The following is a 72,089-nucleotide window of genomic DNA, read 5'->3' as shown; positions in this document are numbered from 1 at the left end:
TTAGTGGGACAAAAAACAGGAGGAATAATATTAATAATAACTAGAAAATTCCGGAAGAAATTTTTACAGTGTGCCTCCTACTTGGTGCACATCCAAATAACATTAGCTAAGTAGATACATATGTCACACTGTCACACAGAGAGAGAGAGACAGAGAAAGAGAGAGAGAGACAGAGAGACAGAGACAGAGAAGAGAGAGAGAGAGAGAGAGAGAGAGAGAGAGAGAGAGAGAGAGAAAACGAATACGAATAGGAGTTTAATGGATTTAGGATGCTTAAAGTACTGATTATTTACATGGAGTCTTGTGGGTTAAGGATGTTTAAAGTACTGATTATTTACATGGAGTCTTGTGGATTCAGGATGCTTAAAGTACTGATTATTTACATGGAGTCTGGTGGGTTTAGCGACACAAGCCTCAGCAATTCAATATATATATATATATATTTTGCTTAAATTTTAAATACATAGTGTTGATTTAATGGTGAAGTGTTAATTGTCTTAACTTTTTAGAGCTATACCTTTTTAAAACCTATTTAAGACCTTTCTGTTTACTAGAAACAGCTATGAAGTAGCTAGCGCTAAACACACCAGACTCCATTTGAAAAATTGTACATTTAGCGAGCATAGAGACAACATATATTTTCGCATGTAAATCGGTAAACTATGTTTTTATTTCAACCAGCACTAGAGGTTTGATGGTGGGAAAAGTGTAGAGAAGCCCAAAAACGGCTTTTCATAGCTTTATTTGGTTTCTGTCGACTTTGAATGAAGTGTGTTTTACGATGCTTAAAGTACTGATTATTTACATGGAGTCTGGTGGGTTCAGCGACGTGAGCCTGTTTAAACATTGAATCATTAAGTGTCTTAACCCTTCAGAGATGTACCTTTTTAAAACCTATTTAAGACCTTTATGTTTACCAGAAACAGCTATGAAGAAGCTAGTGCTAAACCCACCAGACTCCATTCAAGAAATAGTACTTTTAGCGTGAATAGAGCCAACACATTTTCACATGTAACTCGGTAACCTATGTGTTTATTTCAACCAACACTAGAGTTGTGATGGTTGGAAAAGTGTAGAGAAAACCAAAAACGGCTTTTTGTAGTTTTATTTTGTTTCTGTCGACTTTTAATGTAGTGTGTTTTACGATGCTTAAATGACTGTTTATTTACATGGAGTCTGGTGGGTTTAGCGATGATGTGTGTGTGTGTTTGTGTGTGTGTGTGTGTGTGTGTGTGTGTGTGTGTGTGTGTGAGTGAGTGAGTGAGTTAGTGAGTGCGTGCGTGTGTGTGTGTGTGTGTGTGTGAGAGAGTCTGTGTGTGTGTGTGTGTGAGTGTATTTGTGTGTGTGTGTGTGTGTGTGAGTGTATTTGTGTGTGTGTGTGTGTGTGTGTGTGAGAGAATGTGTGTGTGAGTGTGGGTGTGTGTTTGTGTGTTTGTGTGTGTGTGTGTGTGTGTGTGTGTTTGAGAGAGAAAGAATATGTGTGTGGGTGTGTGTGAGTGTATGTTTGTTTGTGTGTGTGCGTGCGTGCGCGTGTGTGTGTTAGAGAAGGGAGATGTATGTTTGACAGGATGTCATGAAGAAGTACTACATTAACCACAATGCTAAGTGTAACTATGTTTCTGATTGGTGGAGATCGCTCTCTGTGTGTGTGTGTGCATGTGTGTGTGAGAGAATATGTGTGTGTGTGTGTGTGTGTGTGTGAGAGAGAATGTGTGTGTGTGCGTACCTCCATCTTTCACTCCCTCTCTCTCTCTCTCTCTCTTCCTCTTTCCCTCCCTCTCTATCCCTCCTTCCCTTCCTCCCTTCCTCTCTCCCTTCCTCCCTCCCTCTCTCTCTCCCTCCCTCCCTCTCTGCCTCCCTCCCTTCCTTCCTTCCTTCCTTTCTTCCTTCCTTCCTTCCTCCCTTCCTCTCTCCCTCTCTCCCTCTCTCCCTTCCTCCCTTCCAGAAGTCACCATGATGGAATGTGTCTGTGTCAGAACTTGTTGCTATGGTGATTTCCACAGTGCAGGGGTCGGAAGGGGGAGACAGTGTCTTCCATGGGTCAAACATATCCATGTAATGATAATTAATCCTCTTAGGTTTCTTCTGTAATTCAAAAACCGTGGGTCCAAATGGCAAAATATTATGATCACCAGAGAGATAAAAGTCTGGCGAACGCATTGATGTGGTTTTTATGTTTGTGGTATGAAATAAATGGGACACAGAGCAGGTAACAAACAGGGAACCATCTGCATACTTCAGATACTTTTTTCAGTTTCTGTCGGCAGTTGGTATCAAGAGAGCCAAAAGTGTACGTCTGTTGGATTCCATAGTTACATGTCTGCGACCGGCACAAAATTTCCTACATTTTGACCAACTATCATGTATAAAGAGTGAAAACTGTAGGGTAGACAGGAATTTGTTTGGAAAACTTTCAAAGAATCATAATGCAGCTTCACCCTCTAGCTCTCAGCATTCTCTCCCCATACAAACACAATGGAAAATCTCAACCGGTCTGAAGAAGTACTGCAGCTTCATTTTTGTTACAGGTTCTATCGGCAGTTGGTTTCAAAAAAACAAAAAGTAAAGGTCCGGTGGTTTCCATAGTCACATGTCTGCGACCGGGACAAGATTTCCTACATTTTGACCAACTATGATGTATGTAGAGTGAAAATTGAACGGGAGAGAGCAGTTTGTTTGTAAACAAATTTCAGCGAATCGTACTGCAACTCCACTGTTCCTATCGGCAGTTGGAGTGTCTAGAGCAAAAAGTAAAGGTCCGGTGGATTCCATAGTCACATGTCTGCGACCGCCACAAAATTTCCTACATTTTGACCAAGTATGATGTATGAAGAGTGAAAACTGTAGCAGGTAGACCAATTTGTTTGGAAAAATTTCCGAGAATCGTACTTCAGCTCCCCACTCTGACTCCCACTCTAACTCTCAACATTCCGGCCCCATACACACACATTGGAAAATCTGAAACGGTCTGAAAAGACGACAAAACGTAAACTGTGATTTCGTAGAGACCGTGCTCGATATGCGAATGCCCATTCAGCCCAATAAACGCCAAAATCTTGTCTTCGGTTTACACTTTTAATTTTTTTTCTACATTAAAGTATGGCGATACAGCATTGTCCCAAACGGGGCTTGTTTTGAGCGATGTTAAGCGATTTCCGCGATTTCCCATTCAAGTCTATGGGACAATTTTCGCCGTTTTTTGCCCGTTTCGTGAAAACCGTGCAGCAAATCTCTTAGAAAACACATAGCACACCATTCGAAGCGATACCACGTGATGATGTCATGTGTGTGCGCGTGTTAACAACGCCGAGAGCCTTAGCGGGACAAAAAGCGAGATCGAGAATAATAATAATAACTAGAAAATTCCAGAAGACATTTTTACAGTGTGCCTCCTACTTGGTGCACATCCAAATAACATTAGCTAAGTAGATACATATGTCACACTGTCACACAGAGAGAGAAAGAGAGAAGAGAGAGAGAGAGACAGAGAAAAGAGAGAGAGAGAGAGAGAGAGAGAGAGACAGAGAGAGAGAAGAGAGAAAACGAATACGAATAGGAGTTTAATGGATTTAGGATGCTTAAAGTACTGATTATTTACATGGAGTCTTGTGGGTTAAGGATGCTTAAAGTACTGATTATTTACATGGAGTCTTGTGGATTCAGGATGCTTAAATTACTGATTATTTACATGGAGTCTGGTGGAGTTAGCGACACAAGCCTCAGAAATTCAATATATATATATATATAATTTGCTTAAATTTTAAATACATACAGTGTTGATTTAATGGTGAAGTGTTAATTGTCTTAACTTTTTAGAGCTATACCTTTTTAAAACCTATTTAAGACCTTTCTGTTTACCAGAAACAGCTATGAAGTAGCTAGCGCTAAACACACCAGACTCCATTTAAAAAATAGTACTTTTAGCGAGCATAGAGACAACATATATTTTCGCATGTAAATCGGTAAACTATATTTTTATTTCAACCAGCACTAGAGGTTTGATGGTGGGAAAAGTGTAGAGAAGCCCAACAATGGCTTTTCATAGCTTTATTTGGTTTCTGTCAACTTTGAATGAAGTGTGTTTTACGGTGCTTAAAGTACTGATTATTTACATGGAGTCTGGTGGGTTCAGCGACGTGAGCCTGTTTTAACATTGAATCATTAAGTGTCTTAACCCTTCAGAGATGTACCTTTTTAAAACCTATTAAATACCTTTATGTTTACCAGAAACAGGTATGAAGAAGCTAGCGCTAAACCCACCAGACTCCATTCAAAAAATAGTACTTTTAGCGTGAATAGAGCCAACACATTTTCACATGTAACTCGGTAACCTATGTGTTTATTTCAACCAACACTAGAGTTGTGATGGTTGGAAAAGTGTAGAGAAAACCAAAAACGGCTTTTTGTAGTTTTGTTTTGTTTCTGTCAACTTTTAATGTAGTGTGTTTTACGATGCTTAAATGACTGTTTATTTACATGGAGTCTGGTGGGTTTAGCGATGATGTGTGTGTGTGTTTGTGTGTGTGTGTGTGTGTGTGTGTGTGTGTGTGTGTGTGTGTGTGTGTGTGTGTGTGTGTGTGTGTGTGTGGAGTGGGAGTGAGTGGAGTGATGAGTGGCGGCGTGTGTGTGTGTGTGTGTGAGTGTATTTGTGTGTGTGTGTGTGGGAGTTATTTGTGTGTGTGTGTGGAGAGAGAATGTGTGTGGAGTGTGGGTGTGTGTTTGTGTGTTTGTGTGTGTGTGTGTGTGTGTGTGTTTGAGAGAGAAAGAATATGTGTGTGGGTGGGTTGAGTGTAGTGTTTGTTTGTGTGTGTGCGTGGCGCGGCGCCGCGGTGTGTGTTAGAGAAGGGAGATATATGTTTGACAGGATGTCGTAAAGAAGTACTACATTAACCACAATGCTAAGTGTAACTATGTTTCTGATTGGTGGACATCGCTCTCTGTGTGTGTGTGCGTGTGTGTGTGAGAAAATATGTGTGTGTGTGTGTGTGTGTGTGTGTGTGAGAGAATGTGTGTGTGCGTCTCTCCATCTCTTCACTCTTCCTCCCTCTTATCCCTCCCTTCCTCCCTTCCTCTCTCCCTCTTCCTCCCTCCCTCTCTCTCTCCTCCCCCCCCTCACTGCCTCCCTTCCTTCCTTTCTTCCTTCCTTCCCTTCCTTCCTCCTCCCTCCCTCTCCTCTCTCCCTCCCTCCCTCCCTTCCTCCCTTCCAGAAGTCACCATGATGGAATGTGTCTGTGTCAGAACTTGTTGCTATGGTGATTTCCACAGTGCAGGGTCGGAGGGGGGAGACAGTGTCTTCCATGGGTCAAACATATCCATGTAATGATAATTAATCCTCTTAGGTTTCTTCTGTAATTCAAAAACCGTGGGTCCAAACGGCAAAATATTATGATCACCAGAGAGATAAAAGTCTGGCTAACGCATTGATGTGGTTTTATGTTTGTGGTATGAAATAAATGGGACACAGAGCAGGTAACAAACAGGGAACCATCTGCATACTTCAGATACTTTTTCAGTTTCTGTCGGCAGTTGGTATCAAGAGAGCCAAAAGTGTACGTCTGTTGGATTCCATAGTTACATGTCGCGACCGGACAAAATTTCCTACATTTTGACCAACTATCATGTATAAAGAGTGAAAACTGTAGGGTAGACAGGAATTTGTTTGGAAAACTTTCAAAGAATCATAATGCAGCTTCACCCCTCTAGCTCTCAGCATTCTCTCCCCATACAAACACAATGGAAAATCTCAACCGGTCTGAAGAAGTACTGCAGCTTAATTTGTGTTACAGGTTCTATCGGCAGTTGGTTTCAAAAAACAAAAAGTAAAGGTCCGGTGGTTTCCATAGTCACATGTCTGCGAACCGGGACACGATTTCCTACATTTTGACCAACTATGATGTATGTAGAGTGAAAATTGAACGGGAGAGAGCAGTTTGTTTGTAAACAAATTTCAGCTTAATCGTACGGCAACTCCACTGTTCCTATCGGCAGTTGGAGTGTCTAGAGCAAAAAGTAAAGGTCCGGTGGATTCCATAGTCACATGTTCGCACCGGCCACAAAAATTCCTACATTTCGACCAAGTATGATGTATGAAGAGTGAAAACTGCAGCAGGTACCAATTTGTTTTGGAAAATTTCCGAAAATAGGCATCCGCTCCCCGCTCTGACTCCCACTCTAACTCTCAACATTCCGCCCCATACACAACACATTGGAAAATCTGAAACGGTCTGAAAAGACGAAACGTAAACTGTGATTTCGTAGAGACCGTGCTCGATATGCAAATGCCCATTCAGCCCAATGAACGCCAAAATCTTGTCTTCGGTTTACACTTTTAATTTTTTTTCTACATTAAAGTATGGCGATACAGCATTGTCCCAAATGGGGCTTGTTTTGAGCGATGTTAAGCGATTTCCCGACGATTTCCCATTCAAGTCTATGGGACAATTTTGCGCCGTTTTTTGCCGATTTCGTGAAAACCGTGCAGCAAATCTCTTAGAAAACACATAGCACACCATTCCCGAGCGATACCCACGTGATGATGTCATGTGTGTGCGCGTGTTGGCAACACTTCGAGAGCCTTAGCGGGACAAAAAACGGACGGAATAATAATAATAACTAGAAAATTCCGGAAGAAATTTTTACAGTGTGCCTCCTACTTGGTGCACATCCAAATAACATTAGCTAAGTAGATACATATGTCACACTGTCACACACAGAGAGAGAGAGACAGAGAAAGAGAGAGAGAGAGACAGAGAAAGAGAGAGAGAGAGAGAGAGACAGAGACAGAGAGAGAAAGAGAGAAAACGAATACGAATAGGAGTTTAATGGATTTAGGATGCTTAAAGTACTGATTATTTACATGGAGTCTTGTGGGTTAAGGATGCTTAAAGTACTGATTATTTACATGGAGTCTTGTGGATTCAGGATGCTTAAATTACTGATTATTTACATGGAGTCTGGTGGGTTTAGCGAGACAAGCCTCAGAAATTCAATATATATTTATATATATATAATTTGCTTAAATTTTAAATACATACAGTGTTGATTTAATGGTGAAGTGTTAATTGTCTTAACTTTTTAGAGCTATACCTTTTTAAAACCTATTTAAGACCTTTCTGTTTACCAGGAACAGCTATGAAGTAGCTAGCGCTAAACACACCAGACTCCATTTAAAAAATAGTACTTTTAGCGAGCATAGAGACAACATATATTTTCGCATGTAAATCGGTAAACTATATTTTTATTTCAACCAGCACTAGAGGTTTGATGGTGGGAAAAGTGTAGAGAAGCCCAACAATGGCTTTTCATAGCTTTATTTGGTTTCTGTCGACTTTGAATGAAGTGTGTTTTACGATGCTTAAAGTACTGATTATTTACATGGAGTCTGGTGGGTTCAGCGACGTGAGCCTGTTTTAACATTAAATCATTAAGTGTCTTAACCCTTCAGAGATGTACCTTTTTAAAACCTATTAAAGACCTTTATGTTTACCAGAAACAGGTATGAAGAAGCTAGCGCTAAACCCACCAGACTCCATTCAAAAAATAGTACTTTTAGCATGAATAGAGCCAACACATTTTCACATGTAACTCGGTAACCTATGTGTTTATTTCAGGGCTCGACATTAAGGCTTGTCCGCTTGTCCGGGACAAGTGGATTTTTTGTAGGGCAAGTGGAAGAGAAATTTACTTGTCCCACTGGACAAGTTAAAACTCAAACAAACTAAAATGCCATGTTAGTTCACGTCATGTGCCACTCATTACGTCTATGTTACAGATTTGAAACGATAATTTCTTTCCCCCGCAATACCGGTCAGCGGACCGCTAACGTTAGACCCAGCCCCCTGTTCAGCTCGTTCTCTGGAAGCAATGCAGCATGAAAGCACGGTGAACCTGCCGGTGTTAGTTAGCTAACGTTGTCTTGCTAACTCGGCTTTAACGTTAGCTACCTCCATCGTTGACAGAAAAGGAGAGACCCGGTGCTAACACGGCACCGGGTGCCTTAACGACCGTTATCTACCGGACCGAATTGCAAACGCGGTGCCACTGAAATGCCTCGCTTCTCTGATGCTCAAAACGGACGTTAGAGGCAACCTAAACATCGCCGCATGTTACGCTAGTTAACTCAACAGCAAGTATCGTTAGCCTATCGTTAGCTAGCAGCTGGAGTAAACAGTTACAATTCTGACAGCTAAACGGTGTAAAAGTATGTCTGTCTGTATTTCACTGGAGAGGAACATATGACAGTGTGCCGCTGCTGTTGTCGGAAAAACACAGATGTTGCGTTCACTTAAAATTCGCCCCGCCAGCGTTGTGCTGCATTCAAAGTTGTTGTAAAATACCCTTTTCCTATCCAGTGGTTGTTATTGTTGTTACATTTTTAATAAATCATTTAATTTTGCCTTAGCAATAAACAAGCCGCCGTTCTTTAATGTCGGTTTTTTGCTCCTTTTGAAAAAAAATAATAATAATATATGCAGATTAAATATCAGGTAATAATCAACTGTAAAGTAGCTACACCTTTTTAAAAGGATCCTTTTGGTAAATCAGCCTCTGCCGGGTAGAAATTTGTGAAATTGTATAAAAAAAGTTAACACCAACATTTAGTGGCAAAATCCATTGTATGTCTACAAAATTATTTTAGATATAGTAGAAGTTCAAGTCACCACTACCTCTGGTCAAAATATTGACTTAGTATCTCAGAATATAAACTAAGAATCTCAAAGTAATGAGAAACTGTCAAATATTGACTTAAAATCTCAATATATTGGCTTAGTATCTCAATATATTAATTTATCTCAAAATATTGACTTAGTATCTCAATATTGACTTAATATCTCACTATATTGTTCAGTATCTCAATATATTGATTTATCTCAAAATATTGACTTAGTATCTAAATATATTGACTTATCTCAAAATATTGACTTAGTATCTCAATATATTGACTTAGTAACTCAGAATATTGACAAAGAATCTCAAACCAATAAGAACATTTAAAATATTGACTTACAATCTCAATATATTGACTCAATATCTCAAAGTATCGACTTAGTATCTCAATATATTGACTAAGTAACTTAGAATATTGACTAGGAATCTGAAAGTGATGACAAACTTTAAAATACTGACTTAGAATCTCAATATATTGATTTCTGCACACCGGCGTGCAACATATTACTTTGTATTCTGGAGTCTGGAGATCCTTTTTTCTTGTTGAAGGGGAAATCTATTGTTGGGGCACGTTTGTTTCTACTGTTTCAACAGAATTGTATTAATGTTGATAGTGTTTGGATGCTTTCAACGGTTTGTTCAAATTCTGCATTAGCAAAACACAATTTTTTTTATAAAATGATGAATCTTTACCCGGACAAGTGACTTTTATGCATGGACAAGTGAAACGTAAATGTACTTGTCCGAAGGACAAGTGCCTCAAAAAGTTAATGTCAAGCCCTGTATTTCAACCAACACTAGAGTTGTGATCGTTGGAAAAGTGTAGAGAAAACCAAAAACGGCTTTTTGTAGTTTTGTTTTGTTTCTGTCGACTTTTAATGTAGTGTGTTTTACGATGCTTAAATGACTGTTTATTTACGGATGTGTGTGTGTGTTTAGTGTGTGTGTGTGTGTGTGTGTGTGTGTGTGTGTGTGTGTGTGAGTGAGTGAGTGAGTGGAGTGAGTGAGTGAGTGAGTGTGTGTGTGTGTGTGTGTGTGTGTGTGAGAGAGTCTGTGTGTGTGTGTGTGTGTGTGTGAGTGTATTTGTGTGTGTGTGTGTGTGTGTGTGTGTGTGAGTGTATTTGTGTGTGTGTGTGTGTGAGAGAGAATGTGTGTGAGTGTGGGTGTGTGTTTGTGTGTTTGTGTGTGTGTGTGTGTGTGTGTGTGTTTGAGAGAGAAAGAATATGTGTGTGGGTGTGTGTGAGTGTATGTTTGTTTGTGTGTGTGTGTGTGCGCTAAGGCAGTGTGTGTGTGTAGGAGAAGTTTTTTTTTTTTTTTTTTTTTTTTTTTTTTTTTTTTTTTTTTTTTTTTTTTGGAGAATGTAAAAGTGTGTGTTGCGTTCCCTCTCTCTCTCTCTCTCTCTCTTCATCTTTCCCTCCCTCTCTATCCCTCCTTCCCTTCCTCCTCCCTTCCTCCCTCCCTCTCCCTCCCTCCCTCACTGACACCCTTCCTCTCCTTCCTTCCTTCCTTCCTTCCTTCCCTTCCCCTTCTCCCTCTCCCTCCTCCCTCCCTTCCTCCCTCTCCCTCCTCCCTTCCAGAAGTCACCATGATGGAATGGTCTGTGTCAGAACGTGTTTGCTATGGTGATTTCCACAGTGCAGGGTCGGGAGGGGGAGACAGTGTCTTCCATGGGTCAAACATATCCATGTAATGATAATTAATCCTCTTAGGTTTCTTCTGTAATTCAAAAACCGTGGGTCCAAACGGCAAAAATATTATGATCACCAGAGAGATAAAAGTCTGGCGAACGCATTGATGTGGTTTTATGTTTGTGGTATGAAATAAATGGGACACAGAGCAGGTAACAAACAGGGAACCATCTGCATACTTCAGATACTTTTTTCAGTTTCTGTCGGCAGTTGGTATCAAGAGAGCCAAAAGTGTACGTCTGTTGGATTCCATAGTTACATGTCTGCGACCGGCACAAAATTTCCTACATTTTGACCAACTATGGTGTATAAAGAGTGAAAACTGTAGGGTAGACAGGAATTTGTTTGGAAAACTTTCAAAGAATCATAATGCAGCTTCACCCTCTAGCTCTCAGCATTCTCTCCCCATACAAACACAATGGAAAATCTCAACCGGTCTGAAGAAGTACTGCAGCTTAATTTTTGTTACACGTTCTATTGGCAGTTGGTTTCAAAAAAACAAAAAGTAAAGGTCCGGTGGTTTCCATAGTCACATGTCTGCGACCGGACAAGATTTCCTACATTTTGACCAACTATGATGTATTTAGAGTGAAAATTGAACGGGAGAGAGCGGTTTGTTTGTAAACAAATTTCAGCGAATCGTACTGCAACTCCACTGTTCCTATCGGCAGTTGGAGTGTCTAGAGCAAAAAGTGTACGTCGGGTGGATTCCATAGTCACATGTCTGCGACCGGCACAAGATTTCCTACATTTTGACCAAGTATGATGTATGAAGAAGGAAAACTGTAGGACGGAGAGCAATTTCTTTGGAAAAATTTCCGAGAATCGTACTTCAGCTCCCCACTCTGACTCCCACTCTAACTCTCAACATTCCGGCCCCATACACAAACATTGGAAAATCTGAAACGGTCTGAAAAGACGACGATACGTAAACTGTGGTTTCGTAGAAACCGTGCTTGATATCCAAATGCCCATTCAGCCCAATAAAGGCTAAAGTCTTGTCTTCGGTTTAAACTTTTAATCTTTTTTCTACATTAAAGTATGGCGATACAGCATAGTCCCAAATGGGGCTTGTTTTGAGCGATTGTTTAGCGATTTCCCGACGATTTCCCATTCAAGTTTATGGGACAATTTTGCGCGTTTTTTTGCCGATTTCGTGAAAACCGTGCGGCAAATCTCTTAGAAAACACATAGCACACCATTCCCGAGCGTTACCCACGTGATGATGTCATGTGTGTGCGCATGTTGGCAACGCTTCGTGAGCCTTAGTGGGACAAAAAACAGGCGGAATAATATTAATAATAACTAGAAAATTCCGGAAGAAATTTTTACAGTGTGCCTCCTACTTGGTGCACATCCGAATAACACTAGCTAAGTAGATAACTTGGCCACATTGTCACTGAGAGAGTGAGAGAGAGAGAGAGAGAGAGAGAGAGAGAGAGAGAGAGAAAATACGAATATGAATATGAATATGAGTCTGATGGATTTAGGATGCTTAAAGTACTGATTATTAACATGGAGTCTGGTGGGTCTTGATTGCTTAAATTACTGATTATTTACATGGAGTCTGTTGGGTTCAGGATTCTTAAAGTACTGATTATTTATATGGAGTCTGGTGGGTTCAGGACGCTTAAAGTACTTATTATTTGCATGGGGTCTGGTGGGTTACAATGCTAAAATGATTGTTTATTTACATGGAGTCTGGTGGGTTATAGCGACGCGAGCCTTACCAATACAAAATATATAAATTATAATACCCTAGTTTTGCTTCAATTTTAAATACATACAGTATTGTTTTAACAGTGAAGTGTTAAGTGTCTTAATCCTTCAGCGATAGACCTTTTTAAAACCTATTTAAGACCTGTTTACCAGAAACAGCTATTAAGTATCTAGCGCTAAACACACCAGACTCCATTAAAAAAATGCCTCCAGCATTCACACCAACTAGAGAATGCAATTTCTGAAGAAATTGCGGTGTGAATGCTGTATGTTGAAAGGCTGACGCTACACTGCTGATTGCTGACTTGAATTGTGTTAGAAGAAGGTAAAGTAGTGAGAATAGTTGAAAAAGTGGGAATGGTTTTAATCGTATGAATTACTTAGAAAAGTTGAATAATACCCAGAATGTTTGAAAATGTTGGCGTGTTTAAATTGTTTTTTGTTGAAAAAGTGGGAATGGATGTATTTAGTTTGAATGTCTTTGAAAAGTTGAATAATACCCAGAATGTTTGAAAGATGTGGAATATAATGATTTAATATTTTTAGTTAATTTTAAGATGAAGCGGAATTTGAATGAAGAAGCAGCTAAAGGAGAATGAATGAGTCTGAAAAGCAGGAAATATGTCATATTTCTGACTTGAATTGTGTTGGAAGAAGGTAAAGTAGTAAGAATAGTTGAAAAAGTAGGAATGGGTTTAATAGTATGAATGTCTTAGAAAAGTTGAATAATACCTAGAATGTTTGAAAGGTGTGGCATGTTTTAATTGTTTTTAGTTGAAAAAGTGGGAATGGGTTTATTAAGTATAAATATCATTGAAAAGTATAATATGAATAATGTCTTTAGTATGTGGAATATCTTGTTTTTGAAAAAGGCTGAATGTCTTTTGAAAAGCTGAATAATGCCCAGAAAGTTTGAAAGATGTAGAATATAATGATTTAATATTTTTAGTTAATTTTAAGATGAAGCAGAATTTAAATGAAGAAGCAGCTAAAGGAGAATGAATGAGTTTGAAAAGCAGGAAATATGTCAATAATAATAAGTAATCTCAATCAACTGACACAGACACATGTACAAATGCACACACACACACAGACACACACAAACACACACACAGACACACACACACACACACACACACACACACACACACACACACACACACACACAAAGACACACACACACAGAGACACACACACACACAGACACACATACAGACACACACATACAGACAAAGAGACACACACACACAGACACACACATACAGACACACACATACAAAGAGAGAGACACACACAGACAAATAGACACAAACACACACACACACACATACACAGACAAAGAGAGACACAAACACACACACAGACAGAGAGACACACACACACACACACAGACAGAGAGACACACAAACACACACACACACACACACACACACACACACACAGACAGAGAGAGACACACAACCACAGACAAAGAGACACACACACACAGACAGACAAAGAGAGACACAAACACACACACACAGACACACACACAGACAAAGAGATACATAAACACAGACAAAGAGACACACACACACACACACACACAGACAGAGAGAGACACACAACCACAGACAAAGAGAGACACACACACACACAGACAAAGAGAGACGGAAACACACACACAGACACACACACACAAACACACACAGAGAGAGAGACACACACACACACACAAACAGTCACTTCACAGCAAAAGGTTAACATGTCAGGGATCAGATCACATGACCAACTGCAGATAAGTTGCCATGACGACTCCTATTTCAGAGAGTTCTTAAAAAAGTATGAATGGAAATTAAAAGTTGTATCAAACTCAGTTAATGAAATATTATCCATAAACCTAAGGAATAATTTACCATTAGTATAGGCGAGGAAGGAGGAGGAGACGAGTAGGAGAGGAAGAAATGAGAGGAGTTACACATACACACACACACACACACACACACACACACAGAGAGACACACACACACACCAATAGAGGAAGAAATGAGAGGAGTTACACACACATACAGACACAGGAAGATGAGAAGAGAGGAAGAGGAGAAGAGAAAAGGAGGAGAGAAGTAGAGAAGGAAGAGAGGAAGAAAGGAAAGGAGTTACACACACAGAGACACACGCACACCAACAGAGGAAGAAATGAGAGGAGTTACACACACATACAGACACAGGAAGATGAGAAGAGAGGAAGAGGAGAAGAGAAAAGGAGGAGAGAAGTAGAGAAGGAAGAGAGGAAGAAAGGAAAGGAGTTACACACACACACACCAACAGACAGACACAGGAAGATGAGAAGAGAGGAAGCGGAGAAGAGAAAAGGAGGAGAGAAGTAGAGAAAGAAGAGAGGAAGAAAGGAAAGGAGCTACACACATACCAACAGAAAGAGAGAAACACAGGAATAAAGGAAGAAAGGAAAGGAGATACACACACACACACACACACACACCAACAGACATACAAACAGAGGAAGAGAGGAATATAGGAAGAGGAAAAGGAGAAGAGAAGGGAAAAGGATGACAGGAGAGGAGTAGACTAGGAACAGTAGCTTCACACCATTGGTCAACATGACAGGGACCAACTGCAGTTAAAGGTTGCTATGACGACTCTTGTCTCAGAGAGGCCTTCTCACAGAAACAAGGCTATGATGCACCTTTGATAGTCCTGCTCCTAGCCCAAAAACCGTAACTCCTATCTCTTAATGTTTGATACTGTGAGAGACATAACACCCTGCTGATCATCCTGTCCAAGAATGGTGTGTGTGGTGTAAGAAATGTGAGGACAGCAGCTGTCTGAAAAGGGCCTGTTTCTCTTCTCCTCCTGGGATTTATGGTAGGATTTAGTACAGGAGGCAGTGCGGCAGTTGGTGGACATGGCTTCACTTGGAAGCTCATTGTGCCTTGTGTTAAAGTCGGATTGCCTCCCTAAGCACATCGTTAGAAAGGGCACAAGATTTCCTACATTTTGATGTAAAAGTTATGTATGAAGAGTTAAAACTGTGTATGGTATCGCGAGGTAAAAAAATCTAGCATCTGCCTCTTTCCACTCTGTCAGTTGGGCCCTGCCCTCTGAGTCCGAACATTCCATCCCATACACACCAATGTAAAAATGGCAGAAAGGTATTTTTTCTAAGCCTCAATGAAGACAGATTATTTTAAAAAGTACTAATGGGATTTGAAAGTGGAATACCAACGCTGAATGTATGAAAGATGGGGAACGTTTTAAAGTTTGAATGGAGTTTCTCGGTGAATGTATGAATGAGTAGCTAGCAGTTGAAAATGTATGAAAATCGGTCAACTTTGAACATTTTGTCCATCCGCTTTAATGGGGAAAAAATGTCCGCTAAACGTTGAAAATCTCGGAAATTATAAATGTTATGAATAATAAAAATAGTAGCACACCATTCTGAATCAAGCCGAACGTTTTGATGTATGAATGAAGTTTCTATGTTGAAAAATGTGGAAGGAGTTAATGAGCAAAAATCCGGCGGAAGAATAAGAATAAAGATAGAAATAAATAAATAAATAAATTTTAGTGGTGTAGAATATAGATGTGAATGCCTCCAGCATTCACACCAATAAATACATTTTAGTGGTGTAGAATATAGATGTGAATGCCTCCAGCATTCACACCAATGAATAAATAAATTTTATCGGTTCACACCAATAAATAAATAAATAAATAAATAAATACATTTTATCGGTGTAGAATATAGATGTGAATGCCTCCAGCATTCACACCAATAAATACATTTTAGTGGTGTAGAATGTAGATGTGAATGCCTCCAGCATTCACACCAATAAATAGATTTTATCGGTGTAGAATATAGATGTGAATGCCTCCAGCATTCACACCAATAAATAAATAAATTTTATCGGTGTAGAATATAGATGTGAATGCCTCCAGCATTCACACCAATAAATAAATTTTATCGGTGTAGAATATAGATGTGAATGCCTCCAGCATTCACACCAATAAAGAAATACATTTTATCGGTGTAGAATATAGATGTGAATGCCTCCAGCATTCACACCAATAAGTATGAGAAACAATAGGCATTGTGCCGATTGCTGCTATTGCAGCACATCGGCACACTGAATAATAAAGAACAGGATAACAATTGGTGGAATGCTGTAGAATGTAGAAAGAATGCCTTTTACTTTTTGCTGGTTGAGCTTCCAAACAACAAGAGTAACACAACTCCCTCCATTCACTCTCCTGTATAACTTTCTTTGCATTTCCCAGCGAAACGCACAGCGAACCACTTTTTTAAATCGCTGATATGCCCACATTTTTAAGTTTATCAACATAAATTTTATACCGATACGTTCACAAAGGCCTTGTCGTGCTCAGGATGACGTCATTTGTCTGATAGCAGTTATCGTTTTGCCAGTCCGAGGCTTTGTTTGAGAGCTTGCTCTCAGTGTCTGAATTGCTGCGGTGTGCTACAGGAGACATTAAGACCAGGTGCGATCGTTAACAGATCAAAGAAATGTTTATAAATATGGCCACAGCCACTTAGTAACCATGACAACCCTTTCACAGACAGTCCACTTGATTACTCCAGGCTTGCTGTAGGAATCAACTAACTAGACTAACTATGATCATCAGTCTATATCATTTGCGTTCCACTTCTGTCTGTCTGTTTGTCTGTCTGTGTCTCCGTCCCTCCCTCTGTCTGTATCCCTCCCTCCTGTCTCACTCTCTTTCTCTATGCCTCCCTCCCTTCTTCTTTCTCTTTTCTCTGTCTTCCTCCCTCCTCTGTTTCCTCTCCTTCCTTCCTTCAGTCTTCCTCCCTCCTTCTCTCCCTCCCTCTGTCTCTCCCTCCCTCCATCCTTCTCAATCTCTCTCTCCTTCCATCACTCCTTCTCTGTCTCTCTCTCTCTCTCCCTCCCTTCCTCTCTCTCACTCCCTCTCTCCCTTCCTCCTTCTGTCTCTCCCTCCAGGGTCATTTGTGATTTGTGATTTCATCCATGTATATAGCCCATTTCTTTTCAGACAATATATCCACCTCTCAGCTCTTTAGGGTCATGCTTGTTTGTTCTACGCAATGGATATGGCTGATAATAATACAAGTATGTAAGTAAGTATTTAAACTTTCAGACTTTTTAGTCAATTGTAGTCAAAGTTGCTCTCTTTCTCAATGTTTATATCTTTCCTCTCTTTTTCCTCTCCTCTTTTTCCTCTCTCTCTCCTCTCTTTATTCTCTTTCTCTCATCTCTCTTCTCTCATCTCCTCTCTTCTCTCATGCTCTTCTTTCTTCTTTATTCCTCTCCTTCCTCTCTTTCTTCTTGTTCAGCCCCATTCTTTTCACCTAATATATTTCACATCTCATCTCAGCTAGATTGATGCTTTTTCGTTCTATGCAGTGTATATGTCTGATAATAATACAAAGTATTTCTTCTTTCAGCCTTTTCAGATAATTCATTTCAACTTTCATCTTTAACAGTATTACAGTTCAGCTTCCAGCTTTTCTAACAAGCTCTTCACTTATTTAGGTAATGCAGTTTAGTTTCCAACTCTGAAAATGTTTCAGCAGTGCAGTGCAGTGCAATGCATTTGAGCTTTAAGATTTTTCATACAATTTGTTTCATATTTCTGCATTTGTGAGTCATAATCAGTTAGAAAATATACTCAGACCTCACAATGTTCTACATCTTTAGTCATATTCAACTTTTAAAGCCAACGGTTCAGTTTAGCGTTAGCTTTTAACTTTTTAATGACATTCATACTTCTTAAAACGATTTCTACTTTTTCTACTATTCTCACTTCAACTTTTTTTAAGCTATTTACCAAGTTTAGCTTTAGAAATTCAGCTATTCAGCATTCCCACGCATTTTCTGCAGGAAATGCATTTTCTAGTTTCATTCTCTATTTATTTCAAGTTCTTATATGCAAATCAGGGGGCGTGGCTATCACATTCAGAACAAGGTGAATGGGACTTCTTTGGCAGACCAACAACTGCCATCTTATTCATCACTAAATTCACTTCTGAGAATGTTTTAGGCGAGAAAATTAACTGTTTAGATTTCAAATATCTTGCGAAAATCGTTGCCGCATTGACAATTTGCTTAATAGTTTTCGGAGTTGAGAAGCTCCATAAAGTAACGCAGCGCCTGCCCCGGCCGCTGGCTCGTCGCTCGGACAGTCTTGCTCGGACACCCCGCTGTAAACCGGAGGTCTCTCAGACCACTCTCGTAAATAAGAGGCTTTTATTTCGCCGTTGACGGATCGTTTGTTAAAGGGGTGATAGAATGCAAAACCGATTTTACCCTGTCATAGTTGAATAACGACAGTTCGGTAGGTAAATAGGACATACATAGAAGCTCAAAGTCCCACTGACACCCCTTTACTATGTAAATCTCATATTTTGAAACTGCCGCTGAAAACGGGCGAATCCCAACAAAGCTGAGTTGCTTGCGCAAGCATCTCAAAATCCGGAACCTTAAGAGAACAGTCCGCCCCAACATTTTACATAGGCTACACAACTGACCTGAGATCAGGTAGTTTTCTGAATCTAGCTAGGTCCACGAGATCTCTGCTATTCCATTACAAAATTCACTTCTGAAACTTTTTTAACGAGAAATCAACCATATAAAGCTCAAATATGGGCCGCTTTACGAAAATGGATGGCTAATTGCAAATTTTCTCCGACTGTGTGTCGGAGTTTAGTGCCGGTGTTGGTGCTGCCTGGGTTGTTACACGCCAGCCCCTGACCGCAGTGTCAGCGAGCTTGTTACGCCCGCAATCTTTTACCGCAGCCCGCAGGTTCCAGTTAATCTTATAATAGGTATGTGTGTTGAGTTATTTAAACAAACAATCGGGAAATAAAACGCCTTTTGTCCGCGAGTCTCATTGATAGAGCCGCGGTGAGATGGAGTCCATCAATGAGAGCTAGCTAGAAATTCGAAATCGGACAAGTGTTAGCTAAGCTTTGTAAGACCTTGAGGAACCTGTAATATTCATGCCGTGACGAAATTCAAACTGTAAACATACTTTAGTTATGCGAAAGTGAGCAAGCTGCGGTATTTCCCCATTGTAATTGTTCCCTACTGTCAGGTTGCTCAAATAAGTCTCTTAAGACTCTCCAGCTGATCCAGAATGCTGCAGCGCGTGTTCTCACAAGAACTAAGAAAAGAGATCATATTTCTCCTGTATTAGCTTCTCTGCATTGGCTTCCTGTTGAATCCAGGATTGAGTTTAAAGTCCTTCTCTTGACCTACAAAGCTCTAAATGGTTTCGCGCCATCATATCTAGAAGAGCTCCTAATACCCTATTGTCCTACTAGAGCACTGCGCCCCCCCAAAATGCAGAGTTACTGGTGGTACCTAGAGTCTCTAAAAGTAGAATGGGAGCTAGAGCCTTCAGTTATCAGGCTCCTCTCCTATGGAACCAGCTCCGATCTGGGTTCGGGGGAGAAACTGTCACCTCATTCAAGAATGAACTTAAAACTCTCCTATTTGATAAAGCTTATAGTTAGGGGTGAGGAGTTGCAGTGTTCACCTAACTGGCCCAACTGCTTCTCTTCATAATTGTTAGATTAATAATACATAACAAAGTAGAGGGAGGCAGGCCAGCCAAAGCAGATCCGGGAGGGGAGAGTTCTAAGCCGAAAAAAGCTACCTCTCCTTATGACCTGTCTCTCTTGGTTACCTGTTATAGTTAACGCTGTTTATAGTCCTAGACTGCCGGGGGACTTCCTTCCTTTGACACACTGAGCTGCTCTCTCTTCTCCCTTTCTATTACTGTTTCTATTACTGTTACTATTACTATTACTATTTGTGTCCAGCCCGTCCCAGAAATGCTTGTTACTAATCCTAGCTTCTGGGGAGTTTACTCCCCGGAGTCCTTATGCTTTTTTTTTCCCCCAGCGTATTTCCTTGGAGAAACGTTTGCACCAAGACCCTGGTTGCAGCTGTCGCCGTGGTCCTGCTGCACTCCCTGCTGAGCTCAGCGATGCCCTGCAATGTCATGCTGCGTCCTGCTGAACCCTGCAGCTTCCCGCTACATCCAGTCACTGTTCCATTATTAATGTGACTACTATCGCCACTGTTCATCACACCCCCAACCGGCTCGTCAGACACCGCCTACCAAGAGCCTGGGTCTGTCCGAGGTTTCTTCCCAAGAGGGAGTTTTTCCTCGCCACTGTCGCACTGCTTGCTCTTGAGGGAATTACTGGAATTGTTGGAATTGTTGGGGCTTTGTAAAATATAGAGTGTGGTCTAGACCTACTCTATCTGTAAAGTGTCTCGAGATAACTTATGTTATGATTTGATACTATAAATAAAATTGAATTGAATTAAATTAATGAATGGGACATATAGCAAGCAGCTGTTCATCCTACTAAGACGCCTTGCGTTCATAAAAATGCCTTAAAATCAAATCGGACACAACGGTTAGCTTTATAAGACATTGGGGAATGATGTTGTATAAGTGGCGTGACGAAATTCAAACTGTAAATATAATTTAGTTATGGCGACAGTGTAGCTAGCTAGCTGCGGTATTTCCCCATTGTAATGAATGGGACATATAGCAAGCAGCTGCTCGTCCTACAAAGACGCCTTGCGTTCATAAAAATGCCTTAAAATCAAATCGGACACAACGGTTAGCTTTATAAGACATTGGGGAATGATGTTGTATAAGTGGCGTGACGAAATTCAAACTGTAAATATAATTTAGTTATGGCGACAGTGGAGCTAGCTAGCTGCGGTATTTCCCCATTGTAATGAATGGGACATATAGCAAGCAGCTGTTCGTCCTACAAAGACGCCTTGCGTTCATAAAAATGCCTTAAAATCAAATCGGACACAACGGTTAGCTTTATAAGACATTGGGGAATGATGTTATATAAGTGGCGTGACAAAATTCAAACCGTAAATGTATTATTTATAGATATAGTTATGCCGGCAGCTGGCCGCAGAGCCCCTAGTATCCACAAAGGGTGACTTTGCCCTGGGTATGGAGCCCAGCAGGCTGTCGCTTTCTCGTCAGACTGTGTGGAGCTCCTAAAGTCCGATACGTCTTACCAAATTTGCAATTAGCCATCAATTTTTGTAAAACGGCCCATATTTGAGCTTTATATAGTTGATTTCTCGCTTAAAAAAGTCTCAGAAGTGAATTTGGTAATGAAACATTGCAGTGTCTGGAATATGAGATTCTGTCGCTTCGCTAATGTATGTGTATTGGGGATTCGCCTCAACCAATCGCGTGCGGTCTCTAATGTGTGCGTATGGTAAGTCGCTCAACCAATCACCGCGCAGCTCATCTAAATATTCATGACCATACCATATTTGGAAGAAAAGCTCTTGTTACAAATAGGGCCAAAACACAGGGATGCATAAGGGCCAGTAAAATATCAACCAGGCCATTTTCAGCCCAACCAATGTTACATACCCCATTAGGAGACCATAAGGAACAGTGTGAAATACCCTATACAATCATTCTATCACCCCTTTAACATATCACGACACATGTCCATCATGAGATTAATGGGAACCTGTGGGTAACTGTCTTTTCGGAGTTAAACTCAACAAGCACCTGACAACCGCGAGAAGACCCTGACTGCAGACCCGCAGACCTCAATGTGGGCGGAGTTAAACGTTTAACCCCGCCCACATTGAGGCCTAGCTGTTACCTAGCTAACCGCTAGCTGAGACAGCATGTAATAACTTTAAAAGACCCTCAAAATAAAACTTGAAAATAACCGTTAACATATATAACAGCTGTTAGCTACGTCAGTTCTGCATGGCTATCACATTCAGAACAAGGTGAATGGGACTTCTTTGGCAGACCAACAACAGGACAATTTTAAAAATTTTCGCCATCTTATTCATCACTAAATTCACTTCTGAGAATGTTTTAGGCGAGAAATTAACTGTTTCGATTTCGAATATAGGCAGTCTTGTGAAAATCGTTGCCGAATTGACAATTTGCTTAATAGTTTTCGGAGTTGAGAAGCTCCATAAAGTAACGCAGCGCCTGCCCCGGCCGCTGGCTCGTCGCTCGGACAGTCTCGCTCGGACACCCCGCTGTAAACCGGAGGTCTCTCAGACCACTCTCGTAAATAAGAGGCTTTTATTTCGCCGTTGACGGATCGTTTGTTAAAATATCACGACACATGTCCATCATGAGATTAATGGGAACCTGTGGTTAACTGTCTTTTCGGAGTTAAACTCAACAAGCACCTGACAACCGCTGGCCGTCTGTCTCTCACACACACACACACACACACACAAACACACACACACAGGGCCATAGCGCAGCAGGCAGAGGAGAGAGTGGGTCACAGAGGCAGCAGTAAAATCAGCCCACTTCGTAGCCACAAACCTCACCCAGGCACGAATCAGCCGTATGTCCTAGTGGACCCTCTGCCCTGTTTCTGATGTATTCGTTCATCCCGCACAAACACAATAGTTTACCATTTTTGCTAGGTCTCCAATATAACTGCTAGCCTATCCGTGGTTAGACTAACGGTAACTTAGTGGAAGGGAGGGGGAGTGCTTAAAACCACTGTAAAAAGTATCAACTTTTCATATTATATTCAGAATTTTGTTATAAAAAGCCATACAAAACAGTGGTGGGCGGCTCTAATCTTTATGCACATTGCTTAACTTCATGAAAAATGTAACCTGCAATTTACACTTTAACAACGCCTCAGCTGTCGTGTCAACCGCAGTGGACAGAGTACCACGAGCTGCCTGCTGTGGTGCTCTGTCAGGTCAGCGCTAGTTGGTCGTCTAGTTACCCCAGAATAGGTGATTGTGGGCTGGGCACACAGCACCGCAAACTGCTGTTCGTGATGCTCCGTCAGGTCAGCGCTAGTTGGTGGTCTAATTACCCCAGAATAGGTGACTGTGGGCTGGGCACACAGCACCGCAAACTGCCGGTCGTGATGCTCCGTCAGGTCAGCGCTAGTTGGTGGTCTAATTACCCCAGAATAGGTGACTGTGGGCAGGGCTCACAGCACCGCAAACTGCCGGTGGTGATGCTCCGTCAGGTCAGCGCTAGTTGGTCGTCTAGTTACCCCAGAATAGGTGACTGTGGGCTGGGCACACAGAACCGCAAACTGCTGTTCGTGATGCTCCGTCAGGTCAGCGCTAGTTGGTGGTCTAATTACCCCAGAATAGGTGACTGTGGGCTGGGCACACAGCACCGCAAACTGCCGGTCGTGATGCTCCGTCAGGTCAGCGCTAGTTGGTGGTCTAATTACCCCAGAATAGGTGACTGTGGGCAGGGCTCACAGCACCGCAAACTGCCGGTCGTGATGCTCCGTCAGGTCAGCGCTAGTTGGTTGTCTAGTTACCCTAAAATAGGTGACTGTGGGCTGGGCACACAGCACCGCAAACTGCCGGTCGTGGTGCTCCGTCAGGTCAGCGCTAGTTGGTCGTCTAGTTACCCCAGAATAGGTGACTGTGGGCTGGGCACACAGCACCGCAAACTGCCGGTCGTGGTGCTCCGTCAGGTCAGCGCTAGTTGGTGGTCTAATTACTCCAGAATAGGTGACTGTGCGCTGGGTGAAGAGTACAGTGTTGCACTCTCACTTCGCCAGCCTTTTTTTGCCCACGTCTCTGTTCTGAATGTGAGAGATAGCCACTCCCCCTGGTTTGCATATAAGAACTTGAAATAAATAGAGAGTGAAATAAATAAATGTGGCATTAGGAAATGAAAGTCTCTTGAAATAAATAAATGTGGCATTAGGAAATAAAAGTCTCTTGAAATAAATAAATGTGGCATTAGGAAATAAAAGTCTCTTGAAATAAATAAATGTGGCATTAGGAAATAAAAGTCTCTTGAAATAAATAAATGTGGACTTATGAAATAAAAGTCTCTTGAAATAAATAAATATGGACTTATGAAATAAAAGTACCATGAAATAATTAAATTATTATTATTATTATTTATGTATTTATTGCTTAATTTATTTATTTCATGATGTATTTCAAAGGCATATTTATTTATTTATTCATGTATTTATGTATTTATTCATTTATTTAATTGTGAATAAAACGGCATTCCATACAGACTGTCCTTCGTTGTCATCATTTCTTTTACTTTTTTTCTCTCCTTTGTGGAACAGTAGCCTAGAGGAAGAGTGAGGTAATTCAGAATTGGTGTTTTGATTGGTGGCACATTTTGTTAGTTGTGTTCATTAATTTAATTAAGGAAGGTGAGTAAACCACAGAATAAGAATAATAAGTTATTGTTAATTGGCCCAGGAGTTTCGGAGTAAAAAAACTTTGGCGACAGACAGACAGGCTCAGTCCAAAACATCCGAGTTCGTTCTGATCAACAACAAACGTCATTTAAAGGGGGAGATGGCTGTGTGACGTACTCGTGTCAGCTTCCTGTTTACCGCCTGGTGAACCTTCAGGCTGTAGTACACATATTGCAATACCACGGCTAGGGCTTTCATCCACAACAACATATGCAGCATTGCGACCCCGCAGCCACAGGACTGACTACTATATAACTTTAATCCGTTTATCTTCATGGTCGTGGTTACTAAGGAGACATGAAGACGTGACATTGGGGAAACGTGAGCAGGCCGGGAAGGATCCTGGAGATTTCCTGACTCCAGTGGACCGGAGATCAGTGAGCTGGTGCTGAGAGTCGGTCATCACTTGTGTCACAAACGCAAACAAAACAGTGGTGATGTGGAGGACTATACAGGTCTGAACATTGTCTTAAATGAGTATACGGGTGTTTTGAGTCAGTGCGAACCACCAACCTACGGCTGGAAAGCTGAACTAGCTTGTTAGCTTGTCGTGCTAACTCCGATAGCAGCAGCAGCCGTGGTGTCGGCGTCTGGCTGTGCGGGCTGGCGGCTTGTGTTCGGAGAGTGGAGCAGCTCGCCGGTGCCCTGAATTCAGGAAGACTCCCCGGCTCCGGCCCCCTCAAGCAGGCAGTCAGGAAGAAGCTGGCTGGGAAGGGATGGCCTGGTCGATCTTCCCGTTCCAAAGGACAAGGCTCTGCGGTGTTTGAAGGAGGTCGAGTTCGGCTAGAGGCCACCACCGCGGGTCGAGGCGCTATGATGGCCGCCTGCCCCTCCTCGGCCGGCGGCTACCCAGCCTCCGGTCTGTCGGTCAGAAAGAGCGAGGAAATAGCGGATTTGATAGATCTGTTTTCTAAGATGCAGTACAGAGCAAAGGAAGTAACTCCTCGGGTAAGATAGGGGTCATCATTTTGTGTGCTTTTGCTACTTGACAACCTGTCATTGTCTTTTGTGTCAACGATTAACCAAACTGCCTTGCAGAATCAAGGGATTTAAAGTGACCTTGTACATCAGCAAAACAACAATACTGTAGGTAGTGATTTATAATATCTTAACAATCTTAAGGAACCACTGCTCAGTTCGGCATAACTCTAATCCAACAAGCTGCACTTAATGTCCCTAAATTTAGTGTTTTTAGGCAGTGTTTATATTTTTTTACCTCAAACCAGGCGTCATATGATGACTTTCCTGTACTCATGGCCTTCATTCATCCCCGGAACGGATGCGATTTTGTTGGAAAACTGCATTGTAAAATGCCTAATTGAATATATTTTTCTAAATATTCAGAGCAGTTCTCACGTTACATTAAAATGTGATCAACGTGCAATACACAGTACATTAATGTTCATTCAAGGGTTGACAGCTAAATAGAGTAAAACTGCCTTCTTTCAGGCAAGTGCCAGCACTCTTCAGACTGTAATAATCCTGAATGGTCTTACACACTGCATAGTAACTCTCACTCTGCTGCTATGGGAGTCTGCCACACAACTGCTCCATGTGCTTGTACAGTATGGGTTAATTATTTTCTATTGGGGTTTAGTAGATCAATGACTGATGACTGACAATATCCTATTTTGTCATTAAATAGGTCATTAAGTTAGAAGTGTAAAGGTAATACTGATTTGAATGCTACCTGTTTATAAATTCCTAGATATGTATGCTTAATTAGTGTCTAATAACAATGTCTAGTGTCTAATAACAATGCAACCCATTGAGATGAATCTAGGCTCTGTGGCAAGACCTTGCTATACCCATGTATGTTACCCAGATGTAAAATGAGGTTCCTTTTAAACCACTAGCATAACGGTTTGTGTTTCTCTTCAGGTGGAGGCGATAGAGAAGCGCTGTCTGGAGTTATTTGGCAGAGATTACAAGTACAGTATCATCCACAACTCCAATGGAGAAGTGTGTGGCCACTACCCCCGGCAGATAGTATTCCTGGAGTACGAATGCACAGATGTGGAGAGAGACAGGTACCTGTTCACCACTCAGCCCAACCGCCGTTCTCCCATACAAAGTTCAATCCACTCAGTTACCCATTCTCCTTTGTTTGTTTGCATCACTGTTCTAATCATGCACGCCTTACTGGGGTGGGGGTGGGGGTGGGGTGGGGCAAAGGTCCGCCTCCGTCTGCAGCCCCTCTGATCGCATCAAGGCAGCACAGGGGTCAGGTGACTGTTTGATCACATGATGTCCCATTGCAGCTAGTAAGGGGAAATTATTTGCAGTGGTTCTCACTGCAGTTCAGTGCAGTTGAACTATTTTCTGCTGTAGTGCTGAAAACAGAAATTGTGCTTAACACGTTTTATTTCTCTGATTCACTGCTTTGTTCAAACGCCGCTGGGCGCTCCCTCTCTTCAGTCTCTCTCTGTCTGGCTTGACCATATATATAACGTTACCGTGCTTTCAGGCGGTCGTTGAGGCTCCGTCTGAAAATCTGCCATTGCGACCAGCTGTTTGTAACATAATAATAAAATGGATTATGGATCATTTTATTTCTATAGTTTATAGCTGACTTTACCAGCTGACTTCTCTATTGGCTGTTGAAACAGGAGACGTCTCTTACATTCTAAAACCAGCCTTTGGAGACTGGAACAGCTGAGTCTGGGCGGCCCAGAGAGCAGGCCACTCAAGGCCTCCGCCGGGCCCAGCTGGCTACTTCCTGTTCAGCACTTTGATAGTAGCAGCATCTACTCAACGCTTTGGTCACTCTGGATTTGACGTCTTTGTTGTGTTGCAATTAAGGTTATAATCGTCAAAGAAAACGAACAAAATAACGAAAAATAGGTGGGAAAAAACATTGTTGTTAACTGAAATAAAAATAAAAACGAAGCATTACAAAAAACGATAACTAACTAAAACTGTATTGTCTGTTTGCAAAACTAACTAAATAAAATAAAATGATTGAGTAAAGGTCCTTAGTTTTCGTCAATTTCTTTCATAGAGCAAATAACGTTATATCTTTCAGAGTTGACATTTCTGACCATAGACTTGTTTTATACAGTCTATGCTGTAGATATATATATATAGTTTCTGACTGGGAACCCAGAAATTCCGACATTCCATCTCAAATTGAACACAACATAGTCCATGCTCCTTGCCTGGCGTCATGGCGGTACTGAAAGTCGGAAGAAAGCGGCAGAGTCCTATTTGATTATGACTGTCAGATAAAAGCAAGTTCCTTGCAGTGGTAGGTGGTACAATATGTGGACAATTTATTAAAGGGAAAAATCACACAAATTTGAAAGTACATTTGAGAAGCGCGCACAAGGAGGCTAACCTAGCTTACCTTAAAGGAGAACACAAAGCCCCCCCTCCCCCGAAACAGAAGCTAACCGCGGTACACGGCATGGATGTATGGGTACAGGGCCATGCAGCATGACGGAAACAACCGTAGGACAGAGAACACTACAGGAGGGCTTTCACCGACGACCCGATAGCTGCTGGTTAGTAAATACGCAGGAACACCATAAGCAGGAGGAAGCATGGTATATGTGTTTTGATACTGGGATGTCTACACAACTGGGTGACTCGATTGACTTCAAAAAGTTCACCACTTTACGCGAACCAAAGAACACCTGTCTTCTTTAGTCTTTTGGCTATTTAGGTTTTTTCCTGGCACACGTCACTTAAACATTTTGCTCTTACTGCGTCTTGTGTAGACTGTTTACATTTTTGTGCTCATATGTACATTTTATGTACTGTTATTGTTGAATACATTGTGAATTAGGGCTGGGCGATATGGCTGAAAACTGTATCACGATATAAGTGTTTCATATCGGTCGATATCGATAATTATTGATATTTTTTATGACCTATTTAAAATAAGTACCAGGAGAAAAATATATTAAATTTAAACATTTTTATTTTAAACTTAACCTTCCTCTGATTATAATCCCCTCAGTTATAAAAGCAGAAATGTCAACACAACCATGGAAATCAAAATTAAAATGTAAACATAAGTCTAAAATCACAGTGAAGAAAGAATAAGTAAGAATTGCTTAATAAGGTGTAATAAAATGGTGCAAAGTGTTAAATATAAACATAGAGAAACCTGAAACCTGAGAAGAACTATTTTCTGCAGGTTTAGTGCTAGGTTGGTAACCTGGCTTCGACAGTGTTCAGCACGTCTGCCTCCGTTATTTCTTTGTAGCGTTTTGTAAGGCGCTGATGCAGAGTACCTCTCCATGGCGGTCTGCTGCTTGTGCGGTGTAGCAGCTGCAGATATTGTTGGACGTTGCTGGCGAATACGGCTGTGCTCCAAAGTGTGAGCGCGGCTAAGGTGGTGAAACAAGTTTGCGGTAGTGTTGGTGGGGACGACGGTCAGACTTATAAAATCCCCAAAACTGCCATACTGACTTTTCATGTTTTATCAACAATTTCCTCGCTCGCTGCGGCACTCACTTTCCACTTATCGCTCCACGCCGCCGGTTCTGTTATTGTAGAATCCAACACGAGACAGCGATGGGCGAAACCACAACTTGATACTGTTACATGATTGGCTGTTAGAGTGTCACTCCCTACGTTGCTAGGTTACCAGAGAGTGAGTGCCTTTGTTCATGCAACCAAACTTGCTTCGCAACTTCTGGTTTCTTCCGAAGAAGAAAAACAAGTTATCGAACGTTTTATCGAACACATTTTCTATTGATATTGATTACGTGTCTATCGCGATACATATCGTTATCGTTTTATCGCCCAGCCCTATTGTGAATACATAATCCTAAAATTGTATGATGTTTTTGTTATTATTACACAATACTTTTTCTGACCTTTTTGAATCTTGGCCCTGACAAATAACCCACATTGCAAAAAAAGAAAAAAACTAATAAAACCTAAACTAAAACTGAGCATTTTCAAAAAAACTAAACTAGCCAATGCGTTTTAAAAACAAATTAAAACTAAACTGAATTTAAAAAAAGAAAAGTCAAAAAGAAAAAAAAAGAATGAAAAATGCTAAACTATAATAACCTTGGTCGCAATGCCACTAATGTTTGTCTATTTAGTTGAGCCATCTTTAGCGAGGGAATTTAAGTTTGGCTTTTATTGTGAAAGGTGAAACTGTAAAGACATAGTCTTGGTACCCAAATCCCCTGCTGGCTATTGTCAGTTCACCCTTAATTACTTTAGATGATCATGCGGCTATGGCTAAATGTCCCACGCCTCTGTGGAAAAGCCCCGCTGATGATCTGGAGTTGGGATCAGTGCTAGGGTTGGAAAATTATTTTCCATATGAGGGGCTAAAGTCCACTGACTGATGGGGGGGGTTGTGTGCAGGTTTGAGAGCGCGGTGCAGATCAGTAAGCTGCAGGACCTGGTGAACCGGAGTAAGCTGGCTCGCTGCAGAGGGAGGTTCGTCTGTCCCGTCATCCTCTACAATGGAAAGGTACTGTTAGCCTGCTGGCTCAGTCTCTACTGTTAATGTCTATCATTATGTATCTTGACGTTTATGTATCTATCGTTAATGTAATCATGGGCATTACCAGTGTAAATCACAGTATTAATAGACACTCTTTATGTTTCTTTCTTTTTATTTGCCTTCTGTGTCTCCAACATTCCTAACTTTAATATTTACTGGTACAGGAGAGTTAATTTGGAACAATGTTTCTTCCCCAAATCTATAGATGGGTTTACACGTGATGTACTGGGCAAAACATTAAGTCACACAAAACATGACCGAACAACAAAAAAATCCCAAACATTTATTCCATCTTCCCTCATGGAAGAGCAAACCGCAGAACCATGAGATGCTAAAGATGATGTGATGCCAATAGCAGTAGTCCCTGTTGTGTCTTCACTTTGAACAGAAATAAAACATGTAAGAAGAAATTCAGCAGGCTGCAATGGCAACCAAATGTAAAATGTGTTTGTGTAGAGCACGGATTGAGTATTATTACAGCTGAGGAAGGTCTCACGTACCAATCAGTGAACAGGGTCCCAAACCAGACCCAGAATGAAATGAGCATATTTGATCTTGTCTGTATGTTTGGGCTGGGAAGTTGGTAAGATATGAATTATTGTAGCAACATGCGAGTTTAGCAGTGAGACAACCGTCTGATTAAACGCTCTCTGCCTCGTTGCAGCACATCTGTCGCTCGTCCACTCTGGCAGGATGGGGGGAGCTGTACGGACGCACAGGCTACAACTACATCTTCTCAGGTAACACTCTCACACAAACACACACACACACAAATACACACACACATACACACACACACACACACACACACACACACGCACTCACTTTAAATTTAGCGTGAACAGGGAAGTTGTGGCAGCTTCCTTGTGTTCTGTCTGAGCTGTTAATAGCTGCAGCAGTTGTCAGCCAGCTGTCAAAGGTTTCCTACTAAGAGTCAGTGTTCCTCTACATGACTGGGTGTTAGCTTTATTCAGAAGTCACCAAGTACAACAAATGTGAAGGAACGAGTCTTTCTGGTACATACCATAACCCCGCCCAGTGCTGTAGTTCTCAGACTGCATGGAGAGGCAGTTTACACAGCCACAGGTGTTTTCATGAATGTGTGTGATTGGACCTCTCCAGGACTGTGGGCGTGTCTAGACTGATGATTGACATCTCCCTGAGCACACTCTGTGGAACCTGATAGGGTGGAAGAAATTACAGCTTTATCATTCTTATTGTTAACATTTTTTGTGACGTAATACATTCCCACCAAAGCTCCACCCACCTTCACCCTAAACGCCCTGACACACCAACACACGCCGACTGTGGCGTCGCCTCACATCTCCTCACGTTGTCCCTCGTCAACTTGGTCTTGGCCATTGGAACACACCGCAGAGACAACAGCCAAGTACCACGTACGTTCTGCGCCTGGGTGAGAGAAAATAACTCTCCATACCAGCAGGTGGCGGTAATCTATTCTTCATTCAACAAGGGAAACCGTAACGTTGCTATGATACCCACAACAAACAGCGTTTGCTCGATCAGTGGCAGAACTGAACAGAGCCTGCTGTCCTCTGCTTCATTCCCCACGGGGAAGACAGCGGTACCGGGAGATGGCTAACCGGACTGTCTGTTATCCGTTCTCTCGGCAAATAGTCTTCCTACGGTGGGAGTGACCAAATAGCCGGCTGCTGGCTCGTTGGCTAACGTTAGCGATTCAACAACAACAAAACGGATGCATGAGATAAAGCTGTTTTCACACATACAGGTAATTCACTTCTCGTTCCTCGCTAAAAGTTCAAATCATTTAGACTTTAGTCACGCAACCTTGACCTTATTTTCACCTGTTGATGAGTAACGTACATTAACATCCCATGGTCTCATGAATGTAGCATAACTGTAGCAATAACTAGTGGTAAAAAAAACGTCAAAGAGGAGCTCCGTGCTACAGAGCGCCGATTATTAGTTGTTTAAGCCGCTACAGACCTTCGTCCCAGTTTGGTCATATCAGCGGCATTTAGTAGATGTGCTGAGCCGCAACCGAGTTCCTCAAAACCCGCCTCTGGTGCTCCGCATGGTACTCCGTCAGCTGTAGTTGGTGGTTCAGTTATCCGAGTATAGGTGACTGTCAGCCGGGTACAGAGCACCGCGAGCTGCCGGTCATTTCAGCGGAGATTACGGTTAAGTAAGTAATGAAACAACTAGTTAAGAAAATAACTAATGTTAGTCCCTGTCGCTGCCATGTTGTTTGGTTATCTCTATGGCAAACGCACGGGGAGAGGGCTGAACCCTTTCGGAACTACGGGAGCCCAGAGGGGAGCGTTTACGGATGTTAAGGAGAAAACAAATTGGTGGCTTCTAGGCCGAGAAAAGCCAGAAAATGTGTTTTTGGCTCATGTGGATGAAAGACACCAAATCCCAGAATGCACTTGCTTCGCTGCTTTAGAGTCCAATCCCAAGCCACGTCTACCATTTACAGACAGACAGTGAGGCAGTCAACTCAAGTGTATTTTATTGTCATTTCATCCATACACACGAAACAACGTTTCACCATGGCTCAAGTGGTGTTACACATTTAAAATATATAAAAACGACATTATATAAAAACAACATACGAAACAGGCTACATTTAATGCACACACATTATAGGCTCCGTAAAGTTCAGCTAACGCATACTAGCATTAGCGCTTAGGGCCGTAAACACCGAGGATAAACACAGCCGTAAATTTGCGTGGAATGTTGAATGGTCGGCATTTAACAGTCACAAACTCCACCAGCAGTTAGTTGGATACAAGCACCCCATTTCTGCACCAGTCTGTGTTAACACAGCCCACCTCCACTAGTCTTACCCAGAGACAGAGCAGCAGGCCTGGTAGCTGGATAGTCCGGTACACTGTTGTTCAGCCATGTTTCCACAATAACAAAAACACAGCAGTCTCTGAACTTGTGTTGGGAGTTTCGTTGAAGTTGGATGTAGTCCAGTTTGTTGTCTAATGAGCGGACGCTTGCAAGCAGGATTGATGGAACAGGTGGCTGAATAGCATTACCTTTCCGTCTAGCGTTAGCTTTCCACCTAGCTAGGTCATACTTCAGCACTCATTCCGCGTTTCACCGCTGAGGATCTCCCCTTACGGGCTAGCAGCATCGAGCAAAACTGCTGGCTGAGGTGCTGGTTTATGGCGTTGTAGATGTGTCACATTCCTGAACGAGTAATTGTATGTTTTGAGCACAGAGAACTGTATTTTGCAAGCACATTACATTGCATTTTGAACAGAAAATAACACTCGCAAAAAATAATTTTGTTTGAGTAAACAAAACCTATTTCCTGCACAATAAATGTATTTGCATGTCTTTCTCTGCTCGCAGGTAGATGCTGTTGCGCTCCGGTCATGTCTCCCTCGCTCTCAACCTCTTCACTCTGCACGCTCAACTCTAGACACACTTGGTTCAGATTTTCACAGTGTTACAAGCGTGCCACAAAACGAACCAATCAGAGAATCAAAAGGTCAATTCTGATTCCCCAAAGTGTGTCTAGAGTTGAGCACGTGGAGTCAAAAGGTTGAGCGAGGGGGACATGACCGGAGCGCAGCAGCGTCTACCTGTGAGCAGAGAGAGACTGGTTTCCATAGCAGGTGAAGCTCGCGTAGTGTGTAGAGTATTCCGTCTGTAATAAAGTGTCCTGCATATTCTCCGATCTGTACCAATGTATCCCAGTGTAGGATTCTCGTAGGGTACAGATTTGATCATTGGCAAATTATCAAAGATGTTTTATCAATATTAATAAAGTTATGAATATGGTTATTAATAACTTTATCAAATCGACAAACAATCAAAACGGGGCACCACCCTGCTAGTCAGGGACCAATAATCAAACTGTGGAACAGTCTCATTTCTGTGGTAATCCTTTTAAAAAGGAAATAAAGGAAGGGGTGAATCCAAGCACGGACCTGATTGACCAGCAATTATTACAACAAGTACACAAATAATCACAAGCAACTGCTAATTAAGTATAATAAGATTTATTAACTTCACAATTATCAGTAGCTAAACAATAATCCTTCAATAATAAACTCATATACCTTTTTATAATATCACAACCAAAAACAAAGCAAAAACAAAGCAGCATGTGTCATGGACAAGTCTGTGTCTGTGTCTGTGTGTCTGTGTGTCTGTGTGTGTGTGTGTGTGTGTGTGTGTGTGTGTGTGTGTGTGTGTGTGTGTGTGTGTGTGTGTGTGTGTGTGTGTGTGTGTGTGTGTGTGTGTGTGTGTGTGTGTGTGTGTGTGTGTGTGTGTGTGTGTGTGTGTGAGAGTAGTGTGACAAAGGAGGGGGCTGTGGAGTGTAGTTCTAAACACCAAAACAACTCCAAAGATGGCTACTCCTGTGAGCTGCACAAAACTATTTAGCCCCAAAGAGGCGGTAGTGGTGCTGCGTGCTGTGAGAGGGGCTGAGAAGAAGCCGGGGGGTTGCTAGGCAACGGACCGGCTTAAGCCGATCTGGTAGCTAGTCCCTGTTTTAGTTTTAGCTCTGACCGAACTTAGGGAGATCCGATGTGAAGCTACAGCGTTAGCTTGAAGTAGTGCTTGTGACTAGCCCGGTGTGTGTGTGTGTGTGTGTGTGTGTTTTGTTTGTGTGTGTGTGTGTGTGTGTGTGTGTGTTGTGTGTGTGTGTGTGTGTGTGTGTGTGTGTGTGTGTGTGTGTGTGTGTGTGTGTGTGTGTGTGTGTGTGTTAGTAAAGGACGAAAGAGAAGGAGAGTAAAGAAAAGAGGCACTTCTGATCTTAAGATATTGATAATGACCTAGTTCCCCTCAGCCACTGTCCTACGGACTGAGACTTTTGGTTTTGCTGAGGGAAACGTCACTATAACCACTCCAGTAGCTAGCAGCTGATTTTCGCGATTCTATCGCAGACAGTAACTAAATTCCATGAAAGGAATGAATTAGCAGGTAGCGATTACAGTTATACCCAGCTACTTAACACAACCAGAATCAAACGATATAATGATCAGTTATATATTCACAGACAGATTAATAATCACATATGGACCAGTACATGATTAAATCAGATCACATTAATGGCAACAAGTGGTAGCGAACCATTTGCTCATTAGTAACAAAACAAAACGCACTAGTTCTAATATTCTGCCCAGAACTGTGTAAAAGCCTCCTTACTGTGCGTTGTCTGTCAGTTAAGTCTCTTGGCCAGAGCTTAACAATCCGTTTCGTCCGGAGCAAAAGAACGAAAAACGGATTCCAGGTCGACCAAACAAGAAAAAGAACAGTCCTTTTCTTAAATCCAGGTTGATTAAGCCCGCTGCAGATGAAGGAATACTTCGACAAAGTATTTCCTCGGATCCCCCCTTGTATATCAGGCCAATATACTTTGTACCAGCCGAAACTTCCCAGCGCGAGATGATGCTAGTTTGCTAGTCCGGACTAGTGCCTCCTTTCAGCAACCGGGGTTACCGTGGAAAAGCGAAGAAAAACACACTGCCGAACCTTTTATCCTTCCTCCGCCTCCTAGTGACGGGTGGTGCATTCAAGGGCCGACAGCCAATGGGAGAACTGCAACCTGGTCAAAGGTGTGAAGCAGTTCTTTGTCTCACCGCCAGTCTGCCTTGTCCCACACGTGTTAAATGCACTTTCTCCATCTTGAGATTCTGCTTCCAAGTAGCAGCCTATAGGAGTTTCGTGAAACTGGCTTTGGAATTTACATGTAGGCCAAGATCCTTTGTCTCGCAGTCAATTCAAGTTGAGCCAAATCGCTGTTTAACCAACCCTTGGTCCCCAACACCAGTGGTACACGTGCGGTAGTTTGAATGCACATAATTGTTATAAAAGTTTTCTGCTGAAAAGACGGAGCCTGTTTAGCGAAGCTTCAAGATGCCTGACACTCGTTTTGCTTCGGCAAGCTGCGGGTAAAGACAACAGTCCAACCCCCTATGGGCGGAAGTAGCTCCTACTACTGGCTGTAGTCCATTGCCTCTGGGCAAAAAACTTTTTTCCAGACCCACAATACAGAGATCTCTCGTCTCAGGGGGAGGGAAGCACGGTCATTCGAAAATACTACCGTGTTTCTACTGATACAAAGCTTAAAGGGGTGATAGAATGATTATATAGGGTATTTCACACTGTTCCTTATGGTCTCCTAATGGGGTACGTAACATTGGTTGGGCTGAAAATGGCCTGGTTGATATTTTATTGGCCCTTATGCATCCCTGTGTTTTGGCCCTATTTGTAACAAGAGCTTTTCTTCCAAATATGGTATGCTCATGAATATTTAGATGAGCTGCGCGCTGCTTGTTTGAGCCTTATCCCCATACACGCACATTAGAGACGCGCACTGATTGGTTGAGCGAATCGCCATACACACACATTAGAGACGTGCGCTGATTGGTTGAGGCAATCCCCAATACACACACATTAGAGACGCGACAGAATCTCATATTCTAGACACTGCAATGTTTGGTTACCAAATTCACTTCTGAGACTCTTTCATGCGAGAAATCAACTATATAAAGCTCAAATATGGGCCGTTTTACGAAAATCGATGGCTAATTGCAAATTTGGTAAGACGTGTCAGACTTTAGGAGCTCCACACAGTCTGATGAGAAAGCGGTAGCCTGCTGGGCTCTATACCCATGCCCTGCCGGCATAACTATAATATATTTACAGTTTGAATTTCGTCACGCCACTTATATAACATCTACCCCAATGTCTTATAAAGCTAACCATTGTGTCAGATTTGATTTTAAGGCATTTTTATGAACGCCAGGCGTCTTGTTAGGACGAGCAGCTAGCTAGCTTTTTGTCCCATTCAATACAATGGGAAACGATTGCAGCTAGCTAGCTACACTTTCGTCATAACTATAGTATATTTACCGTTTGAATTTCGTCACGGCATCGTCGCAGCTCTCATTTATGGACTCCAGCTCACCGCGGGTTCTATCAATGAGACTCGCAGACAAGAGGTGTTTATTTCCCCGATTGTTTGTTTGTTTGTTTGTTGTTTGTTTGTTTAAATAACTCAACACACATATCCATTATAAGATTAACTGGAACCTGCAGTAAGAGATTGCGGGCGTAATAAGCTCGCTGACCGCATTCTCAGTCACTCACCGGCTGGCCATTTAGCAGCAGGAGGAGGGGAGGGAGAACAGCAAGCTGCAGGCCCTGGAGCTCTGTCAGGGCAGCGGCGTTTGGTAGTCCAGTAACCCAGAAAAGGGTGAGTTTGCGCGGGTATTGAGCACCGGGCTGCCGGCCCTCAGTCGAGCTCACAGCAGGCTGGGGTCTGTGATGGAGGACAGGCAGGGCGGCGATGTAGCAACCCAGGCAGCACATGCCGCTGAACTCCGACACACAGTCGGACAAAATTTGCAATTAGCCATACATTTTCATAAAACGGCCCATATTTGAGCGTTACATGGTTGATTTCTCGCATTAAAAAGTTTCAGAAGTGAATTTTGTAATGGAATAGCAGAGATCTCCAAAATATGATCTTTATTTTCTAAGTTACACTCTGTATCTCCCGAGATACATTGCCCATTTAGGGTAACATTTTTCAATGTATTCTTTTTTTATTGTAGTTCATATGACAACTTTTAAAACATTTCATGAACAATTAATTAGCTACATTATTTGTGTGTGTGTGTGTGTGTGTGTGTGTGTGTGTGTGTGTGTGTGTGTGTGTGTGTGTGTGTGTGTGTGTGTGTGTGTGTGTGTGTGTGTGTGTGTGTGTGTGTGTGTGTAAAAGAGAAAGTATTGGGAAGGGGGGGGTTTCTTCCCTCTTCCCTCCACTCATTTACTAACACACATCACCATAATACACATCATGTGGACACACACAGATACAATATGTACAGCAAAACCACTAGATATTTCACATAACAATTTGAAATACTCCTCTAATCATTACCTAAACATCTTCCCTCGTTTATTCTGGTTTGCTTGTTTATTCTGCTTTGCTCCTTCCTCGGCCTCATCACTAGAGCTGCCATTCAAATTTTCACTGCTGCTGTTGTCATCCTCACACTGTCACACTGTAGGCCTATACAGCTCATTTTCCTCGACTTCCTCACTGGATCCCTCCTCTGAATCTGATGAACCATCAAGTGGCAAAACTACAGACTTCACCTCTCTCTTTCTTGTACTGTAGAAACTGCTTACAGAAATTCTCTGAAAACATGTGTAGACTGTTTAATTCATCAATAATACACATTTTGAGAGTAAAATAAAAAAGTAATCAATGTTGCACACCTTTATCCTATTCAATATCTATAGAGAACAGGCCTCAAAACATAAATATATCTGTGAGTGATCAGCCCTGTTAAATACCCTTATATGGGCAATGGATCCCCCAGGATACAAGCATTCAATGCCTGATAATCAAAGTTGTGAGAAGATTATTTTAAAAATATCCACAAGAACATGTAAAACTATCCTTAAAAAAACTATTTTCTAAAACAAAATCACTCTAAAATATCATAATTGTGAAAAATATAAAAACACTTGCCTCATGGCCAGTGCATGGATGTATTAAGAGAACTGGATACAGTGTTTGGCGGGAAGCTCCGTACGTTCCAATGAGAGTGCTCAAAAGCGCATTATGCAAACATGGAGCTCGGCTTTTCCGCATTCTTGGCCCATGATGTCACGGTGGACACGCGCACTAGCAACAATTTGTTTGTGTTGTCTTAGCAACCGGTAGCAACATGCTCGTTCATGAGGTTATCTCTCGTGGCTCTTACAAGTGGCGAACTCATGAACTCGCCGTTTTCATTGTCTAAAATATTCACTAACGTTAAACATTGTGTTTTTGTTGTTCCTGATCGTTTACATGCTTAGCTAAATAAACGATAGATGTATTTAGCTAGACAACCAAGGAGATTTAATCATTATGTCGTGCTACTAGCTAGCTAGCTACTAGCTAGCGCTAGCATTTAGCCTGCAGTTTCGGGAACAGAGCTCATCCATGGCTTTATCTCTCATCCACAAGCTTTACAGCATACAGCTCTCGGATGGATCATAAGAGAGAACCAAGGCCATGTAATCTATGCCATGTAAACTATGTCTGTAGTTACGTTATGTAGGCATGATCTTAATACAGCCATGCTAGCTAACCCTGATGTTAGCAACTAGCTAGCTAGCCGATAGCCCCGCTAGTTTGGGAAACGCTAATGACGTTACATCCACGTAACAGGCTTTACAACATACATCTCTCGGATGTATCATAACTTCATAAGATAATACCATGGACGTTTGTTTTAATAGAACACATGGTGAATTACAACCATTAGCTATATCCATTATTACAGCTAGCTACGTGAGCTCGGGAGAATAGTCATGTGAGCGGGCGTGAGCAGTCCCGTGGGTCTGCTCGCGTTCATTATGCGCGTTCATCATTTCAAATTTAATAATTCTGAATTTGCTTCTAGTGAATGTTAAAAATGTTAAAAACGTAACGTTTTAAACAAGGACCCTTTCAGTGTTCGGGCTGGTAGGTTGATATACCCCGAAACAAATTATCCGCTGAAATATAGACGTTTCTTTCGCCATGTAATGTCTATGTGTAAAGTTATCCGCTAAGCCCATGTTGGCATATAGACACGGCACTCTTCCTGGGGACTTGGGCCAGTGTCTTTGTCCACGTATGCTGCCATTTTTGTATTTTGATACAAATGTTTGGAATGTTGGCATAAAGTCACATGACCCATCACCCCATCAGTGTTTCTCATCAACTGCAACCACATATTGCCCCTCCCCCCATAGCTCCTCCCTCTACAGCCTGTTAAATGACTGTATCCCCCAAGATACAGAAACGCCAATGGGCGTGACAAAGGTACAGGTCCTTAGATGCTTACGTCAGCTTCTAGCGTTGTTGAGATTCGCCCCTTTTTCAGCGGCAGTTTCAAAATGAGATTTTCTATCACCCCTTTAAAGCAAACCTTTAAGCAAACTGACTAGGCTAACAGCATTAGCCACACAAGTTGCACAGGACTTGTACACAGTAAATGTGTAATGCTCCCATACAGCAGACAGAGATGGGTCTGGGGGTCCACCCCCTGAAAATTTTGAGCATTAAATACTTCATTTCCTGCATTCTGGTGAATTTTTATGCGCTTTTTATTTTATTTTTTTTTACCTTTTTCTGAATCAATTTATGCTGGAAATATCTTTATCTAAAGGGAAACAGAGATTACAATCCAAATATAAAAACATAATGGAATATTTTGCAGTAAGGCTCTCAGGCATTCCGTATTGCTTTCATCTATTTATTCTCCTTTGGATCGATGTTTTAATTATATCTGAGTCAGCACACATGTACCCTAGGCATCATTTACTCTTCCCACTTTTCTTCTTTTGTTGAGGAAGTAACCACCTTAAATGTGCATATTAAAAATTTTCCCCTGAATGATACATGAATTCATTTTAATGAATTAATAAACCCCTCGACTGTAATATTTCAGATGTGTTTGAGCAAGATTTCTGCTCATGTTCAAAACTTTGTGCACATTCAAAATACAGTATATCTCATCTGTGTTCTCTGAGGTTTGGAGGAGTTGTGATATTGTGAGAAAAATAAAGTGATAATACAATAGGCTATTACAAGAATAAAGTCACTATATTTCAGAAAATAATCCACCTGCATCATAGACTGCTGTGCATTACGTGATTGCTCTACTGATACGGTAGATCTCAGACCTGCTGACAGACACAGAGCCCCGTTTGAGACGCTGGTCTCTGAATGAGACAGTTTAAGTGGCTGTAGGCTACTCTGCTCTACATCGGAGGTGGAAACACAATACTACACAGAAATAGGGACACGTGCCGCAGCATGCCCACAGCAGAGCTCGTACATTATAAACCTGAAGCTGCACAGACCACGGAAGGCGCGCTGCAGCAGCTCCGTGTCTGTGCCGCTGCTCGTCTCTATTTTTACAGCGAGAGTGGACACTAAGCGACGCACAGGTCTGCTTCAGAGGTCCGTGTGTTTGAGTTTGACCCGTAGACTGGAAAAGTCGCGTAATAAAAGGTTGACAAGTAAACGTGTGACTGAGGGGGCGCCCTAGGATGATCATGTTTAAGAAACACGTTTTATTTCGCTTGTCGTTCTAATTCTATTATTAATGGGAAGTAGACCTAAGGGCGACACGGTGCTCCCAACACTTTTGACGCCCTAGGCAAATGCCTAGGTCGCCTATGGCAATCGCCGGCCCTGCCGGCCACTATCATTTATTATTTTATCATTTGTTTCTGCACATGCCTTTTTAAATGAAGTCTGTGAGGCTAAAATTAACAGAAGAATACTCACATTCTCCGAACCGAGACTAGCGGACCCAGCGGTTTTGATTCTTTACGGGGAGCGTTCCAATCCTTGCCTAGAGCACAGGCCCATCTGCTTGTTGTTCCTGCAGTTAGCAGCAGATCTCCAGCAGGGACAACAAGCCTCTCTGAGCTTTCTCACTTCTTAAGTCATGTGGTCATGGCCTTGAACAGGTGAACTATTAGCATCTGAAGTCTGGTGGAGGAGCTCTTAGCCCACCAGTCTTTCTATGAGAAAGGACATTTAGTCAATCTGGTGCACTCTGAGAGCAACATTAAGAAGCTAGATCTATGAAGAATCCCTGTTCTTGTAAGCAATGTATTCATGAACACATTGTTTTATATAGATATGAATGGTGATGACACAGCAAAAAAGTTCCACCCACAAAGCATGGTAAACGAGACAGGGTTAGTTCACAAATGGTCAAAACACAAAATCCACTGGAGCCTACATTTGAGTCATCAAAGAAATGAACAGAAGTGGTTAACCGCGTAGAACTGGTTTATTATGATATGATATGATATGTATTACAGGTAGAGGACACGGTATAACAATCAACTCGAGAAATGTCCACCCAGGTGGACAATACAATGTGTTCTATTCTAACTCTCCCTACATCCCTAATGACCAACTTTGCACCTTGAATTTGGACATTTCATTTTCTAAATACTTATTACATATAGAGCATCCAATATGTACATTTAATATTAATTTTGTCTAACAAGGACATTAAGTATTCTTTTAAAAGAACAACACAGGTGTCAAAGGATGACATTCTCATTCTGAAGGAAAGCATTTCATTCTGGCGTTATTAGACCGTTCTGTGAGACCGCAAAGGCAAGATGATCTGCAGCTTAAGACTAAAGCATCACTTACACCTAACAAACATCCAGTATACATCATTTTTAATTTCTCAGTCCATTGATCCAGAGCGCCACAGATCAACAAAACGAACAGGTACTGAATTAAAATAGTTTCTACTGAATGATACCTGAAGGTCAGATGGTGAAAATAAATTACAAATACACTTTACTTACAGGACAAAAGATAGATGGTAAGATGGAACAGACAACTTGTCGTTGTTGTAAGATATATTCTATTCTAACTCTCCCTGCCTCCCAGTTGACAAACTTTGCACCCTGAATTTTGACATTTAATGTTCCTGGGCTTTGAGAAGAACAGTCTGATGCCTCTTGTGTAGTTACATTCTTCTGGGCTCCACCCTCAGTCAGCCAGATGCTCTGCTGCAGCCTGTTACCTCTGCTTTGACCTGAAAATAAAGGTAGATACAGTTAGCTAAATGAATGAAAATAATGGTAGATACAGTTAGCTAAATTAATGAAAATAATGGTAGATACAGTTAGCTAAATATAGGAAAATAATGGTAGATACAGTTAGCTAAATATAGGAAAATAATGGTGGATACAGTTAGCTAAATATATGAAAATATTGGTAGTTAGCTAAATATATGAAAATAATGGTAGATACAGTTAGCTAAATTAATAAAAATAAAAGGTGCATTTCTTTTTTCTGAAGATGATGTAGTTTGTCATGTAAGTAACACAGTGAAGTGATATTGATCTTGTACGTTTGTGTTTTCTAGGGGGCAGTGATGACACATGGACAGAGTCTGAGGAGCTTCCAGAGGATGACAGTGCAGTGAGGTGATAATGAAACTCAACATATTACTGACTGGAAGACAGCTTAAAACTAGCCAGAGAAGGAACACTTTTCTTCTCCTTTCTTCTCTCTTTATCCAACCCCCTCCTCTCTCTTCAGGAATGGGGACTCCCAGCTCTTTGACAAGGTTCGAGGCCATGACATTAAGCTACTACGCTACCTCTCGGTGCGCTACATCTGTGACCTCATGGTGGAGAACAAGAAGGTTAAGTTTGGCCTAAAGTAAGGAACTGTGTGTGTTTGTGTTTGTGTGTGTGTGTGTGTGTGTGTGTGTGTGTGTGTGTGTGTGTGTGTGTGTGTGTGTGTGTGTGTGTGTGTGTGTGTGTGTGTGTGTGTGTGTGTGTGTGTGTGTGTGTGTGGTGTGTGTGTGTTTTTAGGGTTTTAGGGCTTTCAATACAGATAGATTCTGCTATAGCTGTGATAAGACATATGTTGTAAAAGAGCGTCTTTGTTTGTGTCTGGCAGTGTCACGTCCTCTGAGAAGGCGGACAAGGCCCAGCGCTATGCAGACTTCACCCTGCTTTCTGTGCCTTACCCAGGTAAAGACAGGCCCAGCCTGGGGATCAGGGGATGTTAGCCCAATGCACATACGCCACTATCTGTTGGCAGATAAGTAACAAGATGTTTAAGGGAACAGACACAAGCCAAAAGTGCTGTGGATTTCGTTATTTAAAAAAATAAATAAAGCATATGTGTTATGTCATATCTGACATAACACAATTTCAACTGACATGAGTGTTTAAAAACATACTAAAAGAGTTTGCCCACCACAATATGTGTAAACATGAGAGCCAAGCTCACAGATATTAAACATTTCTAATCGCCGTCTGATTTTAAACCTATGAAATAACATTACTTCATTTTCCATGTAGTTAGCCTGTAGCTAGCCCTCAGAGTAATAAAGTAGGCTTTATTCGGTGGATTTTGAAGATAAGGGGTTGCTAATATGTGTGAATATTTTTATTTTTTTTTGGTTTTTTTAGGGTGTGAGTTTTTTAAGGACTACAAAGACAGAGACTACACAGCAGAGGGTCTGGTGTTCAACTGGAAGCAGGTACAGAGACAGCTGGGAGTGTGTTGGGGGGGGTATATAGTAGCCATAGGTATGATCACACTGTGTGTCCACTCACAGGACTATGTGGATGCTCCTCTGACAATCCCTACGAGCTTCACTCACAACCTCAACATCGACTGGACTCGATACCAGGTGACTGCTCCTCTTCTTCTCTAACTGTGCGTCTCTGCCAGCTGGGACTCTCTCTCTTACTGCAATGTCAGCGCCATTTTATTTATATATATATATATATATCCCCTTTCAATTCCATGGATATAGCGCCAGCCAGCCATGCCAAAAGACATAGGGCCCTATTTTAACGATCTGAAAAGCAAATATAAAATGCAAGTAGCTTTGTGGGCGGATCTCGGGCGCTGTTGCTATTTTACCGGCGGGATAAATGACTCTTGCGCCCGACGCAAATCTAAAATGGGTTGGTCTGAAGTAGCTGGGTGTGGTTTGGGCGTAACGTGCAATAAACCAATCAGAGCGTCATCTCACATTCCCTTTAAGAGCAGGGCGCTTGTTCCATGGCGGATTGCTATTATGACGGCGGATTTGCCTGGCGTACGCCAGCGGGAGCTGCCGATGCGAGATGCGGCAAAGTATTAAATGCCCGTCTTGGCTGGGTGCGGTGTTGCTGCGGCCACTCGGCGCATCTCCTCAAGTCTGGAGAGGATTGCTGCAGCAATGGAGCGTGGGCCTCCAAACACACCACCTGCACCTGTTGTGCCCCTTCCACTTCCCCCCACTCCATCTCCGTCCACCCGCTCCATCAGGAGCGCATCGCGCATTACTCCCGGACCAGATTCCGCCGGAGTGTCCAATCCCACCGTAGTTCAACATCACGTCTCCTTAAGTCCTCTAATATTTCTTCATTTATGTCATCAACACATCCATGATTCATGGAAATGTGTAAAACACAACAAGCCACAAAGAATGCTGCGACTTTTTGAGGACTGTAAGTGCCTCCTGATCTATCCAAACACATGAAGCGCATTTTCAGTAATATTTTCCTTTGTAATTATGTATGGTTTTCAAAAATGGGAACTGCTGTAGATGAGAGAAGTGTATGCACGTTGTGCACACGCTACATTATGGCCAAGCATGCGCCCCTAAAATAGCATCTGAATAACGCGCTACTGACTTTAGACTAGCGCCACTGACTTTAGACCAGGTTTTTCCTGGTCAGTGGCGGAATTGTTTTCTGAAACTGCAGAATAGCACAAAGTAACGTTTGCGGAACACGCCTCCTCTTTTCGCTGAACCGCCCCCAGGAGCGCAAATACATTCCCTAATTTACCAACGTGCGTCTGTGGAGGGAAAAGTCCGCTGTGCGTCGGGTGCAAAATCGGAATGATACACGCGTCGGTGTACAAAGGCAATTGCGCTGAGTGCAAGATAGGGCCCTTAATGTTAATGTTGTAGAGGCTAAACACAACCAGCGACTGCTGCTCGGATTTTATTGTTCTATGGCACTATAGACTATTCACATTACAGTGCTTTATGTAGTTATGAATACTTATATTTTAGGTATAATATTGTCTGTTGGTGAAGTAGCAGTGATCACTTTGAGGAGGAGGTGGGGGGGGGGATATGTAGACCAGAAAGGGGGAAATCCAAAATGTGTGTGTGTGTGTGTGTGTGTGTGTTTTCAGTCGTGGGACCTGGTGGAGCAGACCCAGAACTACCTAAAGCTGCTGCTCCACATCATCAACAGTGATGGTAGGTGGTGTTTGTGAGTTTTTGTTAGGCTTGGCTTCAAATTAGAATATGAAAAAGAACTGCTGACTAACTAATGACTGATTGGCCTATTGTTTTATTTTATTAATTATTTATGCACAGTCAGTATGCAGAGTCGCTGCTTTATATGACAGTAAAGATCTGTAGGTTTGGACTGTTGCTCAGAAATAACAAGCACTTTGAAAAAGTGTTTATACTATGTGCCATTTTATTGACAAAATAGGGCTGGGCGATATGGAGAAAATCAGATATCACGACATTCTTGACCAAATACCTCAATATCGATATTGCGGAAATATTCTAGGGTCGACAATTGGTTCTTTAACAAAATATCTTTACAATTGGATTTTAGATAAGTAGTCATCAGTAATGTGGACATAATGTCTAAGTGGGGAAAAGGCAAATAATAGAACAGCTAGAACAGTCTGGTAAATTCAGAAAAGTACATCACTTTATTGTAATGCAGCCTTTAAAACCAGGAAAAGACACCACTTATGTCATATCACGATATCTAGTCTCATATCACGATATCAATATAATATCGATATATTGCCCAGCCCTATGACAAAATGATTCAATCAATCTAGAACATAATGGTTAGTTGTAGTTCCATACATGGTAGTGTGTGGTGGTGGACTGCTGTGAAACATGGCTGGGTGCATGCGTGCGTACTATATTATGCCAAAATATAACATTACTTCTATTTTACAGTATCTTTATTCAAAAAGGAAACTTAACTAACTCAAACTTCACAGCTGCAGCCACACCTTCCTTACTTGATATTCATCCAAAGATATTAACAATCATATAATTGTGTGTGTGTGTGTGTGTGTGTGTGTGTGTGTGTGTGTGTGTGTGTGTGTGTGTGTGTGTGTGTGTGTGTGTGTGTGTGTGTGTGTGTGTGTGTGTGTGTGTGTGTGTGTGTGTGTGTGTGTGTGTGTGTGTGTGTGTGTGTGTGTGTGTGTGTGTAGATGAGAGCGGTCTCCTGGTGCACTGTATATCGGGCTGGGACCGTACGCCTCTGTTTGTGTCCCTCCTCAGGCTCTCCCTGTGGGCAGTAAGTTCCTTGTTTTTTCTCTCCGTCTGTCTCCTCTCTTCTCCCCTGGTGTCTCTCCACCCGACAGCTCCAGCATTCATTAGTGACTTGAGTAATCCCATGCTAAATCCATTGGCCTCCACACATTCACACCTACTCCACGCACAACTCAGTTACCATTTTAATTAGCCTCTTCTTTATTCATTGCCTTTATTAAAATGGAACCCTTCGGTTCTGAATATGTAATCTTTTTCTTAGGACATGGTCTACACTGGAAGCTTCTCATCAAAGCACAGAGCACACATGGAGTGAGAAATCCCATGTGTTGTCCTGTGGACTGTTGGCTGCCATGTTTATGTAAGAAGGGATATTTGACTCAATTTTGTCATTATTCTTCACAGGATGGCGCTGTGCACGCCAACCTGGAGCCGGCCCAGATCCTGTATCTGACCATCGCTTACGACTGGTTCCTCTTTGGGTAAAATCCTCATTTAAATTGTCCCTATCATAACTTAATGGTGAGCCATTACTCACATTGCATTGGCCTGCAGAAATACTTTAGAGGTGCATTTGCAACTTCTCTGTGCCATCTGGTTTGGAGACGCACCGTGTTAGTCTGCGACGCATGACCACACACACACACACACACACACACACACACACACACACACACACACACACACACACACACACTCACACACACTTTTTATGCTTGAAGTAATCATCTTATGTTATATGGAAAAAATTTAAAGCAAATCATGGCTTCATAATACCGATGATGCTCCCCAGTGAAGTGGTTGATTTCTGCTTTGATTAGCTGAATATTTGCTGAATCAGCCCCGGTGATATACAGCCACATAGTTTGGATATTATGTGCTGAGGTTCTATATCACTTCATTAAACTCCCTCTGAAACTCTGTTAATGCTCGTCAATACACAAACCTTTCTGTCAACTACTTTTATAAAATCTATGTCTTTAGCAGCAAGTAGCTGCAGCTTTTTGATCCTCATTGGATATCACTTCTGTCAAACTATTTACATCAAAAATGTCAACTAAAGCAGGTTTTTGGGGATTAATTCATGTTCAAAGACTTTGTTACTGCATCTTCACATGGACAACATGGGATTTAGTTGAGTATTTGTTTGACATTATTAAGTGCTGTAATGAAGTTTTCTGTTTGTTTCCAGTCACATGCTGCCAGATCGACTCTCCAAAGGGGAGGAGGTAAGTTGAGGTTGTTTATTTTTTTATGTTTCTATTTACAGATGAGAGACTGACAGGTACACAATATTACATGCATCAAATCATCATCCTAAACAACTGATAAATAATATTCCTTTAGGACAGTTTTTGAGTTTGAAACACATTTGTAGCAATCAGGTTTCTTCTGTTCTGAACAATGATGGAAATATTCATAATAGCATAAAATAAAGCATATAAAATGGATACACAAAAACTATTGGATCCATTGGTTTGTAATTCCAAACAAAACTAGAACTGCAAGCAGTTCTAGTCACCCCAACGACCCACCAAAGTCGAACCCAAAGCGTGACAGGGGCGAGGCAAACGTCAGGAAAATATCAAAACGTGAGCTTTAATGTGTGTAGTTCATTGAAAATGCAAACTTGTCATTTATATTCATTTAAAACATCCATTCTATCATGCATTTGTTTTGGGTTTAATAGGCCAGGCCCCTTTTGGCCATTCAGTACACCACTGGAGGCATGGTCACAGGAGTGGCCCTAGATGGCACCCTCCAAATTAGAGTCCGGATCGGGCCGAATTTTTCTGTCCGAGCTCGGCCCGCGTCCGACAGAGCCGTGACCAAACCCGGCCCGAGCCCGACAGGCATTAAGAAATTTGTATCCGAGCCCGACACAGTTAAAATCTTTTTTTTTCTCATACTAATGACACATGTAGGCTAAGTTTTTGTGTGGAAAGCTTTCATTAAGCAACTGTAGGAAGGCATTCGGAAATGTCAACAGATGAGGCATCAGTGCACATGGGGCAACAAGTGCACGTTAATAAGCTGTTAAAATGTTCAATGTGTTAACCTTTCCTGCTTGCTTCTTTTCCGACTGTGGTCAGAAAATCAGGGGAGACTTGTTACCTCCAGGGCCGACGTTATAACATGAATATCGTCAGGGTTAATATCCTGTTTCTGGTGAGCAAATTAATTAACTTGGCTTTCAGTCTGGGGTTTATGTCGGACACCGCACACACTGTTTAGCTACAAAACTTAAACTTATTGCTCCAACTCTGCTCCGTTTGCATACAACACGTCAGCTTCCTCTTTCTCTATCTCTCTTCTGCCCACTTTCCACACACACACACACACACACACACACACACACACACACACACACACACACACACACTCAGCTCTCTTAAAGGAGCCGCAGCACCATTTTACAACAAATGCATTTTTGCGCTGATGTGACCGAGCCTGATCCAAACCCGACCATAATTTCTAAATATCTGTACGAACCCGGCCCGGCCCGTCGGGTACCGTCGGGACCCATTCGGGTATCCATGCCTTACTCCAAATATAGTAAAAATTGCGTGAGTTGTTCCTGAGATATAAACTTTTTGTATGTGTAGCACTCCCTGTTGGCCAACCTTTGGCCCAACTCTGTTTCCAGAGCCTCAGAGTGGCATGGCAAATAAGAATCTTGAATCTGGTGTTGATAGCATTTACTTTAGCCGAGATATGCCAAAGTGTTTTGGCAGGCATACGCGGCTCCCAGCGCCCTCAGGCTTGGACTCCTAATAAGGTCAAGTTTGTGTCAAAGCAGTTAAAACAATAATTTGAAAACATCGGAACATACTTAGTTGTGATCCAACTTTAAAGAAAAAGTCTTTGTTTTAAGACAGGCATGAGTGATGTTATCTTTACATAGGGCACCCAGGAAAAGGTCCCTTTTCAGAATGACTGTGGTTAATGGTGTTAGTCAAATCAAAGTTTCCATTGGTTTTGATCTACTACTTCAGGGATTGTCAAATGGCGGCCCGCGGGCCACATCCGGCCCGCCAAAGCTTTTAGTCTGGCCCGCAGAATAATCATGAATTCACAAAATGTAAAGTGGAAAAAATGCATTCTGTTATTTATCATTTCAAGCATTTAGAGCAAAAACCCAGCCCCCTGTATTTGCATTACTATACATCGATTCCCGAGCTCCAAACACCGCAGAGCCGAGATGTGTGTGCGTTAAAACACACACACAGCTGAGCCGAGATGTGTGTGCGTTAAAACACGCAGCACCTGCCACGGAAGGATACAGAGAGAGTTTCCAACGGCCGCTGGGGCAGATGAACTCACGCTAGTCTCTTTTCTGTAAATAGGCTACAATAAAACCTTCGTGAGTAAAAAGCCAATACTTATCAATGCACTCACCTGTGTAGACCGGCATAAACATGTAGAAAGCGATATATCAATCTGCTCTGTCTGCTCAGTCCACTCTTGTCCACCGCCCTGTTTTACGCAAACACAGCTCTACTCTAGCTAATAGCGAATATTTACAAACAAGCTGAAACAAAAGCTGTTGGTTTGTAGGCTAGTCTAACTGTTTATCTTAGTTTGCCGGGAATCTGGAAATTTGGACAAATTCTTATAAACCACTGCTCGCTGAACAAACCAAACTCTCCGCTGGAGCATTTAAATCTATGGAGACCAAAACAGATACATGTGGTTACTTAATATGCACGTGAATGACGCGATCGTTATGTTCGAGTTCTTCATTCTTGATGATGCTGGTTGTATTATTTTGCAACAGCATCTTTCATTGCAAATGAGGCATACATGATGAGTGCATAGCCTGCTTATCAGTCCATTCATCATTAAAGCTGGGCTTTTCCACGTCAACTTTTCGCTTCAGCCTCTTTGACAGTGACATGTTTACCTGACAACCATGTTTCTTTCTGCAAGCATTTTCCACCAATCAGGACGCTGCCTACTACAGTAATGTTTCCATAATCACAGACTTTAACAATCACTCCTCAGTGAACTGCCTCCTAGTCTGAGATCTTTTTCTAGTTAAAGAGCCAGTTATCATTATGGAGTTTCCATGTTTTTTGGGAGTTTTACACTAATACATGTAAAAAAAATAGCATTAATTCAGTAAGAAAGTGAAAATTTCAAACAAGAATAGGCGTATTAGGTATAAATACATTTTATTTTCTTTATTTGAAAGTCCGGCCCCCAGAGTGTCTGCTTAGAAAAATTCTGGCCCTTGGAAAAATTTAGTTGATGACCCCTGTACTACTTGTATTGAGAGATGTGTTTCTTGGCTTGGACTGTTAAGTTGTGTTGTATAGACGTTAGCTCTCAGCACCATCTAGTTGTCAGAGTAGAAGTTGCAACTTTTTCACCCCACCCCCTCATTATATGCACCTGTGGTTGATAGATGTGTGTTTTACCAAGACTATTTTCTGTTGTGTATTTGTGTGTAAGATGATTGTAAAGTGTAAGTAAACATTAAGTTATGAAGAAGACGATGGAGTGCAACAACAATCCTTTCTGCAGAGCCCAGCCCATACCTCAGCGTGGCCTGTCATTGGCTGATATTAGCCCATCACATGGCTTGGCATACATGTCGGCCTATAAGAAACAAGACATTTGACTACAGAAATCCCAGATGTGATGCCCACCTCAGACACCTGACAACTCTTATTTCCCAAATGTAAATGTCCTACTTATACATTCATGGTCACAAATCTTAAACCAATATATCATTTTCTTATCTATTGATGATGGTAATTGGCCTTATAAATCTAGTTTCAGTCGCACTTAAAATGTGCAGGCACACGGGAGCCTCATTAGAGAAAATGTGTCGCTGGTCTAAACAATCAACATTCAGGCTTTGAGAATCAAAGAGAGGGCTTCTTTATTAACAGCCAATGGCCACAGAGAGAAGGATGACATCAGAGATCATGTTGCTTCAGGCTGGTTTGTATCTGGTGCTAACAGCTAGCTGTAGTATGTATGACTACTGTCTGATGTGAAGGACAGCTACTGGCTGTTACTGATGGAGTTTGGATTTCTGTGTTTCTTCTCTGATTAAAATGTTTTTCCTCCCTCAGATTTTCTTTTTTTGCTTCAATTTTTTGAAGCACATTGTCTCAGAGAAGTTCTCTGCTGTTAAGAAACAAAGGTGTGTTATTTCATGTCATTATGCTCTATACATGTCTGTCATGTTCTAAGAATGTATTTTTTTTATTTTTATAAAGCTGTAGTTATCAGTTGCTAAATTTTTATACTAACACTCATACAAGAAATAAGTAACTGAGTGAATTTGCTTAAATGTCAGCTGTGTGAATCCAGTATTCTTTCTCTTATTCTGATCTCTGATGTTATGTCATATATATCATCATGTTCTTCTTTCAGAAGGAAGAACTCCCACTTCAAAGACAGTGATTTCACTGTGGAAGACCTCTGCCAGTTAAGTAGGTGTCATACCTTCCTTCCCACACACAGGTTCCTCTGACTGACCGCTGATGGGTGTGCTCATTCAACCAACAAATTAATTGTGTTTATTTCATTAGCATTATGATGTTTAATTGGAGTAGTGCAACTGCTTTTGTACCGTCGGCTTGAGCTCTTGATGTTTGGTGAGGTAGAGCGGGGGGGTCCTGCCTCCTGCGTCTGGTCTGATGTAATGAGCGATACCAGAGGCTGTGACACGCTGTCGGCCCAGACACAAAGCAATCAGACGGTGGCTGAGAACACGGCACTTTCATCGCTTTAGAAAACCGCAAGGCTTGATTCCAAAACAACTTGCGTCACAATGCTTTATGTCTGCTGGCTTTTAACCTTCAATAGTCCGTTGCATTTGCATTAGAATACAAATGCAAAGTTTATCAAGTTCACAGCTATACATGTCGTGTCATTTCTGTTAAATACTAAGTTTTTACAGTTTAAAATACATTTATAGACCCTTCTGGAGGAGGAAAGGAAGAGAAAAGCTGCTGATGAACAATGCTCAGAATATGCCTTGAAAGCAGCTATGCAGTTTTACACAGAAAATGATCTTCAGAGATATTTGGATATTGTGTACTGTTGGTGCAGTAAATGGAAGTTTGAATTTTGTCATTCACTGAGCTTTACAAATACTTTGATTTACTCTAGATGAACATCCGGACTTTAGTAGATAAATAAAAGTGTTCTAAGACACTGTGAGCTAAGCTATGTAGGGATCTTGGTTATAAAACAGTTTAAAATAAACTTATGGATTATGGTGCAGGGGTCTGGCGCTGTTTTCTGGCTGTGCAGTATGTGGTGATATGGGATGGAAGCCATTTGAAGTGTGGCAGAAGGAGACGTGTTGCCACTGTAGAACAGATTGATCAACATGCCCTCACCCAACACATTTTCTATTGGGGTTTTTCAAATAGTTATTGTTCGGCAAGTTCGGGATTTTGCTTAAAGATGATAGATATATGAAGTGTATTCCCATCCAGAGCACAGAGGTCTGTCTGTAGACGCTTCCACTCAACACCAGGGGAGAATAGAAAGTGTCACCTGTGTGATCTGGGACAGGTGCAAAGATGAAATCCCGTTTTGTTCTGTAGTCTATTATATAACAATCTTAGACACAGGCTTTTCCTTCAAATGTCTGTAGAATGTCCTAAGTTGTAAACTTATGTACCTGTTTACAGACAGGGTTCCATCTGGCTCAGTCTGTGTTAATGCCCACCAACAGCGTGGGAGGGCGCTCTATGTTTGACGTGTTTAGCACCCTTTATATAGAGAGTGTGGCCAACTCAAATCACGGGCGCCATATTGGATACCAACGTCACATGACTCTACAGTGTAACCCTATGGGGCGAATATGCTATCTTGAAATAAATTGCTTATTTTCACCATAAACAGGCATATACTTGTTATTATCAATGTTTGTCAATATGTAAAAGGCCCTTACGGAAATATTCCAGTGTATATTTATATTTTCTATATCGTAAATAGGCCTAAAAAAAATTCCCATTGTAGTGAGTGACCATGTCGCCTAATAAGTCTCTGAGCAGTGGTTACCTTTCTAATGTCCGCTAGCATACAGGCTAACTATAGCTATCTTTGTGTGTAACGTAACAAAAACCCACTCATCTCAGAGGAGCGAAGCTCAATATTTCAATTTTTTATGGTAAAAAAGGAGCACTAACGCCACAGGTCTTAGGTGTAGACACATATAGCCGACGGGCGACCGTTGACAGAAAACCCCGTCGATATGATCAGTCGCGTCCCCGAGGTCCAAAAACCTGCCACAGAACAGACCAAAAAGACGAGAGGAGACGAGACGTAATACATCTCTATAACAGCAGGCGGCGCTAATCTGTAATGTTGCCCAAGAAATGAAAACCGGCAGCTGATTGGACAAACGCGTCACATGGGTTTGTTTTCTCGGGAAATTCAGAGCCAGACTGTCATGGCAGCCGTTCAGAATCAAGGAGGTAAGCTTCGCTTCAGAACTCGAACCTCCGATGGCGCCATTTTGTTGCTACAAAGGTATCACCTCCTGTTAGCATTCCACTGACCACCTTTTTTTTTTTTACGTCACTTGACTGCGAATAACTTGACATCTGAAGCGTTTAAAGACTCTATTTGTCCATTGTTTAGTTCTAAAGAAACACGACAATGTATAAAAGGCTCCATTACCTTGTACCTCACGTTATGGCTCCGTAGCAGACGTTTTTGTAAAAATAGGCTAACGATTGTGTCATAACCAAGTGACTTACTGTCGCACAGTAGAGGAATTACCGTATAGTACAGGAGAAGCTTGCAGGCAGTTTCGACTTACATTAGCGGTTTAGGTTTAATTGCTAATGTTAACTAGCATGTTAGTTAGCAATAATTAGCCTGTGCTTATGTTATCTCCTTACATATACCTACACTCTCCGTCTCTGTAAGATTGGGAATGATTGAGATTTCTCTTGGCACAGCTACCAGAAGACTTACAACTTTCAGACACGTTGCTCACGTCACATTTACGTTGTTTCCGTCAGTTGGAGGCTGCGCAGTAAAGCAAGGGATCACCGCAAAAGTGCTTCTAATAGCCTTCACTGGTCTCCGTCCAGAGCAACGGGATCTATTGGTCCATTATATATATGTCAATGTTCAGAATACGATCTCATATTGTACTAAAATAGTTAACTGAAACGTGTTTCTGAAAACCTTTTAAGCGAGAAATAGGCCATACAGTTGCTGAATCTGTCTTTATTTCAGCTCAACAAAGGTCAGTTTAAAAGATTTTCATCAGATTTTGAGAGTCTGTAGTCACCTCATTCCGCTCGTCATTTCCGGGTGAGTCCCGACTTCCCTGCCGCCAACCGAACATGTCAGGTCGGCCAAAATGAACGCTGACAGCCCCCCAGACCAAGACTGTATAGCTGCATCCTGGAGCGTCCCATGTCATGCCGTCCCGTCTCATGCCGTCCCGCCTGGGGCCATCCCCGACCTTCTACTTTTCAAAATAAAAGCTTGCGTCTCATGCCATCCGTCCGGAATAAAATACGTATTAAAAATACGTTTTTGCGTCGACTATCCATCCATCCATCCATCCATCTTCGTCCGCTTATCCGGTGTCGGGTCGCGGGGGGAGCAGCTCCAGCAGGGGACCCCAAACTTCCCTTTCCCGAGCAACATTCATGCTATCATGCTAATGAATAAAATACTTAAAAATATATTTGGTGTTTCAGTAAACCGTAAGATAAATGGAGACTATCATGCTAATGAATAAAATACTTTTTATAAGACACTGATGTGTACCTTAAGGACAATCACAGAAAGAAACCATCAGAGTCTGCAACCATAAATTGCTCTAGGTAACGTTAGCTAACGTTCGCTAACAAATGTCAACCAACGCTGATGCAGGTTTCATCAATTGTACGTTAACCTCAGGGACACAACAATAACATCCATAAATCAGCAAACTATGTATGGCTAAAATTGCTACTTTAACAGTTTAAACGTTTTTTCAATTGATTGCAACAAACGTGGTCACGAACTTACCCGTGACTCTGGTGACTCAATCTGGAAAATAATTCGCGATTTTGTATTTTTGAACCTCTGAACTTACCGTTGGAAAGCCTCGGCATAAGACGGGACGGCATGAGACGGGACGGCATGACATGGGACGTTCCAGGCTGCAGCCATACCTGCCTCCCCGAGACGGACGACAGCACGGGACACACCGAACAGATTTGAGTCACTGACCTCGCCAGACTGTCCCACGGCCGATAATCGGCCTGATGTGTCCCGGCCTTTATGTTGACAACGTGGACGCAGATATAGGAAACTCCGAAGGCAGTCGTAATATTTACCTAGCAGGCTAAGCTAATGCTGTTGAGCTAACGTTAGCAAATGTCGGCGTAGTGTTAGTTAGCTGTCTAAACTTGTGAAAATCCGAACAACATCCCCGTCCAAGCTGTGTTTCACTTTCCCTCCAATATTATTATGAACACAATAAAGACACCTGGGCTCGGTCGAGACCAAAGCCATATGACTATGGCAAGATCACAAGCATTTAGGTACACGGAGTGCTAGCGAAAAAGCTAACGCTAGCATAAGGCTAAATTCAAACCTAATTAATTTCTAAAGCAGTGTTAGAACTTTTTTGACAGCATGGTACACATTAACGATGGTATTACTGTATTTGTCCCAATTCATTTGTTATCCTATTGAAGAGAGAAATTGACATTTACCTCACACAATATGAACAGCTCCCATACTTTTTGCTTCACGGGGGGGTCTTGTGAAATCTTTTGCCGCTTTCTTGTCTTTCATTGCAGCCAAACGCGCAACAGTTGGGCATTTCTTAGTGATTTATGTTATTTTTATTATTTGTATTTTTTATATATATATAAAATTTTATAAAATGTTTCCACTATTCCCTGCACTATGTCAATGAAAATCAGATGAATGTTGGAATCAAACATGGAGTCCGCAAAACACGTGACCACCTTGGAACCAATTGCATAACGGGATAGCTCAGAACATTCGATTCCCTAGTTGGCCACACTCTATATACTCTATATAAAGGGCGCTAGACGTGTTAAAGGACCAGTCTGTGCCTCAGAAGTACCTAAGTTATATTTTAGAGTCTGAGGTGTATGATTGTGTTTGTTTTCCAATTATGGTATTGCTCTTGTTTTTTATGTTTGTAGTGTCTTATAATTCCATGCAGGCTGAGTACCTTTTAGTGCATGACGCTTTGAAAAATAAACGTGTGCTATTATTAATAATAATAATAATAATAATAATAATAATAATAATGGTTCAGTTACATTTAGTGTCCCAGTAAGCTATTTTAGCAAGCACAATACCAGGACCTCCTCTAAGTGGAACGAAGCCATCTTAAGGCCAGGCAGCAACAAGGCATCAAAGTGCTTAACATAGAACATTAAAGAGTTAAAAATAATAAAAAGATTTGTTAAAGAGAATATAAAAACCGTTAGGTATAGAATAAAAGTTAAAGGGCAGTGTAAGAAATGGAAGCATAGGATGGCATAGTGGAGCATAGAAACTGAACGCTGCTTCTCCATGTTTAGTTGTGAGTCTGGGGACAGAAAGCAGAGCTCACCCAGACCAGCTGATATTGATAGTAGGCTGACTGTGTAATTGTCTTAATGTTGAAGTTCAGGTCTGAGTCTGAGGATGGGGGCAAGCTGACTTCCAACGAAGTAGTATGAGCCGTCTAGCTAAATAAGAAAGCCACAAGGTCTGCTTTAATTTTACACAGGGCCACCGTGTGTGGCAGAGTCCCAAAGAGAGCTGTTAATATTGCTGGAGCAAACTGCACCTGAAGAGCAGCAGATAATGTTTGGAAGATATTGGACCAATAGTTGTGTATAGACGGGCAGGACCAAAACACACGAATAAGCGAAGTGGGAACTATTCTACACCAGACAGGATTAACATCCGGGTAAATCTGAGAGAGTTTGGTCCAGTGAATGCGGTGGAGGATTTTACATTGAATTAGACCATGTTTGGTGCACAAAGAAGAAGAAGAAGAGTGAACTCAGGAAAGAATGCCCCCCCCCCCCATGAGTCATCAGTGATTCCTTCCCCCAAGTCCTGTTCCCATGCTGCCTTGACAGCAGACAAGTAACACCGGAGTGAAAACATTCTCTCATACCCACATGAAATGATACCTTTTGGCGATGGGAGCGGAAGTAAAAAAGTGTCCATGGGGAGGTCTACAGGCTGAGAGGGGAATCGGGAGCTTGCACTACGTACAAAGCTACGAACCTAAAGAGATCGAAAATAAGTTCTTTTTGGGATGCAAAATTTAGCTGATAACTGCTGAAAGGAGGCAATCAATGTACAAATAGTTGAATGATTTAATGCCAAAAGTGGACCACACTCCATCTGCCAGAGAGGGTACGAAAGCATGGTTCATAGCTATTGGGGCATGCAGTGAAAAAGTCTGCCATCCAAAGCAGCGTCTGAGTTGATTTCAGATTTTTAGAGTTGACTTAAGCAGAGTGTTTTTGCAGTATGCTGAACAAGTTGAGAGATCAGGGGATTAAATCAAAGCAGATAGAGAAGACTCTAATCTTAACTAAGCGGGGGCACACTGCAAAGCTTCTGCACGCAGCCCAAACTGAAATTGGCCGCCCAATAGTAGAAGAGAAAGTTAGGGAGGGCCATGCCCCCCACCTTTTTTGGTCTCTGGAGATATACTGTATTGTATGAATTTTTTTTTTTTTCAGATGAGCTTTAAAATAATCCCGTCAAGTTTTTTTAAAAAGGGTTTAGGGATAAAGACAGGAAAAGGAAGGAAAATATGGGCAGGATATTAACTTTAACCGAATTGATACGACCAGCTAAAGACGGAGGGAGTACTGACCATCTCTCAAAGTCCTGCTGTATTCGGGTGAGGAGAGGCGTAAAGTTACATTTGAAGAGATTCTTGAATTGGTCTGTAACTTGACCTCCAGATATGTAAACTTGTCAAGAACAGTTCTAAAAGGTATTGTGTGAAGAGGGTATTTGTGGGCCGCAGCGTTTATGGGTAATAATTCGCTCTTATTGAAATTCAGTTTATAGCCAGAGATGAGACCAAATGAATCAAGAACAGAAAGCACGGTGGGTATGAATGTATCTAGCCTACAGACGTAGAGGAGCAAATCATCTGCATAGAGCGAAACCCTCTCTTCGATGCTGTCCCTGTTCACACCAGTGATATGAGGATGAGATCGTAGCGCAATGGCGAGAGGCTCTATGGCGACTGCAAAAAGCAGGGGGGATAAGGAAAAAAAACAGGCATCCCTGTCTCGTACCCCTAAGGACAGGGAAATAGTTAGAGTGGTTGTTATTAGTTCTGACAGAGGTGAGTGGGTGGATGTACAATAATTTCACCCGGTCTATGAACTTCTCACCAAAGCCGAAACTTTCTAACGTACGGAAAACATAGCCCCACTCCACTCTATCGAAAGCCTTCTTGGTATCTAAGGAAATTATAATCTGAGTTTTTCGAGCTGGAGGGCTTGTACAGAACATTAAATTAACGTCTTAACATTAGAAAAGGCATATCTATTTTTAATAAAGCCTGTCTGGTCAGGGGAGATTACAGAAGGCAGGATCGTTTCCAAATGCATAGCCAGTAGCTTAGCTAAGATTTTATAATCAACATTGAGTAACGAAATGGGGCGGTAAGATCCGCTGGAAAGAGGGTCTTTGTTTTCTTTTCAATATCAATGAAATGGAGGCCTGAGATAAGGACTCAGGGAGAGAGGCGGAGTTGAATGAATAGGCGTAACATGTTGGTTAGGAGTGGGGCCAGTTTGACTATAAACTTCCTATAAAACTTGACAGGAAAACCATTTGGTCCTGGGCACTTAGAACACTGTAAAGAACCTGCCGCTTGTGAAACTTCCTCCACTGTTATGGGTTCCTCCAGTTGTAGTTTGGAAGTTGTAGCAACAGAGGGGACAGCAAGATTCAAAAAAAAAAAAAGAGTCAAAGAGTGAGGGGTCCGCTGACTGTTCGGAAGTATAAAAAGTGGCATAAAAGTCCCTAAACTCAACGTTTATCAGCTGAGGGTTGGTCGTTACACTAGTAGGAGTTAGAATTTGGGGGATTTGATGTGCTGAAGATGTCTGGCGTAGTTGATGGGAAAGTAATTTACTTGCCTTATCACCATGTTCATAGTGATTGTGGTGTAATTTTACCAGCATTCCTTGAATTTCAATAGTAGAAAGGTTATCAAATTCTGCCTATAGGGAGAGTCTCTCCTTGTATGCTGATGGTAAGGGGGAAGTTGCATAAATGTTATCCAGCTGTAGTATATGGGTCATCAGCTCAGACATCTTCTTTTTCCTCTTTGTTTTCTCGCAAAACAGGTGTATGACATGATTTGCCCCCTAATGAAGTCCTTAAACGTCTCCCACAGCAGGGATTGTGAGACACCAGGCGTTTCATTAGTGGCTCTAAAAAAGTCAATCTAACCATGTAGAAAGTGGACAAACTTGTCGTCCAATAACAAACGTGAATCGAAACGCCATGGTGCACACGACACTGGTCCCCCACCCACTACTAAGTCTAAAGTCAGCGGGGCATGATCTGATACAACAATAGGATTATGAGAGCATGAGCGGACAGAGGGTATAAGTCTGTTGTCAAGAAAGAGGTAATCAATGCGGGTGTAGGTGCGGTGGACCGGGAGAAGAATGAATACTCCCTGCCCGTGGGATTGAAGAAACACCATGAGTCTGAAACAGAGAATTCCTGAAGAAAAGTTTTGATAGCCTTAAAGTATTTGGATGGGTTACTAGGTTTACTAGAGGATCGATCAAGAGGGCCCAGCCAGCAGTTAAAATTAGGGATGCACCAAATCCAGATTTTTGGGGTTCGGCCGAATACCGAATCCACTGGTTAAGATTCTGCCGAATCCAAAACTGAATACCGAATCCTCAGTCCATTAACACAGTAACACATTAATGAAGTAAACGATGTCCACAACCTCTAAAATAGTTAAATATAACAACTTAATGTTGAATTCACGCACTCTTTTCACATCGTAGGAAAGCACATTGCAATCGCTATATGAGTGTCAATTTTGGCAAATCTTTGCTAACCAGTGTATGATGAAGGTGTTGTGAAATGTTTGTTTAAAGCACTTAAATAAGAAATTCATGTTGTTTACTGTTCTAAAGGAAATAGTAAATTATAGTGTGATTAAAACTCACTATTTACATTATTTACAGTACTTGATTTACAGCTGATATGTGAAAAGGTACACAACCTTATTTGTTTAACAGTAATTTAGTTTTACTGCGAACCGTCACAGGAAGTGCTTTTATTTTGAAGTAGCCTGCATGGAAGTTGTTTGTTGTGTACTCTTGCTAGCTTACTGAGATGAACGTGAGACGCTAGATGCAAAACATGTCCGTCAAGCTTAAGTTGTTCACTTTCTTGTGTGTAAAACTGCAACATATTGAACAGTAAATGTTCAAAGTAAAAGACAAGCGTTTTTGGTCGTCATTCGAAGCCATTCCACTACAGAAAGCATGTTGGGTGGGCGAAAGCGTTTTTTCTGCTATAGCGCCACCTAGTGGTGGAAGTGGGTCAATTGTTGCGCCTCAGGTCCTTGCGGAGTTTTGGACCAGTCCTGAAAATGGCAACCCCCCATCATTTATGGTTTAGGCTGTAGCAGGAGTTTTATGTGGAATGACTGTACAAAGTGTACAGAGGCAGCAACAGCAGATCAATCTCCCGGATGCGGGCGCTGCCATCTGCCAGAGTCTGCGCTGTAGTGATCAGGCAGTGGAGCCGCGGTATCCAAGTTCCGCCCATTCACACACCCGACCAATCTCGAGACAATCCCAGCTGTCAATCATGAAGTTTCAGCTGTTTTTATAGCATCAAATAACAAAAAAAACAAATTGATCAGAAAAAATGAACACTTGAACAAACATAAGTGTTATCAGAACTACCTAAAAGGACAGAAACTATCTTTGGAAAAAAATATTTGATGTGTTCTTTGACTTTTTAGTTTGGTCCATCAGCTAACATGGAGGGGGTGGGGCTTATGAGCTATACTGCAGCCAGTCACCAGGGGGCATTCAAGATGTTTTGGCTTGACTTATACAGTCTATGCTTTTACCCCTGGTTCCCTCCTCTGTCCTGTCCATGTCTGAACTAACTGCGACCCAACAAATGTCAATGGCATTTTGAATGAGGTTTTCTTACTTGTATGACAGAACCCAGATGTTGTGGTTTGACTACAGCTCCTGCTATGATACATCAGAATGTCAGCCATTAAAAAGGAAGTGAGCCAACAGCCGTGCTGTGTGTTTGCTTTCAGAGCCCAAGGACCGCGGCAGTGTGACCAGTCTGAGCAGTGACTTCTCCCTCATCACTGAAGAGGCGGGCGCCGCCTCCAGCCTCACAAACGACACTGTGGACCTGTTCCCCAGCCAACCCCAGGCCTCCAGCTGGTCAGTATCACACACACACACACACACACACACACACACACACACACAGGCTCACTTCATTTATTACAATTTTTTTTATTGGATGTTTTGGAAAGTTGATAGATGACCTTTTCATATAAGTGAATCATTCATGTTCAAATGCAAGCATTTCAAGGAACAACACACAGAGCTCCATGTATTTCAGTGTTGAACACAGCGTTTGCGTGGGCATATTGCTTCAGTGAGATTAGATAATACTAGAGCATCTTTCAATTTGAGAAAGTTATCACAGTGGCTCAGTTCCACTCCTGTCCACCCACACGCTCAGTGAATGATGAAGACTCGGGAATGGGGGGGAGGCCAACTACATGCTCACTTTCTGTCAGTCCATAACTCTGCCTGACTGCGTCGGGACGTTCATGGTGATGACAGGAACTCCACATCAGAAACAAAGGAAACAGGGAAGTTTTTCTGCTCCAGTCCATGAAACACTGAAATAGAACTGACTGCAGAAATGTCTCCTACGCGTTCTGGTACTCGCCGGGATGAGTTGCCTACACATGATCAGCCGTAAAACGGGGAGGTAGGGCGCCTAGCATAGAGGCGGCTGTGGCTCAGGTGGTAGAGCAGTCGTTTACCAACCGGAAGGTCAGTGGTTCGATCCCTGGCAGTCCAATGTTGAAGACGCTGAATCTGATGCGGCGCCTCCAGGGTGTGAATGTGTGTGAATGTGTCCCTGTACGGCAGCCTCGGCCTCAGTGTATATCAATGTGTGTGTGAATGGTGCTGTACTGTGTAAAAACACTTTGAGTGCTTGTTAAGACTTGCAAAGCGCCATATAAATGCAGTCCCATTTACAGGAGAGGCAACGCAGGAATAAGTCATCACAGCTTCTGGCTCCCTCACGCACTTTTGGAAGATCAGCGGTAATTAGGTTGATGTTGGAATAATGTAAATGTTGTGATCCTGCCCAGCTTAGTTTGAATGGCTCTGCGCTAGAGCTGTCAGTCTTCCTCTATAATACCATAATACCAAATTATTTTTATTTTTATTGTTATTTTAAATAATATTTGAATATTTAATGCTCATATGCAGCCTATTATTAATATGTACTACACTACTCAGGCTTATGCATCGTCAATGCCACTATAAGCATGTGGTGGTTATTGTTACACGTTCTCTCCACTAGAGGGACTTCCAACATCAGCCTGGCTAGCGCCCTTTATGGACCTTTTTCACAGCAGACTTTTTGACTTGTCATAGTAGGAAAAGTACAGCTGAAATTGATAACCTTGACGATGGCTCAGTTCTATCAAGTGTCCCAGTAAGCTATTTCAGTGAGTCAGCATGCACAATACCAGGGCCTCTCCGAAGTGGAATGCAGCCATCATTAATGCTTTTGAATACACCTGTGCTTTTCCTACTATGACATGTCAACATGTCTGCCGTGAAATATAGGGGATATAAAGGGGATCTATGTCATGGCGCATTGCATTTCTGCCTCTCTCTGTTTACATTATTTTCCACTACGAGCACACAGTGACAAACCGAGAACTCTATTGAAATATTATCTAACAAGTGTATTCAAGCGGCTCTGTTGTAAAGGCTAACAGGGCTCTGTTAGCGCAATGCAGTCCCTCCAGAAAAACGCGATTATGCGATCCCATAATTCAATGCATAATCAGCCAAAGTCTGCATATTCATGCGGGGGCTGCATTTTTTTCAAATATGCCGCACTTTCGGCGCATAACTATTTTTGGAAATTAAGTTTTAAAAAAAGCAGTGTTGGGGTAATCACTTTTTCTTCTCTTTTTCATCAAACCGCAGTTTTTGCAAGTTCCCGCAATTTTTGCAAGTTACCGCAATTTCATCGCATAAAATTGCATAAATATCCTGCATATTCCATCGCATTTTTTAAGAAAACGTGCCGCATAATCAAGGATTTTTGCCCGCAACAATCACAAAACAACTTTTCTGGAAGGACTGGCAATGACATCATGTTAGAAAGCACAGCCGAAACGATTTGTCATAAACTAAGCAACAATAGTGTTAGCCACGATGCTAACGGCATTGATAACTAGCTAAGCCAAACGGTGCTGTCACTACTATTTTAGTGATTTGAAAGCAACCTTTTTCTTGCAGATTGTCTCATTACTGAGAATACAGCTGTAAGAAGGTAATATATGAAGTCAAAACTAACTAACATGTCTAATAGGATGAAGTGGTGACATTTTATATCCCAGGAGTCAACTTCACTGTGACGCCATAATGTTCTGAAAAGCCCGTTATTCACCGCCATAACTCCAGAACAGAAGGGGAAACATCTGGTCGGATACTGAATTGGTGACACTAATCTTGAAACTGTGGTGATTGTTTAGAAACCAAAACATACACTTAATACCTGTAAGAATTAACTGGACTGAATATGTATATCCGTAACAGCCGGCTCCTCATCTACAATGGGTCTCCGGTTAGAGAGATAGACACAGGGGGCAGAGGTCTTGATTCCACTTAACTTTACTGGTGTTCAGAATCTGGTACAGTGGTTTGAACAGTAGGAACAGCTTTGTAGAAGGACAGTAGGATGCCTGTATGGTATATGTATGGTATCTGAAATAATAATCAGAGTAGAAAACAATAGTGGGTCAATATGACAGCAAAATGAATGTATGTCATATGTCAAATGAATACAAAACTGTCACATTAGCATCAACTATCTTAATATACTACACTCACAGATTAGCATCTCACAGCGTTAGCATTAGCGCGTTAGCATTAGCTTAATAACAGCGATGTAGAAACAGTATAAAATCTACTCATAGAAATATCAACAACAATCAAACTCTCTAAATCGTCCGTAAACACAGTAAAGCTCTGCCACAGAACATCTAAGTGACTGAAATATGGGTTCTAGTTATTTAATGTGCTCATTCACGCATACAACGCTCATTCCTTGGCTGTACCGAGTGGAATAACTCACTACAAATACAGATGCAGTAGTAAAGGACCCCAGTCTTTGCTTAGTTGCCCGGCCTAATGCCTGTCCATTTATCTAACTAATACTGCCACCTAGTGGGACCAGTGAGAATTCAGTACAATACCTTTTTATTAAATTGCTTCAAAGTCTTCACTGCATATAGTCCGGACAGACATGGATGTGAATGCACGGACCGTTTAGCAGAAGCATAGAACCACAAGGAGGTCTGTGTCCGAACCCCCTCTGTGCCCACCTACCGCTCTCATTTACCTTAGCTCCAGAGTCTGAGGGATTTGGATCACTGTAATAAAAATAACACAGCAGATTACTGTCAGATATTTTAGAAGGAACTGTTAACTTATGAGGATGCTTCATGTCAATCAAAATAAACTTGATTTGGTACCAAAGTATTTTTCTGATCCCAAGCTGCTGGTGCTGCACACGGACCTGCTCTGTTTGTGTCCTCAGGAGAAAAGGCCCCGCCTCCTCTCCTCAGATGGTTGTTTGGAATAAAGCCCACGCTTTGGACGAGCACCTCTCCCATCCACTCACTGAGGCCAGGTCTTCCAGCTCCTCCTCCTCCAACCAATCAGAACATGGCGTCACACGCATTGGCAGTAGCCCATTGGCTGTCCCTGGAAGAAGGTGAGTGAGTCGATGGAACTACTAGGGCGTGAAGAGTAGATTTATTTTGTAAAGTATCAAGCTGCGCTGTGGCCTTCCTGTATGTGATTACCTTCCTGGCTTGACACATTCACTCCCAGATCACGGAGACGCCGAAGCGATCACTGCTGCGCCCGCCGCCAGCAACAAAACTCGTTCCCTATTTCATCATGTGCATGTAGGGTAGACAGCAATCAGTTTTTGTCACCGGTAGCCGGTGAACCCCAATCAATGAGCCTATAGCAATTTAGCGTCTCCCCGCCCTCGCTGCTGCACTGCGCATGTGTGGGGACACAGAGAGATCCCGATTTATAGATAGATATACAATATCCCAGCAATAAAAGATTCCATCGCTATTAAAACCTACTGTTCAAGGCGCCGGGATAGCTCAGTTGGTAGAGCCTCCTCGACGCAATGTGCCTGGGTTCGACTCCGACCTGCGGTCCTTTGCTGCATGTCATTCCCCCCTCTCTCCCCTTTCATTTCTTCAGCTGTCCTGTCAATAAAGGGCTAAAAATGCCCAAAAAATAATAATAAAAAAAAAAATATAACTGTTCACTGTGTAATCCAATATGAGAAAATCTCATACGATACGTTTTCCATCTTTGCTGTCATAACATTTTTTACATTTTAGCATGACTCTCTGCACCATGATAAAGTGACTACCAGGTCGAGGCGGCTCAGACCAGCAGATGTATTCTTTGGACCATCTCACAGTGCCTTCATTGCTGACTTCAGTTAGTGGTTAAAGAAGAGTTTTCTCCTGCAACCAATTTAAATGTTTTAAATTGACATCTATGAAAATACTGTAGATTTGAAAAGGAAAAAACCTAAAAGTCACAGCTGGTTTTGTATTGTTTTCTAAATTGGCGGAGGAGAAGATGTGCTGGAGGCTGATGGAAACTAGAGTGGTGGTATCAGGATGGTATAGAACCATATGTCTTAGTGATTATTTAAAGCTAAATATGAGTGTGACACCGGCAACAACAAATGTATGCCTATTTTTTCCTAAAGCAGAGCGACAGCTCTTATTACCTACTGATTGTATTTCATTTTGCAGTGAGAAAGACCTGTGAATACATGACTGCTTGCTAACTAGCTTACCTCTGAGGAGACTGGCTGTCTTTATGTAGTTAGATTGAGTCTTGTCTCCTCCCTGTCTCTCTCAGGTTAGCAGCAGACTACACCCGGTCAGGTTCCTCCCTCTCTACAGAGTACGGCAGTTGGCAGATAGTTTCAGGTTGTGGCAGCATCCATGACCACTCTCACTTCCCTCCCCCTCTGGCCTCGGCCTTCTCCAGCTCATCTGCTGTGGCTGCTGCCTACGACTGCCCTCTGCCCTTCAGTTTTCAGGATGAAGGACCCAGTGGACGGATGTAAGTAACACTGTACAGTCCTCCTGTCAGCTTTTTCATTGAAAAAGAAGGGCAGGGCGCCCGGATAGCTCAGTTGGTAAAGGGGGCGTCCGTATATAGAGGTTTACTCCTCGACGCAGCGGGCCTGGTTTAGACTCCGACCTGCGGCCCTTTGCTGCATGTCATTCCCCCCTCTCGCTTCCCTTTCATTTCTTCAACTGTCCTGTCAAAAATAAAGGCCGAAAATGCCCCCCAAAAAATCTTTAAAATAGAAAGGCAATGGGAGAGCGCAGACCCCCGCCAAGACTGAATGCCCCATCTCTTATTTTTAACGAAAGTGAAAAATCATCTGTGTATCTGCCCCATGATTGTGATCCGCTCCAGAATGTAATGGGTTCTTCCTGCATGCATACTGACTAGCATTATTTTTTTTATGTCACACTTATGGCACATGCATGAGCATATGCCTGCTTATAAATGACAAAATACTGCAGTACAAAAATGCTAAATATGTTTAGGGTAACTTATGAAAGTATGGTGGAATTAACAGGCTAGCTAGCTAACTAGTGGACCGCTGGTTGGGTAGCTAAAGCTAGTTAGCTAATTCCGTCATGCTTTGATGCAACACTGGTTACAGAAAAAGAGCCAATCAACAATCTGTTGATAGAAGTGTATGTTCTCCGCTGTGACCAGAGTGTGTGGATGAAGCATTAAGTTATTAAATTTGACTCTTAGTGGCTGGCTGGTTGGCTAGTGGTTACAAATGACTGTTGCCGGTGGTGCATTGGCTAATGTGATTGGTCAATCATCGACGTACACTTGTATATAGTTCTTGCTGTGCGGTCTGTGTCCCGCCAGCAATACTTGCAGTGAGCAAGCAAATAACATTTATCCATCTTTATTGGGAGGGAACGAGAGGAACTGGGAAGAAGGGAGAGAAGCTGAGAGATGATGATGAGTGTGTGAGCTCTGTGATGGTTACTGTTGGGCTGATCCAAACTGCTTCTGCCTGCGTCATTCCGGTCTTCTTCTCTTCGGATTTCTTGTTTGTTATTATTTTTACAGCACTTTTAACGTAGGATATCTCTCCTGTTTCTTTGTGTCTCATCTTGTTTGCTTTCTCTCCTGTCCAGGTGTCCCCTCCCCTCTGAGCGCCAGGCCCGTCTGGAGGCGGTGCGGGAGGTCTTCCTGGCCGCCTACAGCTCCACTGTTGGCCTCAAGTCGTCAGCGCCCAGCCCCTCTGGCGCCATCACCGGTCTGCTGGAGCAGTTTGCCCGTGGGGTTGGCCTCCGGGGCACCAGCGCCATCGTCTGACCCTCTCAATGTGACTTCAGACAGTCCTCCTGCTTCCATCCATCCATCTATCCATCCACAGTCGATGCAACATGCCTGGACTGGAGGACAATAAAGTGCCAAACCTCTCTGTTCAATTGTGAAGCATTGATTTTTACCTTTTGATTTTGTTTTCAAACCTTACATGCTTAGATAAAAAAAAAGAAATCTCTGCTGCTCCAACTTTTCTTTGGACTTTTAATCTTCCATGTTGAGTTCATCATTCAGCCACAGTATCAAAAGGGATATAAAGAAGGCTTTCTAACTGCTGAAATGTAAATGGCTGAATATGGGTGTCCCTGTAACAGGCAGAATATAAACACTTCTTTCTTCCTCTATTCTTCCTCACCTGTTCCTAATTTTCCAAACTCCCTTCAGAGTCCTTGCAGTCATCGTCCCGTGTGCAGGCAGCGATGTGTTCTTAGTTCTCTTGTGTTGTGCTGCTACCCATTACTGATCCAAGCAGAGGGATTTTGTTTTGTTGGTTGGATTTGATTAGATAAATCAAGCACTACAACCAACTTTTTTTGGTTTACAGCTTTGATAGCTAATATGTGGCTTCAGCAGTTTGAGTAAGGGCCAGTGCTTTGTCCTGGTCTTACATCATATTCTGTGACTCAAATAGGAATTCTCAGTTTTGGCAAGACCCCTTAAGGTTAAGGTTCACTGTGCTAATCCATACAACATATCGTCTGACCACATCGAAAGGCCCAAATGTTTCTAGCGGAAAGGCCACTCCTGAAGCCTCAAAGAGAGGGCTGCGAAGCAGTGTTCATATAGGGACAAACTGTTGAAGGCATTCATGGTGTTGTGAGAATCCTGCCTCCTTTCTCCCCTTAGACCACCTGGCCAACACTGTGTGAAGGGGCCTGATTTAAGGTCGAAACCTTAGTTTCAGAAACTGCTGGATGCAGCGCAGGTTCCTAGGCTGTTCCATGATCCAACAAGCACTTTCTTTGCAGCATACTGAAACCTTTAATCTTTAGTGTGTCATCCGGAAACATCTAAAGGCAAAAGAGTTCATAGCTGTTAAGAATGGTCAAACCTGAAGGCTGGGAGAAAAGCCAGTATGGACTAGGCATGGGCCGGTATACGATTCCGACGGTATGATAACCTTCAGCAAAAATATCACGGTTTCACAATATCACAGTATTGCAATTACAGCTTTAAAATGTTTTTGATTTTAAATGTCTGGGTAAAGAATATTTTTTTCCCCCCATTGAACACAATGTATTTTATCTTTTTAAACACACTGCACACTGGCAGGGAGAGGGATTACTAAACTGCAGTTTATCTCCTTGACCACTCAAAAAAACAGCTCATACCTTAGGAACGGTATGACAGAAAATGTTAGTGGTTTTGAAACCTTGACTTTTTCAAACAACGGTGTGCCTTGAAACCGGTAACCGGCCCATGCCTAGTATGGACAGAAGGGACAATTACAGCCACCTGCTAGGAAGATAGGCAGACTATCCTTTAACTAGATAACTTTAAAATTCTGTGATATTTTCTTCATTTTCATAACATAAGTTTGGATGTTTCAACATGGACAGGAACAGTTCCTGAATGGCCTCACATAGCAGTGTTTGAAGATCGTAACCCAGGAAATGAAGCAATCCTAGCTGTCATTTCACCTCTCCAGTCTGTCTTCATATCCTCCACCTGAGTCCATATCTGGTCATTTCTTCTTCAGTAGCACTGACATGGTAGCACAAGCCACTGAGCCTGGTGGTAGCAGATCTGTGAACCGGAGGCCTTTTCAGTGTTTCAGGAGTCCAGTGAAGCGAGGTCTACAGGACTCCTGCCAGTGCTGAGCTTTCTGCCCAGCTAGGATCACACCAAGCTCGGTCAAAAACGTGTGTCTTTTCTTTCAGGTCACTCTTGGAGAAATATTTCTACCTGAGCTACTTTTGGGTATATTCGCACTCTGAAGTAATTTTCTTGTTCTTTTCTGTTGCCAAACAGTTTGGACCGCTGCTGTACCTCAGGATGTTTTGTTGTGCCTTTTTTATCTTCAGTAACGCTGGGTCAGATCTCTACTTCTTCTGGTCCAGTTTCAGGTGTATTTCTGTTTCTTAAATGATTGTAAGAGCTTGGGGGGTGTGCAGCTGGTTGTTGATGAAAGGTTTGACTGTAGAGCATTAGCAATGATAGCTTCAGGGCTTCCCCTTTATCACTCACCTGGTAGCAAGATTCTAAGTATGTTTGTTGTACTGTAAGGTTGATGTGATGATGAGCAAGATTTTCATTTCTGCTTTTGAAAAAGACTGTAGGAGAAGAGGATTTTATTGGTTTAAGGAATAATTCTAGTAGGAATTTTGGGAAATGCATTTATTCACTTTCTTTCTGATAGTGAATGACAGATTAGCATAAAGACTGGGAAGGAAACCGATAGCTTAGCTCTGTTTAAAGTTTGGAGTCTGTTTAAGTGTGCATACCAACACCTCAAAAGCATAATTGCCATGTTGGTTTTTTGAAGCCAAGTATGATATGTGGTATATATGTAGTAATTGTTCAAGGTCTTAAGTGTAATTTTCAGATTGAACATAGGCTAGCTATTCCCCCCTGTTTCTAGTATTTATGCTAAGCTAGGCTAAACACTGCCAGACTCCGGCTCTGTACTTAAAGCACAGACATAAAAGAGGACTTGATTTTCACATCTTACTCTTAGAAATAATTTGAATAAGCATTTCCTAAAATGTTCAACTGTTGTTTCAACTTGCAGAATTTAGTGTTCTGCTTGCCAAATATAAGCCAAATTCTGCTTTGTTTGTACAACAGAAACACATTTGCTAAGCTGTTTTTAAACCACAGGAGGTGTCATTCTTTTGTTCTTGATGCATTAAGGAGTTTGTGAGCATGTGGTTCATGTTCTCTGCATGGGCTGTCAGAGTGCTTCCATGTTGTACCCTCAGAGACACAATCTGTCCAACGCATGGCCTCATCTTTCAGGATATCTTTCCTGAAAAGGAGTTCTAGTTCAGTCAAGGTTTCATATCATTTGTCTTTATTTTTGCATCATTTAATCTATTCTGTCTGCCTGTAGCTGTTAAGCAGTCAATCACAGGACCCTTGCAATAACATTTTCAAATTGCTGAAAAGTCATTGTAAGAATTTCTCATCCTAGTTTACTAGATACGTGTCACGTTTTCACTCAATGGTTTCGTATGACATCCTCCAAGTTTATCTCCATACAGCATACAATGTTTTACAAACTCACTTTTATTTCAGAATCTGATAAAAATGCTGCATTGCATTCGTCCCGATGTTCTCTGTGTAAAGACTTCTTTGTACAGTTGATGCATTTTTAAGTAATTCTACTTTTATTTTTTGTTATAAATTGCTCTTAATTGTTGGCAGGTGACAGGCCACAATGAAAGATGAACGGAGCAGGGAATAAACAAAAAACACATCTTGTGACTTCCTTATTTCTTTTTTTGTTCAAATGAATGTGAATGATAATCTCAGTAGCTTGTATTGGTCATCATCCATGGTGAGATATATGAACTACTTCACAGATAGGACCTCTACATACAATTTGGCAAATGAGAATTCTATGTCAAATCTAATGTGATTGCATAGAGCACTTACATAACTGGATGTTTCAAATTCCCATTTGGTACTTATGATCAAATTCACCTGTGTTATGCTAAATAAATTGCCATCACTTAATAGGACAACAGGAAACTGCTTTCTGTTGTTAAATTCTGTCTTCGCCCCATTAAATGCTGAGGTCACTTCTGC

The 72,089-nt window shown here is 41.9% G+C and overlaps 1 protein-coding gene across 1 annotated transcript; it reads left to right on the top strand.

Moving 5' to 3' along the window:
* The first annotated feature begins 24,410 nt into the window (after positions 1–24,410).
* Positions 24,411–71,765, top strand: mtmr14 (myotubularin related protein 14). The gene is made up of 19 exons (XM_039798442.1): positions 24,411–25,266; positions 26,200–26,348; positions 29,650–29,758; positions 30,456–30,531; positions 42,697–42,757; positions 42,873–42,995; positions 43,239–43,312; positions 43,757–43,827; positions 43,906–43,980; positions 45,486–45,552; positions 46,542–46,627; positions 47,008–47,084; positions 47,795–47,831; positions 51,687–51,757; positions 51,991–52,049; positions 61,907–62,039; positions 65,464–65,640; positions 66,828–67,034; positions 68,147–71,765. Exons 1-19 carry the CDS (start codon positions 25,132–25,134, stop codon positions 68,325–68,327), a joined length of 1,968 nt encoding a protein of 655 aa, XP_039654376.1. The 5' UTR covers positions 24,411–25,131; the 3' UTR covers positions 68,328–71,765.
* The last annotated feature ends 324 nt before the right edge of the window (positions 71,766–72,089 follow it).

Source organism: Perca fluviatilis, chromosome 4 (assembly GCF_010015445.1).
Source record: "Perca fluviatilis chromosome 4, GENO_Pfluv_1.0, whole genome shotgun sequence".
NCBI lineage: Eukaryota > Metazoa > Chordata > Actinopteri > Perciformes > Percidae > Perca > Perca fluviatilis.
This window is presented reverse-complemented; position numbering and strand designations above follow the sequence as displayed.

Coding starts and splice junctions, on each gene's coding strand:
- mtmr14 (XM_039798442.1), top strand. CDS start 25,132: ATGATGGCCGCCTGCCCCTCCTCGGCCGGCGGCTACCCAGCCTCCGGT. Junction 30,532..42,696: donor CTACAACTACATCTTCTCAG/GTAACACTCTCA, acceptor TGTGTTTTCTAG/GGGGCAGTGATGACACATGG. Junction 47,832..51,686: donor GACTCTCCAAAGGGGAGGAG/GTAAGTTGAGGT, acceptor TTCCTCCCTCAG/ATTTTCTTTTTTTGCTTCAA.